The 72089-nt window shown below is 39.5% G+C and overlaps 6 protein-coding genes across 6 annotated transcripts; 4 read left to right on the top strand and 2 right to left on the bottom strand.

The window, feature by feature from the left end:
• Positions 1 to 4780: 4780 nt before the first annotated feature.
• On the bottom strand, positions 4781 to 5942 carry LOC100155347 (olfactory receptor 2G3-like). The gene is made up of 2 exons (XM_001928290.2): positions 5842 to 5942; positions 4781 to 5720 (listed from the first exon to the last, which is right to left on the bottom strand). The coding sequence occupies exons 1-2, from the start codon at positions 5940 to 5942 to the stop codon at positions 4781 to 4783; spliced, it is 1041 nt and encodes a 346-aa protein (XP_001928325.2).
• Positions 5943 to 12093: 6151 nt separating this feature from the next.
• LOC110258995 (olfactory receptor 2G6-like) lies at positions 12094 to 17031 on the bottom strand. Its single transcript, XM_021082290.1, has 2 exons — positions 17021 to 17031; positions 12094 to 13033 (listed from the first exon to the last, which is right to left on the bottom strand). Exons 1-2 carry the CDS (start codon positions 17029 to 17031, stop codon positions 12094 to 12096), a joined length of 951 nt encoding a protein of 316 aa, XP_020937949.1.
• Positions 17032 to 23589: 6558 nt separating this feature from the next.
• Positions 23590 to 24522, top strand: LOC110258994 (olfactory receptor 2H2-like). Its single transcript, XM_021082289.1, has one exon. It carries the CDS (start codon positions 23590 to 23592, stop codon positions 24520 to 24522), a length of 933 nt encoding a protein of 310 aa, XP_020937948.1.
• Positions 24523 to 33221: 8699 nt separating this feature from the next.
• On the top strand, positions 33222 to 38022 carry LOC110258993 (olfactory receptor 2G3-like). The gene is given in 3 exon segments (XM_021082287.1): positions 33222 to 33232; positions 37084 to 37847; positions 37850 to 38022. Coding segments are annotated over 3 exon segments (948 nt in total).
• Positions 38023 to 44391: 6369 nt separating this feature from the next.
• On the top strand, positions 44392 to 45327 carry LOC100154493 (olfactory receptor 2G3-like). The gene has a single exon (XM_003128262.2). It carries the CDS (start codon positions 44392 to 44394, stop codon positions 45325 to 45327), a length of 936 nt encoding a protein of 311 aa, XP_003128310.2.
• A 21053-nt stretch (positions 45328 to 66380) lies between these two features.
• Positions 66381 to 67854, top strand: LOC110258999 (olfactory receptor 2B2-like). The gene has a single exon (XM_021082296.1). It carries the CDS (start codon positions 66556 to 66558, stop codon positions 67498 to 67500), a length of 945 nt encoding a protein of 314 aa, XP_020937955.1. The 5' UTR covers positions 66381 to 66555; the 3' UTR covers positions 67501 to 67854.
• Positions 67855 to 72089: the final 4235 nt, after the last annotated feature.

The following is a 72089-nucleotide window of genomic DNA, read 5'->3' as shown; positions in this document are numbered from 1 at the left end:
CATCATTTGAAACTATTTTCTCCCATTCGGTAAGTTGTCTTTTTTTGTGTGTGGTTTCCTTTGCTGTGCAAAAGCTTGTCAGTTTGATTAGGTCCCACTGGTTTATTTTTGCTTTTATTTTTGTTGCCTTGGGAGACTGTTCTAATAATTTTTTTTTCTTCTTTCCTTATCATTCTACTTTTAAGTCCTGAGGGTTGGTTTGTTTGTTTGATGAGCCTTCATTAATTATACCAATTATGAAGATTTTTGCTGTTATTTATTTCATTTTTAAGTGTCTTTTCTTTCTTTATTTTTATTATTATTATCTTTCTCTCTCTCTCTTTTTTCTCTCTGTTTATGTTTGTCTCCCTCTGTTAGAGGACTGACTCAGAGGTGAGGCAATGCCTTCACCCAAAAATTAGTTGGAAATGCTGTGTGCTTGGGGGACGCTTGCTGATGGGATGATCAAGGCTTTCACTGGGATAACTCAAATGTCAGGACACTTTTGGTCGCTTTGTAAAAGCCTTCTGCATTCCCCACAGGAACCACTTCTATTTTCCTGCCTAGAGAGTTACAAGGTTCTAAAGCTGACCAGTGTTCTAGGAGCAGAATGAGGAAAAACCAGGGGGAAAGAGGCCGTCCGAAGCACCTAACCAAATGCCCTGTTTTGGGGGTGACATTCTAGTCAACTCTCTGCCAGGCCTGGGGGTGCTCTCTGACCTGACTCGTCTAAGGGTGACCACTCCTTTTACCAGCTTTGATAACAGAAGGTCCCTCACCTAGTTGTATGGACTCAGGAGACCTACACTTTTTAGGCAGACTTTTTAATGGTTGTGATTTTAGCCTCACTCTGCAACCTGCCTTCTAAGATCCCCAACGCTCACCTTTCTTAGCACCACTGCTACTCCAAGGCTCTGCAGTACAAATGGCCTTTATTCCTGCTGGCTGCTCCTCTCTGCCTCCCAGCCCTTTCAAGGCATTATTCGTCATCTTTTTTTTTTCCTTTTTTTCCAGTAAGTCATTTACTACCTTCCATCTGCTTCCTATCTTCCAAAAGTTTATTGATTTTTTTCTTGCTCTCAGTTCCTCTCCAGTTCCATTTGTCCTTATAGATACATACAATTTTGTATTTAATATATTTTTATGGTTTTCAGAAAGGAATGGGGATAAATATCTTCATTAAACTTATTATTTACCAGAGCTCTATTTCTAAAAATCTATTTAGGTAGCTGGTTATGGGGATAAAATAATAGAAAATAAGTGTGTTAAGTTTGAAAAAATTCACTTCACTTTTATTCAGTAATGATTTATTCAGTTGTTGAAACTTAAGGTGCCATATTATTTCTATTCCCAAAGTATATCATTGGAAACCAGTGATTTCCATCCTTCAAATATGTTGCCCTCTGAGCCTTAGCACATTCAGGACATTCTTCCCTGGAAAGCAAATTTCTTGACCCCGCATATGTTTGTAGTTTTAGCTCTTCCTTCAAAGTACTACCCAGTACTCACTAGATTTATGCTTTATTTGAATTTCTCAGACACATAGGCATTCACTGTATGTGCTGTCTTATTTTATTGTGCATCTGTTATGACCTTACATTGATTTTTAATTGATTCATAAATCATGAAATATATTTTATAGGAATATTACATACTGTTTGTCAGTTATTCTAGGATGCTCTAATTCTTCACAGGGATAAACATATAGTGGTGCATAGACTATTACTGATTTTGTATGTAATGAATAATTGTTGATATGTTAATTTATGACTTTTCAGTTCTTTGTGCACAGATTTCATCTTAAGCAAAGTTCTTAAGGAGCAGAGATCACAGGATTGTTCTTTCTTTCTTTGTTTCTTCTTTCTTTTTTGGCCACACATGCAGCATATGGAAGTTCCTGGGCCAGGGATGAAATCCAAGGTGAAGCTGCAATCTATGCCACAGCTGTGGCAATGCCAAATCCTTAACCTGTTGTACCACAGTGGGAACTCCAACAGGTTCATTTTCTTTAATATAAATTTCTTATTGCTTTAATTTTGATGTGAGAAATTAAGTAATTTTCTGAAAATTAAGAAGAGTAACTGTGGGAATAATAGGGAGATAGAGACAGCCAGTAGTTAAGAAAATGAAAAAAATTATGGATAAGCATCCAGTCGAGTGATAGATCATGCTGGTATAGCTTTACAGGAGGACCTTGCCATTCGGGACCTCATCTGATACTGTTATGGTTGGTGAATCCAGCTGGCAGGTTGGGAAGTGAACTGTATGACCAAACATGAGGTGCACTGTAATGTCTGGATAAGGATATCTTTGGTCAGGGTTTACATGAGGAAAACTTTTTTCCCCAGACTGTTGGAAATTGGAAATGACAGAAATCAAGGCCAGAATTAGATGCCATAATTGAGTCACAATTATGAGATCACACTAGACTAATTGCTGTTGGCTTGTCAATGAAAAAAAAAAAAAAAAGCATGTTTGATGAAATTAACTGACCCACATATTGGGTTAGATTTCAAAGCGGAACTCATTTGATTATCACCAGTGAACTTAGTAGAATATTAACAATGACTTGTGACAACCCACATAGGTTATGCCTGAAAAGCATGTATTTGTCATCAAGGCCACTCAGTCTGGCACCACGATTATCAATGATAACTGACACTTACGGACTCCTTCCTATATGCCTTCTCACCATCTCCTAAAATACTTACAACAAAGTTCTGAGGTGGTCCCCGTTTTAGAAATGGAGAAATGAGGGTTGGAAATGTTGAGTGATTTACCTGGAGTTATGCAGCTGGGAAATAAATGCTAGAGACAGAACAGAGGTTCTGATCTCTTTGAGTTCAAGTATTCTTTATGACCACACTACAATACCTATCCTTTGGAAATACCAATTTCAACCCTGTTGTCACCATTAAAAGCAAAAGTGTCATACTTTTTTACCAAAAAAGTGAGTGAAATGAGTGAAGAAAATAAATCGTGTTTTTTTTTTTTCCATATTATGAGGGCAAAAGGGGAACTTATTTTTACCATATTTCCCAAGGATTATTTTTTGATTCAGATTTAAAATGGTAACAAATTTTCCATTCAGATATAAAATGGTAACTAATTATCGACTACATAAATTCAATACTGTTGAAAGTGATAAGCATATATTAGATCAAAATAGGGAGAATACTATGATAAGAAAGTTAGAAGATTGAAAAGATGTTAAATGGAGTTCCTGGGTGGCCTAGCCCTTAAAATCTGGCGTTGTGGCTGTGGAAACTTCTGCATGCCAAGGGTGCAGCCAAAAAAAAGGAAGAAAAAAATGTTAATTGACATATATTGATCACTTTTGGCAGCTGCTTTACTTATTGTTTTGTGCTGGTCTCAGCCTATGGATAATCAGTGTTGAGGGTGGATTGGCCCTTGGGGTTCTTATTAAAATTGAAAATCTGGGGCTGCACCGTGAGGTCTCAGGTAGAGAGAGAGAGCAGGTCTGGGTTCTGCTTTTATTGGCACCAAAGGTGGGAGCTTGGGGTTTCTGGGTTCCATCTTTAGTGGTGAAAACATAAGAGCAGGAAGAGAAAAACAAGTGGTCCGAATTGTCGGTTACCTAAAATCAACCAAGATCTCTGAAACAAAGGACTCTGAGGGATGGGAGTTGGGGACAGCCTGGCTCTTTATCTCGTCCTGTGGGTGGCAATGGTTCTTTTTGAGATTGTCCCCTTTGAAGCAGATGCCTCCACAATCAAAGCTTAAGTCAGGCACTTGCATTACAAACCAATCACCAAACAAAAACTAGTAAGTTTACACCACACTTACTTTTTGATCTTTTAATCAACATAATGGTAAAGCTCATTCCTTTTTTACTTGTAAATAAACATGGATACAAAAACTTCAGTAAAACCTGCACAAGCTCAAAAAGGAACTTTTGGAGTTAAAATCCAAATTCTCAGAGTTCCCGTTGTGATGCAGCAGTAACAAACCTGACTAGGATCCATGAGGACATAGGTTCGATCCCTGGCCCCGCTCAGTGGGTTAAGGATCCAGCATTTCTGTGGGCTGCAGTGTTGGTTTCAGATGTGGCTTGGATCTGGTGTTGTTATGGCCAGCAGCTGCAGCTCCAATTTGACCCCTAGCCCAGGAACATCCATATGCCACAGGAGTGGCCCTAAAGAGGCAAAAACAAACAAACAAACAAAACAAAAAACAAAAAACACCCAAAAAAAAAAAAAAAACCAAATTCTCTAGTCTAATCTCTCCACTGTACTCCACAAGGCAAGAAAGCTCTTTCTTGTGATCAACGGGAAATTGGTTTTAGAGAGTTGTTTCCAGGAATTGTTAGACTATTGATGGGAAGGAATAGAATGTAGAAGCAGCCAGGGAAATGATAAGCACATCATAAAAAGAATAACAGGGAGGGAAAGAAGGAAGCAACAAAAAAGAGAGAAAGAAAAGGATAACAAGGGAAAGGACAAAGGAGAAAAACAGAGTGGACCATGGAAAAAGGAAGGAAGGCGGAAGAAAAACACAGGCAGGGAGGGCAAGAACCAGAAATGATATGAATAATGGACATTTACAGGGTGTGAGGAGACATTGCCTTACGAAGGGCCCCAAAGAAGCCTGGGAAGGAGGATGAAGAGGACGGATAGTTCTGAGGCCAATAAAAGACAACCAGGCAAACCATGAAGATCGCATGTGCTCCTTGTAGAACAGTACATTTCTTTAGCGAAGGATTGTGCAAAATGACTCGTCTCTTTTAGCCACACACACACACACACACACAAGCTGATCCTTGTGGGCTCTGCTTTGTTTTTTATGAGCCCAAGTCCCTATGAAATAGTCTTCTCATAGCTCCTTTCACATCTTTATTCCTCAGTGTGTAGATGAGAGGGTTGAGGGTTGGAGTCAGCACCGTGTAGATGAGGGAGATGAATTTCCCAGAAGTATGGGCGTAAGAGCTGTTGGGCTGGATGTACACTGCGGTGATGGTCCCATAGAAGAGGGACACTACCATCACGTGGGATCCACATGTCCCCAGGGCTTTGCGCCAGGCCTGGACTGACTTGATCCTAGTAACTGCCTTGACGATGTGTCCATAGGACGTCAGTATCAGTGCTAAGGGCAAGAGGAGCAAGACCAGGGATGCAATGAATAGCTGGACCTCATTGGTGTGGATGTCCACACATGCAAGCTTAATCATGGAAGGCACCTCACAGAAGAAATGATGGAGCCGCCGGTGTCCACAGCGAGGCAGCCAGAGGGTGACAGTGCTCTGGATGAGAGCGTTTCCTACTCCACTCAGCCATGCAACCCCTGCCAGGGCCTGGCACAGCCGTGGGTTCATCACAGCTGCATAGTGGAGAGGTTTGCAAACGGCAGCATGGCGGTCAAAAGCCATGACAGCCAGGAGAACACACTCAGTGGAGCCCAAAGCCAGGGAGACATAGAGCTGGACAGCACAGCCCAGGGCGGTTATGGTCTTGGCTGGTCCCCTGAGGTTCCACAGCAGCTGGGGGACAATACTGGTGGTAAGGCAGATATCAACTAGGGAGAGGTGGGTGAGGAAAAAGTACATGGGTGTTTTGAGATTAGGGTCAATGGAAGCGATCAGAATGATGATTGTGTTTCCCACCAGAGTCAGGAGGTATGATGCCAAAACAACCCCGAAGAGTATCTTTTCCAGGCTGGGCTGATCCGAGAAGCCCACCAGGATGATGTTGTCTTCAACAGTGCTACTGTTCGTGCCCATCACCCTGCTCAGAATAAGGAGGAAAACATTGTAGGAATTTAGAGGAAGGATGTAGCTTTGGCCTCTGGCCACAGTATCAACCTCTTAAAATTACTCTTTGAAGCACTAACTCTGGGAGAAATTACCGTGCCCGGGAGAATAAATCTCGGCAGTCTCCTTCAGAAGCTGCGGCAAAGGACATGAAGGGCCAGACACTGTACAGAAAGAAAGGCACGTGAAGGCTCATGGTAGAAGAAGGAGTTTCCTTTGGAGATAACTCATAGGAAAGTGAGATAAAATATATCACAGGAAAAAATAAAGGAATAGAGAGAATATCAGAAGAATAAAATGCATTTGATTAATTGAGAGTTCATGGCAAATCATTCACACTAAATGGGGAAAACTCAGGGATACTGATGTGTAATATATGTACATAATACTTGTCAATAACATTTAACTTTTTCAACTATGATTTTGAAGTGAGCATTTTTTCCAGGATTTGCATTATATGCATGACCGTCAACTTCTAGACAGGCATCATTTTTGGAGAGGTTATTTTTTGCAATAACTTCTGGAGAGGTTATTTTTCCTGTAAAATGGCAAACATTAGGCTATTGAAAGTAATAATATTAACATTTAGATCTAAATGTTTGGTCATTATAGGCACATAATTTCAAAAACATATTTCCTTTAAGGATTGGTTAACTCACTCAGACCACCGGCTGATTAGTGATGTAAATTCATGCTGTGTGTGGGGAACAAAACTCCTTGCTTCTTTGGTGAGTGGTGGTGAGGAAGGGAGTCAGCTTTCTTGTCTCACATGTTGAAAGAAGAGGTGGTTGAAGCTGAATGGAGGGAATGAGGCTCTGGGAAAGGAAAGCTCTTTGGTGGAGAAAGAAATGGCCTCAATGTACCTCAAGCCCACATCAATTTTTTTACCTTCTGGAAGACTAAAGAGGCCACAGTTCTAATGGGTTTGTTAAAAGTCAAACAGCTATAAGTGCAAAGGTTTAAAATAAATTCACTGATGCAAAACATTCCCAAAGACTGTAACTGTATTTCACGTTCAAGACAAATAGGCACCTCTACTTGTCATCAATCGAAATCACTCAGGTTTCCAAATTCTTCCCTAGTAATAACTGCATACCCTAAAATTGTGATATTACTTGTTGTGAACATGAATTGTGGAATTGAAATAGATTCTCAGTGATCAATAACTTATCATGTAAACAGATATTTAGCAGAACCCAGGGGAAAGAAAATGAAGTCAAAGGACGAGTCAGGTGGGCGGTCTGGACGTGCAACAGCAGCATGAAGTCACTGAGTGATCACTCAAAACGGCGAACGAAAATCACAGTAAAATGAGACTACAAAAGAACTACTAAGGAACAAGCTCATTCACATTATACAGACGTATTTTGCTTATAGACACACTCACAGTGACATGCACAGCTATCCATGCACAAAACCACAACTATGCACATACACGCATAATTTCTTCCGTCCTCTTATTCGGGGTCAATTCCCATCTGTTTAACTACCCAGCGGTGGGGGGAGGTCTGGATCAAGAGACTTGGTTCAATACTCTTCAATCCAGGCTGCAGGTTGCTACCTTACCCTCTCCGTCAAATAAGAATTCCTCCTGTTTAACCCTCTCCCTACCTCCCCCCCCCACATAACAGTACTTCAACAGAAACGCCATGAAAGATCAATTCACAGTCGTGAACTGGTTCCACATTTACATGGATAATTGTAAGAATATGTTCCCTTTAGGCTTGTGGAAGGATTCTATTCCACTATGATGCAAAATTTATCATCGTCCATGCACCATGTGATCTCCTCTCACTTTAAGCCATAATCCCAATTTACTCTTACAAGTTAAGAGTCATAGGCATGGTGTCGATAGAAAATCAGGGCATCAATGGAAGTGAACGAGTTAAAAGAGAGGAAGTCTTCCAGATTTTTGTACACTGAGACTCCCACGGTGGTGGGAAAAAGAAGTCATAGAGTTCAAATTATTATTACCTTGAAATGCCAACTCGATGCCTAAGGCCCACGTACTGGTTGGAGGGACTGTTAGTTGAGATGGAGCACCCTGAAGATCAGCAAGGCAGGAGAAGCTAAGAGAGGTCACAGGACAATGAATCTGGGAAGATCCCAAGGACACAGATCTCCCAATGTGGCAATGAATATCAGGCTCTGTAGTATCCAGAGAAGAGCTGTCCCAGGAGATGCTTCTGAAAGATACTTTCACCCTCTGATGTTTTTGGTTTCTCTCTAGGTCAAACCACAAAGATATATAAGTTCTGTCCCCATCCCCACCCATCACTGAGTTGTTCTCTCATTTCTGTCATATTCATGGTTTTTCTGATCATATATAATCTATGCATGTAGGTGCATATATATTTACAAATCTATCCTGTTAGCTCATATCTTCATATTTTGTATCTTTTTACTTTTAGCCAGTTTGGCGGTATATATATCATGATTTCAATTTGTCCTCCCCTGATAACTGATGACGTTAACTAGATTACCTCACATTTTCTAATTGCCTAATAATTGCCTAAAATCACGTGAATGTGAGAAACTAAAGAAAGCAGTCTTTGGCTACAGAGTCAAATAAACGTCACTGCCTAACTTCTGCTTTCCTCTCTGCGGAGTTTCACCCTGGCAAGTCTAGACACTATCCTTTTCAAGCTAGACACACGGAGGAAGATGCACACGATGGACAGTAGAGGCTCTTAGAACACTCCAGCCCCCACTCCAGGGTCTCAGACAGGAATAGGCTCAAGCTTTAAAGATTTACAAGCTTTATTTTTTATTTATTTTTATTTTTTATTTTTGGGGCCATTTCTTGGGTGCTCCTGGCATATGGAGATTCCAGGCTAGGGGTCCAATCAGAAATGTAGCCGCTGGCTAGAGCCACAGCAACACAGGATCCGAGCTGGTCTGGACCTATACCACAGTTCAGGCAAGCCAGATCCTCAACCCACTGAGCGAAGCAGGGATCGAACCAGCAACCTCATGGTTCCTAGTCAGATTCCTTAACCACTGTGCCACAACAGAACTCTGAAAGATTTACAAGCTTTAAATGTAAGTTAAGTGTAGCCTGGCGTGGACATTTTAATTATTTGCACAAGAATGCCTTATTACCACTAAAAGTGAACTTCTTTAACATTTGAAAATGACCCAAAATACTATGGCACTCTCTTATAATCCGGGAGCAGGGAAAGAGCTACTACATGGTATGGACAGGATGAATAAAGGAATACAGTTATTGTTCTTCTGTTTTAATCATGCCCCATGAGTAGTCAGTATTATCATACCCCTACTGATAATAATATATCAGTAGGCAAATATGAACTGAGTTTTACTAGGTGCCAGACACTCTGCCAAGCATGCTGCAGGCATTAGCTCATTTACTGCCCACCACCCTATGAAGCTGGTACTGTTTGTTAGTCCACTCACTACAGATTTGGAAACTTTACCTTCCAGACGTTAAATAACTTGCTATGCAAATGAGAATCACGGTTGCCCCAACTCTAGAGTCCATGACTTTATATAAACAAATACTCTCCCAGAACCTTAGTAAGTCCAACCTCCTTAGTATAATACATAAATCCCTTTGTGATTTGGTCCTTTTTAGTCTTCCATGTGTATCTCCGTCATTCCCTAATATATTCTCTCTCCTCTGGCTATAGGAGTACTTGAATTCCTTGAAAGATCCTTTCATTCTCACATGTTTATTGATTAGTGCATGAAAGATGACTTGGCAATGCAGAGCAAGAGAGTACAATTGGGCAACCAGGACACATTTGTGAAAGATGAGACTTAAGTTGGACTTTGAGAAATAGATATGGCATAACTTGCATATGGTATAAATTGTTTAAGTAATAAAAGGAAACACTGTTAGAAACTGCTGAGTGTGTAAGTATTAATTGAACTTAAGATGAATGGTAGCATGTTGGGGAAGATACGCAATGCATTAGATTAAGATGATGGAGACCTGGAATTTTGTGCTCTGCAGACTTAATTTTAAAAAAGAAACGGCAGGTCCGAATGGAGTCACTGTGCTAAGCCCTCAAAAGCAAACCAAGACTTACTTCCTAATCTAATTGCAGTTACGACCCCCTCCAGGAAGGTGGCATTTTCAGCTTAGCACCAATGAGGTAATGTAACCCAGAGTCTCCTTCCACCCCCCACAGGGAGTTTACCTAACCCTGAAGCAATCCACTCTTTTCCCCTTTTGCCCATAAAAGCCTCTGATTTTGTACAGTTCTCCTTTCTATTAGGTAGGTGCCCAATTTATGATTCATTCAATAAAGCCAATTAAACTATCAGATTTGTCAGGTTGAATTCTTATTATTTAAACCTGCTAATCATTTGAAGCCATGTAAATGAGCAACGTAGAGCAATACATGGAAAATAATTTGATAGAGTAATTAAACTTGTCATGGAAGAAAACGAAAGTATGAAGAAAACCGTTTGCAGATTTTAGAAATTCGGTCATAGATAGCAACACTTTCCGTGCCTGGGAGCTAGAAGGGGAACTCCATGAGCTCCCTGGGCTGGGGTGAGGAGCTATGGCATGGCAGAGAGCATATCACACAAAGAGATGTGAAGTAAAGAGAGATTTGGGTTGGTCTTAGCACTTCCAGCAAACTGAAAAAGAGGTACAGTGTACAGGAGGATGCAAAGTAAAAGACGGTCACAAACCAACCAACCAAGCACAGGTTAAGGATGATGGAGGAAGAGTGTGAAGAGTCTGGAGGCTGTGGATCATCACACTGTTTCCGAAAGTGTGTTCACAACCTCTGAGACTTACCCGGCAATGACTAGTGCCGCCATGAGTAGTTTTTAAAGAACTCTGCACGAGTGAATTTCTTGAAGTCTTACTGCAAACCCGTCGGGTAATTCAACTGAGGCACAAAGAGGTCAGTAAAGAGCAGAGGATTGTATGTAGCTAGTGAGTACAAAAGCCAAATTGCAAAGCAAGGCAGTCTGGCTTCAGAGCCCATGAATTTTACAATCACAAAGACACCAGGGGAAGAGTTACTGCATCGAATAGGACTGAATGCAAGATTTTGCCTAGTAGACCCTGGGTCCATCTGAAATTATAAAAGTTTTAGGTATCTCATTACATTAGGTAATTCTATATAAAATATTTGTAAAAACAAATATTTTTCTTTTTTCATAATTTTAGGTAGATTCACAGATCTGGTCCTTTACTATTTTTGTTCCTTTTTCCTTTTTTAAAATTAATATTTATTTATTTTATTAAAGTATAGTTGATTTAGAATGTTGTGCCAATGTCTGCTATACTGCTGTACTGCAAAGTGACTGAGTCATAATGTATGTTTATGTGTATTATATATATATATATTTTTTTTTTTTTTTTTTTTTTTTTTTTTTTTTTTTTTTTTTTTTTTTTTCTTTTATTTTATGTTATACAACAAATATATTTAGTCATTTGTTCATGGAGATTTATTTTTCTATCATGGTCTATCCCAGGAGAGTGGATATAGTTCCCTGTGCTATGTAGTAGGACCTTGCTATTCACTCTAATGTAATAGTTTGCATCTACTGACCACAAACTCCCTTTACTATTTTAAAAAAGCCCACATTTTTAAGTTTTGTTGTATACATTTCTTGAATTGTGATACCATGTATAAAATATTTTAAATAATATTGTACCAGGGCTCTTTTACAAAGAAAATACTACAGTAGGAGTTTCCCATAGTGGCTCAGTGGTAACAACCCTGCCTAGTATCCATGAGGACGAAGGTATGATCCCTGGCCTCTATCAGTGGGTTAAGGATCCGGCAATGCTGTGAGCTGTGGTGTAGGTTACAGACACAGCTTGGATCTGGTTGCTGTGACTGTGGCATCAGCCAGCAGCTACAGCTCCAATTTGTCCCCTGGCCTGGGAACTTCCATATGCCACAGGAGTGGCCCAAAAAAGACAAAAAAAAAAAAAAAAGAAGAAGAAGAAGAAAATACTACAGTAATTTCCTGACACGAGCATATACGTCTCAATTTTCTATATATATTTCAAACACTATTTAATTCCCTAGTCAGACATGTAAGCACATATATATTGGGTAGATTACAGAATCTCCCGATCTGAACCTGTACTGCAGCCCTTCAAAGACGTTTAATAAAAGGAAGCGTGAGTATGTGTATACCACACATGCACTCATACACACATGAGGTTCCATGAGCTGTTCAAGTTGAATCTAAATGTGCTTCTTTTTTCTAAACCGTGTTAGCCACGTTACACTTAAATACAGACAGAGAAGTAAGCAACACACACACTTTCTACTTGGGAGGAGTGATTTAACCTTAGGTCTCTTTAATTACTTTCCACAACACAAAGTCGCTATTTCCCTGATTTTTCCTTAGGAACTTTGTCCTCTTCTCAGCAGTCTTCTCAGGGCTCCCTTCACATCCTTGTTCCGCAGAGTATATATCAGGGGGTTGAGTGTGGGGGTGACAACAGTATAAAAGAGTGTAAGGAACTTGCCCTGACTTCGGCCATAGGATCTCTTTGGTTGAATGTATATGGCCGAGCTGGGCCCAAAGAAGAGGAACACCACCAGTAGATGGGAACCACAGGTCCCGAGAGCCTTGCGCCAAGCTTGGACGGACTTAATTTTCATCACGGCTTGGACAATGAATCCGTAGGAGACCAATATCAATGCCACAGGAAGAAGAAGGAGGACTAACGTGGCCACAAAAAGCTGGACTTCATTTGCTTGGATGTCCACGCAGGCCAACTTGACCATGGCGGGCACTTCACAGAAGAAGTGGTGCAGGTGGCGATGTCCACATCGAGGAAGCCGAAGGGTGATGGTTCCTTGGATGAGAGTGTTTCCTACTCCACTGAGCCATGCTACTCCTGCTAAGGCCTTGCAAAATGATGGGTGCATGATGCTAGTGTAATTAAGAGGTCTGCAGACTGCCACGTAGCGGTCAAATGCCATGATGGTAAGGAGAACACACTCAGTGGAGCCCAGGGACAGGGACACATAGAGTTGTATGGCACAGCCCACTGGCGTGATGGTCTTGGCTGGTCCCTTCAGGTTCCAGAGGAGCTGGGGGACGATGCTGGTGGTGAGGCAAAGGTCAAGAGAGGAGAGATTTGTGAGGAAGAAATACATAGGTGTGTGAAGTCTGCAGTCCAGGCAGGAGACCAGGATGATGGCTGTGTTGCCCAGGAGGGTCAAAAGATAGGATATCAACACCACCACGAAAAGGAGGACCTCCAATTGAGGCTGGTCTGAGAATCCAAGCAAAATAAAATCTCCCCCAGAGGTTTCATTGTTTTGTTCCATTAGTCTGTTCTTGTAAAAGAGAAAAATGAACTTGGAATTCAGTTGAGGGAAATAGCACTATTACTGTTTACTTATAATATTTCTAGTAAGTGCTTAATTTTTTTTTCCTGGTGAATTTTCACAGAGAAGGGAAAAAAGGCAATTATTAAAAAGGTAAATGTTTTTGGAGTTCCCATCATGGCTCAGCGGAAACAAACTTGACTAGTATCCATGAGGACACAGATTTGATCCCTGGCTTCACTCCGTGGGTTAGAACCCAACATTGCTGTGAGTTGTACTGTAGGTCACAGACTCGGCTCAGTTCCCCATGTTTATGGCTGTGGTGTAGGCTGGCAGCTGCAGCTCTGATTCTACCCCTAGCCTGGGAACCTCCATATGCCATGGGTGTGGCACTAAAAAGACAAAAAACAAACAAACAAACAAAAAACAAAAAAAAACCACAAAAAAACAAAAAGTATTTTTTAAAACAAAAGCATTCTTTTGTGTCATCATTCTTGACTCAATAAATATTTGACCTATCCTCATTTCTTTTCATGTGACCCTCCTCTTTTTCCCATTTTTGGATAATTATTATTAAAGGTATTATTTTCAGAGAAAAAAAGAGACACTTTCAGTTTGGGTAGCTATATAGTTCTGTTAGTAGAAGTAGGAGAGAAAAGGGGGAGGAATGCTAAAGCTTATTTAAACACCCAATATGAAATGGATTATGAGTGATCACAGTTTCTGCAGAAATTACAAGGCAAAAATAATGGATTACGGCGAGGTAGTGGATCAGAAAAACAAATGGAAGATATTTTGTATCTTTTGTTACTCACAGACAAAGCAGGTTATGATACTGTTTCTTACAACCACTTCTCTGAGTAGAGTGTGATATAGGGTCAGCTGCAGGTGAATTTCAAGATACAGAGAAGCTAAATAATTTTGTAAGTTATTTAGCAGCTGACATGATTCCTTACCACAAGTTTTGATATCTCAAAGTCGATGGGAAAAAAAGATATTTGTGATACATGCACATGAAACACAGATGCACAAGCTCAGATGTGCACACATTTGTTCAATTTTTGATACAATGTTAACATTTAGGCTTAAAAAGGTAAAAACTCACCATGCATACCCATTCAGACAAGGTACTGGTATTTCATAAATTCCCCAAAAGGCAAAATATGTCTTTACCACCCATTTTATCTTCTGCAGAACGAAGCCAACCTGGATAATAACATATGCCACCAGACCTTCACTTACTGTTTTTCAACAATACTGCCATCTGTACCCACACATTTTATGCTTTATCGACAGAGCTAAATTTGTCAGTTTATTTGCGTATAGCTATACCTTTAAAAAGTAAAAGTGTATCTTAAATGGGATGTAGACAATGTTAAGATTTTAGTTTTTTAACTTTATTGAAGAATAATTGACAAATAAAATTATATGTACTTAAAGTGTACAACGTGTTAACTTGTTGTATGTATATACTGCAGAATGATGACCACGATCAGGAACATTAACTTAGGGAACTAGTTACCTCTTTTCTCTGGGTGTGGTGAGCATGCTTAGGATCTACTTCCAGCCACTTTCGAGTATGCCATGCCATGTTAATAGCTAAAGTCGCCATGCTGTACATTAGCTCCTCAGAACTTCTTCTTTTCTTTTTCTTTTTTGTCTTTTTAGGGCCACACCCGCAGCATATGGAGGTTCCCAGGCTAGGGGTCCAATTGGAGCTGTAGCCACTGGCTTAGTCCACAGCCACAGCAATGCCAGATCCAAGCCTAGTCTGCAACCTACACCACAGCTCATGGCAACGCCAGATCCTTAACCCACTGACCAAGGCCAGGGATCGAAACTGCATCCTCATGGATGTTGGTCAGATTGGTTTCCACTGAGCCATGATGGGAACTCCCTCAGAACTTATTCGTAACAATTTGTTAACGATTTTTTTAAGGGCTGGCATCTGTGACCTATGCCACAGACACTGTCAAGTTCTTAACCCGCTGAGCCACTGTGAGATCTTCAGCACTTATTCTTGTAACTAAAAAATTTGTACCTTTTGACCCACATCCCCCATTTATCCCCCCCATCGCCTCCAGAACCCAGAGTTCTATTCTCTATTCTCCTTGTCTATGTACTTATTGTTTTAAATTCACTAGATCAGTGATATCATATAGTGTTTTCATACTTGTTGCAGCAAATGGCAGGATTTCCTTCTTTCTCATGGCTGAATACTAGGTAGACAGATGAGAGATGTTAGATAGATGGATAGATCTCATTTTCTTTAGCCATCCTTCCAGTGAAGAACAGGTGGGTTATTTCCATCTCCTAACTATTGTGAATAATGGTGCAATTGCCATGGTGTGCAGCTGTCTCGTCGAGATACTGATTTCAATATTGTCAAATATATCCAGGAATGGGATTGCTGGATCATAGGGTAGCTCAATTTTTAATTTTTTGAGGAATTGCCATACTGTTTTCCAGAATGGCTGTACCATTTTTCATCCCCACCCATAGTATACAAAGGTCAACTAAATTTTAATATTTTAAAATCTAGAGATAAATGCTTTTTTTTTTCATTTAAAGCTAAATGTTTAAATTTGCATAGTTCATAAAGAATTCTAAGACAACTTGAAAATCATGCTGTATAGATTCCCACATTCTGCACATTCTATTACATTAATGCTATTTAATGGAAAATACTAATTTATCCCACAGTAAGGAGTTGTAGCTTTAGTCATTAAAAGTCAGATTTCAGATCAAATTCTCAGATCAAATGCAAGCATAAAAAGTTATTCCAGGAATTCCCATTGTGGTTCAGTGGTTACAAACCCAACTAGCATCCATGAGGATGTGATTCAATCCCTGGCCTCACTCAGTGGCTTAAGAATCCAGCATTGCCATGATCTGTTGTGTAGGTCATGGACGCAGCTAGGGCCCACATTGCTGTGGATGTGCAGCTCCAATTTGGCTCCTAGCCTGGGAACTTCCATATCAAGGATGAAGCCCTAAAAAGAAAAAGAAGGAGAAGGAGAGGAAGAAGAGGAAGAAGAAGAGGAAGAGGAAGGAGGACAAGAAGGAGAAGGAGAAGAAGAAGTTATTCCCATCACCTCAGGAAATAACATACTTTACATTCTTTTTTAAAAATTTAGAATTCAGGAGTTCCCGTCGTGGCGCAGTGGTTAACAAATCCGACTAGGAACCATGAGGTTGCGGGTTCGGTCCCTGCCCTTGCTCAGTGGGTTAATGATCTGGCGTTGCCATGAGCTGTGGTGTAGGTTGCAGATGCGGCTGGATCCCACGTTGCTGTGGCTCTGGCGTAGGCTGGCGGCTACAGTTCCGATTGGACCCCAGCCTGGGAACCTCCATATGCCGCGGGAGCGGCCCAAAGAAATAACAAAAAGACAAAAAAAAAAAACAAAATTTAGAATTCATCTCATGATTGACCCCTTTCAGAATATATCTTTCTAAGAATGAATGTACATGCTTCCCAACACAGATAAAGAGATGTGTAGGAATTACCAGTTTGTAACTCAGTATCAAAATTCAGAATCACATCATTTAATGGAAAGTTAGATTCAAAAGCAACTTGAGAAACAAATTCTTGATTTTTAAGGTTTACAAAGAAGCATAACACGAATGTAGGTGCTTATGAGTGTCCTACTTAGTGTGTCAGAGTCAAAAATCATCTAAATATTCCTCCCATACCTTTTATCACAATATTCGAACATGTTTTTGAAACATTTGGGTCTCAAGGAATTCTTCAAGGGGATTCTCATATTCCCACTCATTTCTTTTACTAACTTTCTACCCTGATTATGTTGAAGAATAACTTCACTCCCTCCCGCCCACTGAGAACCAGCTTATAAATCGAAGGTGAGATGTGCAGACATTTCCCTTCTTCAGTTCAAAGGGAAACACAGCTTGAAAAGAGCCTCTTAACGGGATCTGAGAGAGTGGCTGAAGATTAAGGTTTGACTATACACCTATTGTCTATCTATATAACTGTAGATACATGTGTGCATATTTTGAGTGTATGTTCCTTGAAAGGGGTTTCTGAACAGCATCTGAGGAGAATGATCAGAGGTTAGTGGATGTATGTGACTATACACATAAAATTTCAACCCACAACATAGGATTGAAGACAGCTATCACTCCAAATCCGAAACATGAAAAAAGGCTACCAAGTGCTATTTGGACAAAAGAAATACCTAGAGGAAAATTTTCTCCTTTGGGCAAAAAGTCCCAGACCTTTCTTCCCTCATGCAGGTTTCTGACCATTTCCATGGTGAGAACACTGGTTCTATTTGACACAGATGCATAGAGGTCAGACCTCAGAAAGGACTCCTGAAAGGGAATCTCCAGGAGAGACAGAGTGAGTCATTCGAGCACCAGGCTGACTAATGTACCCGGAGGCCACTCAAGAGGGAGACAGATGCGGTGGCCTGAGAAACCAAGACAGGTTACTCACATCCGCTAGGTCACCCCTGCCCTGGCTTTGGCTTGGTCAGCACGCAGAAGAGAAGAGTGGTGACAAGACTTCAGCGTGTTACAATTGCTCCCCTGAAGCAGCTAGCACAGACCAATGCCTATGAGCTAGATGAAAGTAATGTTTCTTGAGCTGTAGTCCTCGGAGAAAATCAAATGAGAAAAAAATCAGAAGCACATAGGATATAGATGCTTAAGACCTGGGGGATCTGTATCTCCAAGTTGCTAATTAACCTGGCATTGTAGAGTGTCCAGAACAGGGCTGTCTCAAGAGAGAAGCATGAAGAAAGGCGTTTCCCAACTGGACATCTGTTTAATCACCAGAATATCACAAATTCTGTCACTCACACCCCAGCCCCCCCAATTTATGTGTTCTTATAATAGTCTTTCCTGGGGGTGAAGAAAAGAAAAAAAACCTATGGCATTGCTCTCAGAATTTAGCTACATTATTGGATGATTGAGACTTGCTTCTCTTTTGCAACCAGTGGTTTTCATGAACAAGAATAAATAATTTTCAATGTCAGTTGATATTAACCAGGGCACCAGTGCCTGAGGAACACTTTACTACAAGAATACACCAAGTTATCTGAATAAACTCCATAGTATTGGCCATTAAACATGTTTCTAATTTTACCCCATAAGTTAAACTGCTATGATGAACATTTTTATAACAAAGTGCAGGCTTTACAATGATCTTCTCATACAGTTCTGTACAGATAGAACGCTGCTAAATAGAAAGGAGTTGAAAACGTCCATATGCCTAATAATCTCGGTGCATAAGAGAGCCCCCACTCATCCCAATTCGGTGATTCTTTCTGTCGTAAGATCTGCTAGGTAAAAAAGTACCTACCACGATGGCTTCTGATGTGCCTTATGGAAACCTTCCAAATACTAAGGTTGTGCAAGTGTTCACCTGTATTTTCTCCTATTGTGAGAGTAAGAGTCATATTTTGCAGTCCAATCTTTACCTACTTAATCCTTTTATGTATATTCTCATTAAATTGGTTAGCCAGAGATCTAACGTTATCACTATTTTAGTGGATCATAATTTGACCCATTAAATAATACATTAATTCCTCACTGATTTGGGAGACCCGATATTTTCTGGGGATTGTTATTGCTGCTGAACATGAATGATTAAGCACAAGGAAATATATTTAATTGAGAGACAGCAGTGAAGTCAGTTATCCAGAAGTACTTTTTGAGAGTTGAAACACTACGTATTAGAATGATACATTGACTTTCAGGCAGACAGAGCTTAGGGCTAGAAAAGCAATCTGTAGATTTGTTGGCCTTGTGGCCTTTTAATTTAATACTGATCCGTTATTGGCAGCACATAAAGGAATCTTAACACCGGTCAATAATTTTCCAAAGGCATTTGCGGCACTGGGTAAGATCAGGTTATGATAATGAATGTCGGCGTAATCTATAATGTCATACAACAGTCATTGAGCTCTTGATCCTGATTCAAAAGGAAGGCCAATATTTTCCATGTTCAGAACAAGTGCTTCTCAAATAGCCTTTCAAGGGAGAAAGAGCTGATCCTGGTGCCAGGACCGCCAACCATTTTGATGCTATCTAAATCCAACTTAAAAATCCATTGCTTTGGATTAAGGGTTTGTCTTCCGTGGAAATTCATAAACATGTTTGATAGAAAACAGCTTTTTGAAGTCAACAGATCATGATTTGAATCGGACTACGTATTTCATAAGAAGTATACTTTTTGGAAGGGAAGAGAGTAAACGTCCAGAGGGAGGGACCGGCTACTAATTATTAAATGGAATCCTTTGCAACAGGGAGACTCTAATGCATAAATGGGTTACACAAGTGATGGCTGAAAACCCAAACAGTGGAATGTGAGTTGACCTGGAAATTAGAAACAGCTGGCAGCCACTACCACTGCTGGACTTAAAACAAGCGAAAGTAGCAAAAGGACCGGGATCCCCTGGGGGAAGCAGGGACAAGAGTAAGCCTGCCAGGGAAGCTGGGACCAAAAAAGGGGATGAGCACCCCAGCTAGGAAAGCCTCCCACAGCCCAGTGGAAGGAAGAAAGACCTGGCTTCTCTTTTCTCTACATTTTAGTCTCAAGCCAGGGACTCCCAGGGGAGAACTGGTTGATACCGGAGCCTGGGCAAAGCAGCCTTTGGGCACCAGCCCTCCTATGATACAGAAGAACAGTGTTGGAAAGGGAGAAGGAACGAATCTGAGGGCAAAAAAACCAGGACCAGCACATTTCTTTCTTTCTTTTTTTTTTTTTTTTTTTTTTTTTTTTGTCTTTTTGCTATTTCTTGGGCTGCTCCCACCGCATATGGAGGTTCCCAGGCTAGGGGTCGAATCAGAGCTGTAGCCACCGGCCTACACCAGAGCCACAGCAATGCAGGATCCGAGCCGCGTCTGCAACCTACACCACAGCTTACGGCAACGCCAGATCCTTAACCCACTGAGCAAGGGCAGAGATTGAACCCGCAACCTCATGGTTCCTAGTCGGATTACGTTAACCACTGCGCCATGAAGGGAACTTCCTCGCAAATATTTCTGTCCCCTTTTGGTGGTGCTATAGTTGAGAGAAAAGTTATAGAAGGAAGAACATATCAGAGTCTGTACGTCTGTTGTTTCTAATGTTTACAACCATGTCCCACATCAGAAACATTTTTGGACAGGCAACCCCCATACATGAACACTGTCATTTTCAACGTGGGTGCATGTATTATTCCACACGTATGTTTATATCATTAGTAAAACATAAACTACGCCCCCTGGATCATCACTTCAGGGGATGTACTCCACCTACTTTAGAGACAGCTACAGAAAAACCTCGTCTATTCTTCTAAAAGTGATAACAATGCTGTGTGTAGATCATAATTCCTTCTGATATGAAGGCGGTCTTTTTAACCACTTCCGAAAAGAGTTCTTGAATTTGCAATACTCTCTCCTTTTACACTAGAGGGCAGAGTCCACTTCGTCCCCATCATTTCCTATTTCCCAGAGGTCTATCGGTCATTACTTAGATCTTCAGTAATTGCATATGAATTGCAGATGTCGGCTCACCATACAAAAAACTGAGTTTTGCTAACAACAACAACAGAAAAGTTTAATGAATTCATTTTTAAAAATAAGTATTTCAAGGGAGTTCCCTTGTGGCCCAGCAGGGTAAGGACCTGGCATTGTTACTGGAGCATCTTGGGTTCAACTCCTGGCCTGGGAATTTCCATATACCATGGGAGTGGTCAAATAAAATAAAGTAAGTATTATAAGATACTATCTAAATAATACTGACACTTTCAGTAGCATGTGTGACAGAAAGTAGGTGAATGACCTTAATTGGCTTTGCAAATGACCAGAATGTAAGGATGTTCTCACAGCCCGAAATTTAGTTGTCCTTTCTGTTATCCCATATAGCTGCCATCTCCTGTAATAACACGAAGGTATCTGACTTGGATATCTTTACAACAAAATGCATGTGTACATGCATGTGTGTACTTAGAAGGTGTATGTCACTGACTGTCTTCCAGGGGAAACAGAAGCACAAGCCTCCATGGTGCCTCTCTCTCCAGAGACCTAGCTCCCTCTCTAAAACAGAGACGGGAAGGTGCTTAGGAAGGAGAACTCCAGAGGTGTGTGCTGAGGAAGCGAGCTAATACCATCCATCTGCAGAGAGCCTGAGCCGCGAGATCCCAGGAGAGAGTGAGCTGACAAACTGCCTACCTGCGATTCCTCCACTGCCTGTCCTGGATCTGTGACCATGATGGAACTTTTCATCAAAGCCACCAACAGCCTCTATAGCTGGATTGCCATTCTTTCTACAAGGTAGGTCTTTCTTTAGCATGTTATGGGGGAAAGGGAGAATTTCTTTTAAAAGTTGAGGACATTCAGCACTAATTTGCTCGAGCAGTGAACAAAAGCAATTTTTTAAATGTATACACCAACAGTGACTATATTTTTAATCATGCACATTGACTACCTTCTTCTCTTTGCAGATATAAATCCCCTTTGCTTCATCTTGACTGGCAACAGGAATGGGAAAGCAGGAGGCAGTAGTTCCAGTGCGGTGTCTGCTTGGAGAATACTGGTAATTCCTTCCACATAAATACGCAAGGAAACAACTATGACAACGTAGAATTCTATCAAGCAAAGCGAGGCCACTCATACGTTGTCCCTTTTCTGGGAGACACTGAATCTTTCCACAGTTCCCTTCCTCTTTTCGGAATGGCAGAAGGTAAGGTCAATGTCAGGTTTGGTGCATCATAACGTCCAGGGCTTGTATTTTGCCACCGAAATACATGGCCAGATAGACAAATGCTGACAACCAAAGGGACCACCAGTATCAGTTTCCTTCTTTTGCTCTAGAGCTGGAAAAAGAAGATCATCCTCTACTCAAGACACATAAAAGTTTCATCTCGGCAAAACTTCAAAATGCAACCAATTATGACCATGGATGCCAAAGAAAATAAGCCACTTATTCTCTTTAAACTCGACTATGTAATAATTACATAAATGCCAGAGACATAGTATAATGGCTGTGGGTTTTTAGAAGTAAGTTTTTATTTTCTAGTCAGGATATTTAAGGGAAAATGAGACATTTTCATTGGAGTATTTTGTTTGTTTGTGTGTTTGTTTTTGGCCTCACCTATGGTATGTGGAAGTACCCAGGCCAGGGATCAAACCTGCGCCAAAGCAGTGACCCAAACTAATTCTGTTGCACCTCAAGGGAATTCCATTGGAGGGTTTTTTCTGTTCTTTTTCTTCTTCTTTTTTTCTTCTTCTTTTTTTGGTGTTATGTGTTTGTTTTTAAGGAATTTATTAAGACTTGATCCACAGGTATATTGCTATAGTCATTTTGGAGACCTCAGAATTGACCATTCAGCATCACACATTTTCATAACTCCATTTCTGAATCTTTGCAAGTTAATAGTTTAAAACACACTAATAAACTCCACACGATTTACTTTGTGAAAGGTCAACAGCTTGTGTTAGGTGACTGAATTCATGTACTCCTGTTAAAGTAAAGCATATTAAAGCATAAGGAATATAGACTGCCACCAAGGAGAAGAGCTTGCTTGCTGGTGACTCTGAACTAAATTTTTCTAAAGAGCAGTGTTTATAAAGTTGGAAGACTAATGACTCAAGTAGGGAGAGCACAAAAGTGTTCCTTTTCTCTATCATCAGGTCGCCAATTATTCCCTTCACAGAAAAACAATGAATAGTAATGATAATCCTATCTAATTGTTCCTATTTAAAAACTCTAATTGTTCTTATTTTGTCTTGGTGTCTCCGACTCTATAAACTTCTCTTTTAGACTCTTGCTCACACGATGTATCTTTCAGTGTATGTTATGCCTATTATCTGTTCTGTATCTTTATATGTAACCATTAACTTTCACTATGTTGCTTTGTCGGAGGCTGCACATTGATGGCCTGTGAATATTATCTTCAGAGAGTTTGGGATGTATATGGTATATGATTTGGTGTATTATTTAATGTCTACTCTATGCTTATATATTTCCTTTCAATGCATCTGGGGCTTTCATGCCTGTATTTGTCTCTCTGTAACAAGTCAAACTTTATATAAATATATATGTTTTTTGGGTTTTTTTTTTTTTGTCTTTTTGTCTTTTCTGGGGCTGCACCCACAGCATATGGAGGTTCCTAGGCCAGGGGTCGAATCCAAGGTGTAGCTGCCGGCCTGCACCAGAGCCACAGCAATGCGGGATCTGAGCCAAGTCTGTGCAATGCACCACAGCTCACCGCAATGCCAGACTCTTAACCCAGTGAGTGAACCCTCCTGCTCGTGGATGCCTGTCGGATTTGTTAACCACTGAGCCACAACAGGAACTCCTCAATCTTACATATTTTTTAATTTCATATAGTTTTTCTTTGTCTGTTCTTTCTTTCTCTCTCTCTCTCTCTCTCTCTCTCTCTCTCTCTCTCTCTCTATATATATATATATATATATATATATATATATATAAATCAGTGTCCAAATGCTCACTTTACTCAGTTTGTCATTTTTGTGTTGGTTATGACCTCTGATTGCCTTCCCACAGGAAGAAAATCGGAATGCCCAAGAAAGGTGATTCACCGTTAAGCAATGAAAGGGACAAATTTTAGCACTCCTGCAGGTTTCGTCTTACTGGGCTTTTCTGACCAGCCCCGGCTGGAGATGGTTCTCCTTCTGGTCGTCTCTGTCACGTACACTCTGACACTGACGGGGAACACGGTGATCATACTGGCCTCATACTTGTGCCCCAAACTCCACACACCCATGTATTTCTTCCTCTCCAATCTCTCCTTCCTGGACCTCTGTTTCACTACCAGTATTGTCCCACAAATGCTTTGGAATCTCAGGGGGCCTGCGAAGACCATCAGCTACGCTGGTTGTGTGCTCCAGCTCTACGTTGCTTTGGGGCTGGGCTCCACGGAGTGCGTCCTCCTGGCCGTTATGGCCTATGACCGCTTCAGTGCCATCTGTCGGCCCCTCCACTATGACGTTATCATGCACCCCAAGCTTCTCCAGCAGCTAGCAGCTCTGGCCTGGATCAGTGGTTTCGTGGAGGCCACAGTTCAGACCATCCTGGTTTTCCAGTTGTCTCTCTGCAGCCACCACAGGGTGGATGATTTCGTGTGTGAGGTGCCGGCCCTGATTAAAAGCGCCTGTGTGAACACAAGCTTCCTGGAAAACGAGCTCGCTGTAGCCAGTGTCCTCTATGTTGCTGTACCTCTGGGGCTTATTCTGGTCTCTTACGGCGGGATTGTTAGGAGCGTGCTGAGGATAAAATCTGCCCAAGGCAGGAGGAAAGCATGTGGGACCTGTGGGTCCCACCTGCTTGTTGTGGTTTTGTTCTTTGGAAGCATCATTTCCGTCTACATCCAACCCAAGAGCAAATACACACAGAATCACAGTAAATTCCTCACCCTCTTCTACACTGTGGTGACACCCGCACTTAATACTTTGATCTACACCTTGAGAAACAAAGAGGTTAAGTGGGCGCTAAGAGGATTACTGAGAAGAGTTCCACGTTAGGGAGAAATGTGAAGTATACTCACATAATTCCTCAGATATTGGAGAATTCCTCCAATTATGGGTTCCCCTTTCATGGACAAGAATCACAGTTACATCTCCTAAATAAAATGGCCTGAAATTTTCTTTCAATGACATCTCAAAGTTACTTATCCTAAATCCTTAAATCCTTACCCTGAGCCCTTCTACTTGCTCTCTCCAGAATTGCTATCTATCTCCCTCTCCCCCCCAGCTGTTTTGTAAAGATTCTATGAACAAATAAACCAACATATAAGGTATGTGCTTGTGTACACATATTACATTTTCGTAAATCCTGAAGTTACTGCTCTAGTGGTTAACTGATGACAGGAACGATACGGTTACGACAGATCTATTTTCTCATCACGGAAGTGACTCTTCTGCTCTTGGAGGAAAGCTGGGATTATAGCTGCAGAAGTTGGGGCTCACGTGAGAACTTCCTACTGCTCTCCAGGTCTCATATTTGATAGTTCGACAGACAGTGGGTGTCTATTCATAATTACACACAAGTGTAAAGGGTCCACTGGAAAACACACAATTATCTAATAGTTTTTTCTTATTTGGGGAATTGTTGATTCCTGCTCATTCAGCAGAGGCATCTGGGACTAAGTAAACGCCGGGATTTTTCTGACCTCTCCCACCTACAGAGGAAGCCTCCAAGGGATATGAGCCATGGGATTGAATATTTCTCTTATATCCATGTCGTGTCAGTGCAGAACTGCTCTCACTATCTTTTGATCAATCATTTATTTAGCTCTATACCTGGAACCTAAGCAACGATGCAAACACTATTTTAAATATTGTTGTTTAATCTGAATATTTAAATTTGACAAGCAAAACAGATTTCTTTACCAAAAAAAAAGTCTTTGTCATTTATATATTATTCACTGTTGTGGATATTATCATTTTATAGTATTTATAAAATTGTTTTTCTTCACACTGAACATAATTTTTTAAAATCTATTCTAATAACATACTTTAAAATCTTGGTAATATTTTCAATTTAAAAATATTGGGAGGAGTTCCCGTCATGGTTCAGTGGTTAACAAACCCGACCAGCATTCATGAGGACACAGATTCCATCCCTAGCCTCACTCAGTAGGTCAAGGATCCCATGCTGCCATGAGCTGTGGCACAGATTGCAGACGTGGCTCAGATTCTGCATCGCTGTGGTGTAGGCCGCCAGCTGTAGCTGCAATTGGATCCCTAGCTTGGGAGCCTCTATGTGCCATGGGTACAGCCCTAAAAATACAAAATATATATATTGGGTTAAGAATCTGACGCAGCAGCTCCAGTCCCCTGTGGAGATGCAGGTTCAAGCCCTGGTCCAACACCGTGTGTTAAAGGATCCGACATGGATTCAGTCCCTGGCCTGGAAACTTCCATATGCCATGGGTATGGCCAAAGATTAGATAGATAGATAGATAGATTCAACTAGATATTCAGATTGTTTCATCATACACATATATCACATTTTGTTTAGTTAAGGATATCTGTATTGTTTTAAATTTTTTAATATTTCAAACAATGCTACAACAAACAACCTTTTGTTTAGATCCTAGTTTTTATGTGAGGGTGATTTTATGTAATAGATAACTACAAGTGTAATTGCTCTTTTAAAGGATATGCTCGTTAAACACAAAAAATTAATCGATACTACAAAATTTTTCTACAGGGTAACACTATTCATTTACACTCCCACCAAGATTGTATGAGAAAACTCATTGCCTACCCTCCATTTGACAAGTGAGGTAGTTAGAATTTAACATTTAGAAATTTTGCCAAACTAAAATCTGGAAAACCCTCATTGTCTCCACTTGTAACACTGAAATGATTCCACTGTTTTCCTCCTACAACCTGTTATGTAGTTACTGTGTTAAAAGATTTTCTGACTTGAAATAATATCTGTATTCCTGAAATAAGCTTTATTTGTCTGTGATGTACTCTTTTCAGAATATTACTTTTATATGGACCAGTCTTTTAAGAGCTATGTAAAATTGTTATATTTATATTTAGAGGTGAGATTGGCCAATAATTTCATTTTCTTATGTCATCCATGGTCTGTTTATGCATCAAGGTTACACTACTCTCATAAACTGTAGAGCAACTTCTTATTTCTTTTTTTTTTTGAAAGAATGTTTTATTTATTTATTTATTTATTGTCTTTTTGCCATTTCTTGGGCCGCTCCCGCGGCATATGGAGGTTCCCAGGCTAGGGGTCAAATCAGAGCTGTAGCCGCAGGCCTACGCCACAGCCACAGCAAGTCAGATACCTTCGTGTTGTTACAGGAGATGGCAGCTATATGGGATAACAGAAAGGACAACTAAATTTCGGGCTGTGAGAACATCCTTACATTCTGGTCATTTGCAAAGCCAATTAAGGTCATTCACCTACTTTCTGTCACACATGCTACTGAAAGTGTCAGTATTATTTAGATAGTATCTTATAATACTTACTTTATTTTATTTGACCACTCCCATGGTATATGGAAATTCCCGGGCCAGGAGTTGAACCCAAGATGCTCCAGTAACAATGCCAGGTCCTTACCCTGCTGGGCCACAAGGGAACTCCCTTGAAATACTTATTTTTAAAAATGAATTCATTAAACTTTTCTGTTGTTGTTGTTAGCAAAACTCAGTTTTTTGTATGGTGAGCCGACATCTGCAATTCATATGCAATTACTGAAGATCTAAGTAATGACCGATAGACCTCTGGGAAATAGGAAATGATGGGGACGAAGTGGACTCTGCCCTCTAGTGTAAAAGGAGAGAGTATTGCAAATTCAAGAACTCTTTTCGGAAGTGGTTAAAAAGACCGCCTTCATATCAGAAGGAATTATGATCTACACACAGCATTGTTATCACTTTTAGAAGAATAGACGAGGTTTTTCTGTAGCTGTCTCTAAAGTAGGTGGAGTACATCCCCTGAAGTGATGATCCATGGGGGCGTAGTTTAAATAAGAACAATTAGAGTTTTTAAATAGGAACAATTAGATAGGATTATCATTACTATTCATTGTTTTTCTGTGAAGGGAATAATTGGCGACCTGATGATAGAGAAAAGGAACACTTTTGTGCTCTCCCTACTTGAGTCATTAGTCTTCCAACTTTATAAACACTGCTCTTTAGAAAAATTTAGTTCAGAGTCACCAGCAAGCAAGCTCTTCTCCTTGGTGGCAGTCTATATTCCTTATGCTTTAATATGCTTTACTTTAACAGGAGTACATGAATTCAGTCACCTAACACAAGCTGTTGACCTTTCACAAAGTAAATCGTGTGGAGTTTATTAGTGTGTTTTAAACTATTAACTTGCAAAGATTCAGAAATGGAGTTATGAAAATGTGTGATGCTGAATGGTCAATTCTGAGGTCTCCAAAATGACTATAGCAATATACCTGTGGATCAAGTCTTAATAAATTCCTTAAAAACAAACACATAACACCAAAAAAAGAAGAAGAAAAAAAGAAGAAGAAAAAGAACAGAAAAAACCCTCCAATGGAATTCCCTTGAGGTGCAACAGAATTAGTTTGGGTCACTGCTTTGGCGCAGGTTTGATCCCTGGCCTGGGTACTTCCACATACCATAGGTGAGGCCAAAAACAAACACACAAACAAACAAAATACTCCAATGAAAATGTCTCATTTTCCCTTAAATATCCTGACTAGAAAATAAAAACTTACTTCTAAAAACCCACAGCCATTATACTATGTCTCTGGCATTTATGTAATTATTACATAGTCGAGTTTAAAGAGAATAAGTGGCTTATTTTCTTTGGCATCCATGGTCATAATTGGTTGCATTTTGAAGTTTTGCCGAGATGAAACTTTTATGTGTCTTGAGTAGAGGATGATCTTCTTTTTCCAGCTCTAGAGCAAAAGAAGGAAACTGATACTGGTGGTCCCTTTGGTTGTCAGCGTTTGTCTATCTGGCCATGTATTTCGGTGGCAAAATACAAGCCCTGGACGTTATGATGCACCAAACCTGACATTGACCTTACCTTCTGCCATTCCGAAAAGAGGAAGGGAACTGTGGAAAGATTCAGTGTCTCCTAGAAAAGGGACAACGTATGAGTGGCCTCGCTTTGCTTGATAGAATTCTACGTTGTCATAGTTGTTTCCTTGCGTATTTATGTGGAAGGAATTACCAGTATTCTCCAAGCAGACACCGCACTGGAACTACTGCCTCCTGCTTTCCCATTCCTGTTGCCAGTCAAGATGAAGCAAAGGGGATTTATATCTGCAAAGAGAAGAAGGTAGTCAATGTGCATGATTAAAAATATAGTCACTGTTGGTGTATACATTTAAAAAATTGCTTTTGTTCACTGCTCGAGCAAATTAGTGCTGAATGTCCTCAACTTTTAAAAGAAATTCTCCCTTTCCCCCATAACATGCTAAAGAAAGACCTACCTTGTAGAAAGAATGGCAATCCAGCTATAGAGGCTGTTGGTGGCTTTGATGAAAAGTTCCATCATGGTCACAGATCCAGGACAGGCAGTGGAGGAATCGCAGGTAGGCAGTTTGTCAGCTCACTCTCTCCTGGGATCTCGCGGCTCAGGCTCTCTGCAGATGGATGGTATTAGCTCGCTTCCTCAGCACACACCTCTGGAGTTCTCCTTCCTAAGCACCTTCCCGTCTCTGTTTTAGAGAGGGAGCTAGGTCTCTGGAGAGAGAGGCACCACGGAGGCTTGTGCTTCTGTTTCCCCTGGAAGACAGTCAGTGACATACACCTTCTAAGTACACACATGCATGTACACATGCATTTTGTTGTAAAGATATCCAAGTCAGATACCTTCGTGTTGTTACAGGAGATGGCAGCTATATGGGATAACAGAAAGGACAACTAAATTTCGGGCTGTGAGAACATCCTTACATTCTGGTCATTTGCAAAGCCAATTAAGGTCATTCACCTACTTTCTGTCACACATGCTACTGAAAGTGTCAGTATTATTTAGATAGTATCTTATAATACTTACTTTATTTTATTTTAATTTGACCACTCCCATGGCATATGGAAATTCCCGGGCCAGGAGTTGAATCCATGATGTTCCAATGACAATGCCAGGTCCTTACCCTGCTGGGCCACAAGGGAACTCCCTTGAAATACTTATTTTTAAAAATGAATTCATTAAACTTTTCTGTTGTTGTTGTTAGCAAAACTCAGTTTTTTGTACGGTGAGCCGACATCTGCAATTCATATGCAATTACTGAAGATCTAAGTAATGACCGATAGACCTCTGGGAAATAGGAAATGATGGGGACGAAGTGGACTCTGCCCTCTAGTGTAAAAGGAGAGAGTATTGCAAATTCAAGAACTCTTTTCGGAAGTGGTTAAAAAGACCGCCTTCATATCAGAAGGAATTATGATCTACACACAGCATTGTTATCACTTTTAGAAGAATAGACGAGGTTTTTCTGTAGCTGTCTCTAAAGTAGGTGGAGTACATCCCCTGAAGTGATGATCCATGGGGGCGTAGTTTATGTTTTACTAATGATATAAACATACGTGTGGAATAATACATGCACCCACGTTGAAAATGACAGTGTTCATGTATGGGGGTTGCCTGTCCAAAATGTTTCTGATGAGGGACGTGGTTGTAAACATTAGAAACAACGGACGTACAGACTCTGTCATGTTCTTCCTTCTATAACTTTTCTCTCAACTATAGCACCACCAAAAGGGGACAGAAATATTTGCGAGGAAGTTCCCTTCATGGCGCAGTGGTTAACGTAATCCGACTAGGAACCATGAAGTTGCGGGTTCAATCTCTGCCCTTGCTCAGTGGGTTAAGGATCTGGCGTTGCCGTAAGCAGTGGTGTAGGTTGCAGACGCGGCTCGGATCCTGCATTGCTGTGGCTCTGGTGTAGGCCGGTGGCTACAGCTCTGATTCGACCCCTAGCCTGGGAACCTCCATATGCGGTGGGAGCAGCCCAAGAAATAGCAAAAAGACAAAAAAAAAAAAAAAAAAGAAAGAAAGAAATGTGCCGGTCCTGGTTTTTTTGCCCTCAGATTCGTTCCTTCTCCCTTTCCAACACTGTTCTTCTGTATCATAGGAGGGCTGGTGCCCAAAGGCTGCTTTGCCCAGGCTCCGGTATCAACCAGTTCTCCCCTGGGAGTCCCTGGCTTGAGACTAAAATGTAGAGAAAAGAGAAGCCAGGTCTTTCTTCCTTCCACTGGGCTGTGGGAGGCTTTCCTAGCTGGGGTGCTCATCCCCTTTTTTGGTCCCAGCTTCCCTGGCAGGCTTACTCTTGTCCCTGCTTCCCCCAGGGGATCCCGGTCCTTTTGCTACTTTCGCTTGTTTTAAGTCCAGCAGTGGTAGTGGCTGCCAGCTGTTTCTAATTTCCAGGTCAACTCACATTCCACTGTTTGGGTTTTCAGCCATCACTTGTGTAACCCATTTATGCATTAGAGTCTCCCTGTTGCAAAGGATTCCATTTAATAATTAGTAGCCGGTCCCTCCCTCTGGACGTTTACTCTCTTCCCTTCCAAAAAGTATACTTCTTAGGAAATACGTAGTCCGATTCAAATCATGATCTGTTGACTTCAAAAAGCTGTTTTCTATCAAACATGTTTATGAATTTCCACGGAAGACAAACCCTTAATCCAAAGCAATGGATTTTTAAGTTGGATTTAGATAGCATCAAAATGGTTGGCGGTCCTGGCACCAGGATCAGCTCTTTCTCCCTTGAAAGGCTATTTGAGAAGCACTTGTTCTGAACATGGAAAATATTGGCCTTCCTTTTGAATCAGGATCAAGAGCTCAATGACTGTTGTATGACATTATAGATTACTCCGACATTCATTATCATAACCTGATCTTACCCAGTGCCGCAAATGCCTTTGGAAAATTATTGACCGGTGTTAAGATTCCTTTATGTGCTGCCAATAATGGATCAGTATTAAATTAAAAGGCCACAAGGCCAACAAATCTACAGATTGCTTTTCTAGCCCTAAGCTCTGTCTGCCTGAAAGTCAATGTATCATTCTAATACGTAGTGTTTCAACTCTCAAAAAGTACTTCTGGATAACTGACTTCACTGCTGTCTCTCAATTAAATATATTTCCTTGTGCTTAATCATTCATGTTCAGCAGCAATAACAATCCCCAGAAAATATCGGGTCTCCCAAATCAGTGAGGAATTAATGGATTATTTAATGGGTCAAATTATGATCCACTAAAATAGTGATAACGTTAGATCTCTGGCTAACCAATTTAATGAGAATATACATAAAAGGATTAAGTAGGTAAAGATTGGACTGCAAAATATGACTCTTACTCTCACAATAGGAGAAAATACAGGTGAACACTTGCACAACCTTAGTATTTGGAAGGTTTCCATAAGGCACATCAGAAGCCATCGTGGTAGGTACTTTTTTACCTAGCAGATCTTACGACAGAAAGAATCACCGAATTGGGATGAGTGGGGGCTCTCTTATGCACCGAGATTCTTAGGCATATGGACGTTTTCATCTCCGTTCTATTTAGCAGCGTTCTATCTGTACAGAACTGTATGAGAAGATCATTGTAAAGCCTGCACTTTGTTATAAAAATGTTCATCATAGCAGTTTAACTTATGGGGTAAAATTAGAAACATGTTTAATGGCCAATACTATGGAGTTTATTCAGATAACTTGGTGTATTCTTGTAGTAAAGTGTTCCTCAGGCACTGGTGCCCTGGTTAATATCAACTGACATTGAAAATTATTTATTCTTGTTCATGAAAACCACTGGTTGCAAAAGAGAAGCAAGTCTCACTCATCCAATTATGTAGCTAAATTCTGAGAGCAATGCCATAGGTTTTTTTTTCTTTTCTTCACCCCCAGGAAAGACTATTATAAGAACACATAAATTGGGGGGGCTGGGGTGTGAGTGACAGAATTTGTGATATTCTGGTGATTAAACAGATGTCCAGTTGGGAAACGCCTTTCTTCATGCTTCTCTCTTGAGACAGCCCTGTTCTGGACACTCTACAATGCCAGGTTAATTAGCAACTTGGAGATACAGATCCCCCAGGTCTTAAGCATCTATATCCTATGTGCTTCTGATTTTTTTCTCATTTGATTTTCTCCGAGGACTACAGCTCAAGAAACATGTACTTTCATCTAGCTCATAGGCATTGGTCTGTGCTAGCTGCTTCAGGGGAGCAATTGTAACACGCTGAAGTCTTGTCACCACTCTTCTCTTCTGCGTGCTGACCAAGCCAAAGCCAGGGCAGGGGTGACCTAGCGGATGTGAGTAACCTGTCTTGGTTTCTCAGGCCACCGCATCTGTCTCCCTCTTGAGTGGCCTCCGGGTACATTAGTCAGCCTGGTGCTCGAATGACTCACTCTGTCTCTCCTGGAGATTCCCTTTCAGGAGTCCTTTCTGAGGTCTGACCTCTATGCATCTGTGTCAAATAGAACCAGTGTTCTCACCATGGAAATGGTCAGAAACCTGCATGAGGGAAAGAAAGGTCTGGGAGTTTTTGCGCAAAGGAGAAAAATTTTCCTCTAGGTATTTCTTTTGTCCAAATAGCACTTGGTAGCCTTTTTTCATGTTTCGGATTTGGAGTGATAGCTGTCTTCAATCCTATGTTGTGGGTTGAAATTTTATGTGTATAGTCACATACATCCACTAACCTCTGATCATTCTCCTCAGATGCTGTTCAGAAACCCCTTTCAAGGAACATACACTCAAAATATGCACACATGTATCTACAGTTATATAGATAGACAATAGGTGTATAGTCAAACCTTAATCTTCAGCCACTCTCTCAGATCCCGTTAAGAGGCTCTTTTCAAGCTGTGTTTCCCTTTGAACTGAAGAAGGGAAATGTCTGCACATCTCACCTTCGATTTATAAGCTGGTTCTCAGTGGGCGGGAGGGAGTGAAGTTATTCTTCAACATAATCAGGGTAGAAAGTTAGTAAAAGAAATGAGTGGGAATATGAGAATCCCCTTGAAGAATTCCTTGAGACCCAAATGTTTCAAAAACATGTTCGAATATTGTGATAAAAAGGTATGGGAGGAATATTTAGATGATTTTTGACTCTGACACACTAAGTAGGACACTCATAAGCACCTACATTCATGTTATGCTTCTTTGTAAACCTTAAAAATCAAGAATTTGTTTCTCAAGTTGCTTTTGAATCTAACTTTCCATTAAATTATGTGATTCTGAATTTTGATACTGAGTTACAAACTGGTAATTCCTACACATGTCTTTATCTGTGTTGGGAAGCATGTACATTCATTTTTAGAAAGATATATTCTGAAAGGGATCAATCATGAAATGAATTCTAAATTTTTTAAAAAAGAATGTAAAGTATGTTATCTCCAGAGGTGATGGGAATAACTTCTTTTTTTTTTTTTTTTTTTTTTTTTTTTTTTTTTTTTTTTTTTTTTTAGGGCTGCACCCATGATATGGAAGTTCCCAGGCTAGGGGCCAAATTGGGCTTCATTTGCCAACCTCAGTCACAACCAGAGCAACACAGAGTACGAGCTTTGGCTTCAAGCTACACTACAGCTCTGGGCAACACTGGATCCTTAACCCACTGAGTGAGGCTATGGATCGAACCTTCATCCTCATGGATACTAGTTGGGTTTGCAGCCAGTGAACCACAATGGGAATTCCTGGGAATAACTTCTTATGCTTGCATTTGATCTGAGTATTTGTTGAAACTACTGAAATCTGACTTTTAATGACTAAAGCTACAAGTCATCACTGTGGGATAAATTAGTATTTTATATTAAATAGCATTAATATAAGAGAATATTCAGAAAGTGGAACTCTATATAGCATAATTTTCAAGTTGTCTTAGTAGAATGAACTATACGAATTTAAACGTTTAGCTTGAAATAAAAAAACATTTAGCTCTAGATTTTAAAATATTAAAATTTAATATTATACTTACTTATACTCCTGGTAGTAATGTAAAATAGTACAGCCATTCTGGAAAACAGTATGGCAATTCCTCAAAAAATTAAAAAATGAACTACCCTATGATCCAGCAATCCCATTCCTGGATACATTTGACAATATTGAAATCAGTATCTCAACGAGACAGCTGCACACCATGGCAATTGCACCATTATTCACAATAGTTAGGAGATGGAAATAACCCACATGTTCTTCACTGGAAGGATGGCTAAAGAAAATGAGATCTATCAATCTATCTAACATCTCTCATCTGTCTACCTAGTATTCAGCCATGAGAAAGAAGGAAATCCTGCCATTTGCTGCAACAAGTATGAAAACACTATATGATATCACTGATCTAGTGAATTTAAAACAATAAGTACATAGACAAGGAGAATAGAGAATAGAACTCTGGGTTCTGGAGGCGATGGGGGGGGACAAATGGGGGACCTAGGTCAAAAGGTACAAATTTTTAGTTACAAGAATAAGTGCTGGAAATCTCATAGTGGCTCAGTGGGTTAAGAACTTGACAGTGTCTGTGAGGATGCAGATTTGATCCCTGGCCTAGCTTAGTGGGTTAAGAATACAACATTGCCACAAGCTGTGGCACAGGTCGCAGATGCGGCTCAGATCCCCGCGTTGCTGCACAGGAACTTCCATATGCCACAGATGCAGCCTTAAAAAAATCGTTAACAAACTGTTACGAATAAGTTCTGAGGGAGTTCCCATCGTGGCTCAGTGGAAACCAATCTGACCAACATCCATGAGGATGCAGTTTCGATCCCTGGCCTTGGTCAGTGGGTTAAGGATCCGGAGTTGCCATGAGCTGTGGTGTAGGTTGCAGGCTAGGCTTGGATCTGGCATTGCTGTGGCTGTGGACTAAGCCAGTGGCTACAGCTCCAATTGGACCCCTAGCCTGGGAACCTCCATATGCTGCGGGTGTGGCCCTAAAAAGACAAAAAAGAAAAAGAAAAGAAGAAGTTCTGAGGAGCTAATGTACAGCATGGCGACTTTAGCTATTAACATGGCATGGCATACTCGAAAGTGGCTGGAAGTAGATCCTAAGCATGCTCACCACACCCAGAGAAAAGAGGTAACTAGTTCCCTAAGTTAATGTTCCTGATCGTGGTCATCATTCTGCAGTATATACATACAACAAGTTAACACGTTGTACACTTTAAGTACATATAATTTTATTTGTCAATTATTCCTCAATAAAGTTAAAAAACTAAAATCTTAACATTGTCTACATCCCATTTAAGATACACTTTTACTTTTTAAAGGTATAGCTATACCCAAATAAACTGACAAATTTAGCTTTTCTTATTCCTAAAGCTAAATGACTCAATAAAATACTGACGATAAAGCATAAAATGTGTGGGTACAGATGGCAGTATTGTTGAAAAACAGTAAGTGAAGGTCTGGTGGCATATGTTATTATCCAGGTTGGCTTCGTTCTGCAGAAGATAAAATGGGTGGTAAAGACATATTTTGCCTTTTGGGGAATTTATGAAATACCAGTACCTTGTCTGAATGGGTATGCATGGTGAGTTTTTACCTTTTTAAGCCTAAATGTTAACATTGTATCAAAAATTGAACAAATGTGTGCACATCTGAGCTTGTGCATCTGTGTTTCATGTGCATGTATCACAAATATCTTTTTTTCCCATCGACTTTGAGATATCAAAACTTGTGGTAAGGAATCATGTCAGCTGCTAAATAACTTACAAAATTATTTATTTAGCTTCTCTGTATCTTGAAATTCACCTGCAGCTGACCCTATATCACACTCTACTCAGAGAAGTGGTTGTAAGAAACAGTATCATAACCTGCTTTGTCTGTGAGTAACAAAAGATGCAAAATATCTTCCACTTGTTTTTCTGATCCACTACCTCACCGTAATCCATTACTTTTGCCTTGTAATTTCTGCAGAAACTGTGATCACTCATAATCCATTTCATATTGGGTGTTTAAATAAGCTTTAGCATTCCTCCCCCTTTTCTCTCCTACTTCTACTAACAGAACTATATAGCCACCCAAACTGAAAGTGTCTCTTTTTTTCTCTGAAAATAATACCTTTAATAATAATTATCCAAAAATGGGAAAAAGAGGAGGGTCACATGGAAAAAAATGAGGATAGGTCAAATATTTATTGAGTCAAGAATGATGACTCAAAAGAATGCTTTTGCTTTAAAAAATACTTTTTGTTTTTTTTGTTTTTTAGTTTTTTGTTTGTTTGTTTGTTTTTTGTCTTTTTAGTGCCACACCCATGGCATATGGAGGTTCCCAGGCTAGGGGTAGAATCAGAGCTGCAGCTGCCAGCCTACACCACAGCCATAATAACATGGGGAACTGAGCCGAGTCTGTGACCTACAATACAGCTCACAGCAATGCCGGGTTCTTAACCCACGGAGTGAAGACAGGGATCAAACCTTCATCCTCATGGATATTAGTCAGGTTTGTTTCCAATGAGCCATGATGGGAACTCCAAAAACATTTACCTTTTTAATAATTGCCTTTTTTTTCTTTCTCTGTGAAAATTCACCAGGAAAAAAAAATTTAAGCACTTACTAGAAATATTATAAGTGAATAGTAATAGTGCTATTTCCCTCAACTGAATTCCATATCCATTTTTCTCTTTTACAAGAACAGACTAATGGAACAAAACAATGAAACCTCTGGGGGAGATTTTATTTTGCTTGGATTCTCAGACCAGCCTCAATTGGAGGTCCTCCTTTTCGTGTTGGTGTTGATATCCTATCTTTTGACCCTCCTGGGCAACACAGCCATCATCCTGGTCTCCTGCCTGGACTGCAGACTTCACACACCTATGTATTTCTTCCTCACAAATCTCTCCTCTCTTGACCTTTGCTTCACCACCAGCATCGTCCCCCAGCTCCTCTGGAACCTGAAGGGACCAGCTAAGACCATCACGCCAGTGGGCTGTGCCATACAACTCTATGTGTCCCTGTCCCTGGGCTCCACTGAGTGTGTTCTCCTTACCATCATGGCATTTGACCGCTACGTGGCAGTCTGCAGACCTCTTAATTACACTAGCATCATGCACCCATCATTTTGCAAGGCCTTAGCAGGAGTAGCATGGCTCAGTGGAGTAGGAAACACTCTCATCCAAGGAACCATCACCCTTCGGCTTCCTCGATGTGGACACCGCCACCTGCACCACTTCTTATGTGAAGTGCCCGCCATGGTCAAGTTGGCCTGCGTGGACATCCAAGCAAATGAAGTCCAGCTTTTTGTGGCCACGTTAGTCCTCCTTCTTCTTCCTGTGGCATTGATATTGGTCTCCTACGGATTCATTGTCCAAGCCGTGATGAAAATTAAGTCCGTCCAAGCTTGGCGCAAGGCTCTCGGGACCTGTGGTTCCCATCTACTGGTGGTGTTCCTCTTCTTTGGGCCCAGCTCGCCATATACATTCAACCAAAGAGATCCTATGGCCGAAGTCAGGGCAAGTTCCTTACACTCTTTTATACTGTTGTCACCCCCACACTCAACCCCCTGATATATACTCTGCGGAACAAGGATGTGAAGGGAGCCCTGAGAAGACTGCTGAGAAGAGGACAAAGTTCCTAAGGAAAAATCAGGGAAATAGCGACTTTGTGTTGTGGAAAGTAATTAAAGAGACCTAAGGTTAAATCACTCCTCCCAAGTAGAAAGTGTGTGTGTTGCTTACTTCTCTGTCTGTATTTAAGTGTAACGTGGCTAACACGGTTTAGAAAAAAGAAGCACATTTAGATTCAACTTGAACAGCTCATGGAACCTCATGTATGTATGAGTGCATGTGTGGTATACACATACTCACGCTTCCTTTTATTAAACGTCTTTGAAGGGCTGCAGTACAGGTTCAGATCGGGAGATTCTGTAATCTACCCAATATATATGTGCTTACATATCTGACTAGGGAATTAAATAGTGTTCAATATGCAAATAGAAAATTGAGACGTATATGCTCGTGTCAGGAAATTACTGTAGTATTTTCTTCTTCTTCTTCTTCTTTTTTCTTTTTTTGTCTTTTTCGTGCCACTCCTGTGGCATATGGAAGTTCCCAGGCCAGGGGACAAATTGGAGCTGTAGCTGCTGGCTGATGCACAGTCACAGCAACCAGATCCAAGCTGTGTCTGTAACCTACACCACAGCTCACAGCATTGCCGGATCCTTAACCCACTGATAGAGGCCAGGGATCATACCTTCGTCCTCATGGATACTAGGCAGGGTTGTTACCACTGAGCCACTATGGGAAACTCCTACTGTAGTATTTTCTTTGTAAAAGAGTCCTGGTATAATATTATTTAAAATATTTTATACATGGTATCACAATTCAAGAAATGTATACAACAAAACTTAAAAATGTGGGCTTTTTTAAAATAGTAAAGGGAGTTTGTGGTCAGTAGATGCAAACTATTACAATTAGAGTGAATAGGAAGGTCCTACTACATAGCACAGGGAACTATATCCACTCTCCTGGGATAGACCATGATAGAAAATAATACAAAATAATATATATATATATAATACACATAAACATACATTATGACTCAGTCACTTTGCAGTACAGCAGTATAGCAGACATTGGCACAACATTCTAAATCAACTATACTTTAATAAAATAAATAAATATTAATTTTAAAAAAGGAAAAAGGAACAAAAATAGTAAAGGACCAGATCTGTGAATCTACCTAAAATTATGAAAAAAGAAAAATATTTGTTTTTACAAATATTTTATATAGAATTACCTAATGTAATGAGATACCTAAAACTTTTATAATTTCAGATGGACCCAGGGTCTACTAGGCAAAATCTTGCATTCAGTCCTATTCGATGCAGTAACTCTTCCCCTGGTGTCTTTGTGATTGTAAAATCCATGGGCTCTGAAGCCAGACTGCCTTGCTTTGCAATTTGGCTTTTGTACGCACTAGCTACATACAATCCTCTGCTCTTTACTGACCTCTTTGTGCCTCAGTTGAATTACCCGACGGGTTTGCAGTAAGACTTCAAGAAATTCACTCGTGCAGAGTTCTTTAAAAACTACTCATGGGGCACTAGTCATTGCCGGGTAAGTCTCAGAGGTTGTGAACACACTTTCGGAAACAGTGTGATGATCCACAGCCTCCAGACTCTTCACACTCTTCCTCCATCATCCTTAACCTGTGCTTGGTTGGTTGGTTTGTGACCGTCTTTTACTTTGCATCCTCCTGTACACTGTACCTCTTTTTCAGTTTGCTGGAAGTGCTAAGACCAACCCAAATCTCTCTTTACTTCACATCTCTTTGTGTGATATGCTCTCTACCATGCCATAGCTCCTCACCCCAGCCCAGGGAGCTCATGGAGTTCCCCTTCTAGCTCCCAGGCACGGAAAGTGTTGCTATCTATGACCGAATTTCTAAAATCTGCAAACGGTTTTCTTCATACTTTCGTTTTCTTCCATGACAAGTTTAATTACTCTATCAAATTATTTTCCATGTATTGCTCTACGTTGCTCATTTACATGGCTTCAAATGATTAGCAGGTTTAAATAATAAGAATTCAACCTGACAAATCTGATAGTTTAATTGGCTTTATTGAATGAATCATAAATTGGGCACCTACCTAATAGAAAGGAGAACTGTACAAAATCAGAGGCTTTTATGGGCAAAAGGGGAAAAGAGTGGATTGCTTCAGGTTTAGGTAAACTGGGGGTGAAGGAGACTCTGCATTACATTACCTCATTGGTGCTAAGCTGAAAATGCCACCTTCCTGGAGGGGGTCGTAACTGCAATTAGATTAGGAAGTAAGTCTTGGTTTGCTTTTGAGGGCTTAGCACAGTGACTCCATTCGGACCTGCCGTTTCTTTTTTAAAATTAAGTCTGCAGAGCACAAAATTCCAGGTCTCCATCATCTTAATCTAATGCATTGCGTATCTTCCCCAACATGCTACCATTCATCTTAAGTTCAATTAATACTTACACACTCAGCAGTTTCTAACAGTGTTTCCTTTTATTACTTAAACAATTTATACCATATGCAAGTTATGCCATAGCTATTTCTCAAAGTCCAACTTAAGTCTCATCTTTCACAAATGTGTCCTGGTTGCCCAATTGTACTCTCTTGCTCTGCATTGCCAAGTCATCTTTCATGCACTAATCAATAAACATGTGAGAATAAAAGGATCTTTCAAGGAATTCAAGTACTCCTATAGCCAGGGGAGAGAGAATATATTAGGGAATGACGGGAGATACACATGGAAGACTAAAAAAGGACCAAATCACAAAGGGATTTATGTATTATACTAAGGAGGTTGGACTTACCTAAGGTCTCTGGGAGAGTATTTGTTTTATATAAAGTCATGGACTCTAGAGTTGGGGCAACCTTGATTCTCATTTGCATAGCAAGTTATTTAACGTCTGGAAGGTAAAGTTTCCAAATCTGTAGTGAGTGGACTAACAGTACCAGCTTCATAGGGTGGTGGGCAGTAAATGAGCTAATGCCTGCAGCATGCTTGGCAGAGTGTCTGGCACCTAGTAAAACTCAGTTCATATTTGCCTACTGATATGTTATTATCAGTAGGGGTGTAATACTGACTACCCATGGGGCATGATTAAAACAGAAGAACAATAACTGCTCTTTCCCTGCTCCCGGATTATAAGAGAGTGCCATAGTATTTTGGGTCATTTTCAAATGTTAAAGAAGTTCACTTTTAGTGGTAATAAGGCATTCTTGTGTAAATAATTAAAATGTCCACGCCAGGCTACACTTAACTTACATTTAAAGCTTGTAAATCTTTCAGAGTTCCTGTTGTGGCACAGTGGTTAAGGAATCTGACTAGGAACCATGAGGTTGCTGGTTCGATCCCTGGCTTCGCTCAGTGGGTTGAGGATCTGGCGTTGCCGTGAACTGTGGTATAGGTCACAGACCCAGCTCGGATCCTGTGATGCTGTGGCTCTAGCCAGCGGCTACATTTCTGATTGGACCCCTAGCCTGGGAATCTCCATATGCCAGGGAGCACCCCAAGAAATGGCCCCCAAAAAATAAAAAATAAAAATAAATAAAAAATAAAGCTTGTAAATCTTTAAATCTTGAGCCTATTCCTGTCTGAAACCCTGGAGTGGGGGCTGGAGTGTTCTAAGAGCCTCTTCTTTCCATCGTGTGCATCTTCCTCCGTGTGCATCTAGCTTGAAAAGGATAGTGTCTGGACTTGCCAGGGTGAAACTCTGCAGAGAGGAAAGCAGAAGTTAGGCAGTGACGTTTATTTGACTCTGTAGCCAAAGACTGCTTTCTTTAGTTTCTCACATTCACGTGATTTTAGGCAATTATTAGGCAATTAGAAAATGTGAGGTAATCTAGTTAACGTCATCAGCTATCAGGGGAGGACAAATTGAAATCATGATATATATACCGCCAAACTGGCTAAAAGTAAAAAGATATAAAATATGAAGATATGAGCTAACAGGATAGATTTGTAAATATATATGCACCTACATGCATAGATTATATATGATCAGAAAAACCATGAATATGACAGAAATGAGAGAACAACTCAGTGATGGGTGGGGATGGGGACAGAACTTATATATCTTTGTGGTTTGACCTAGAGAGAAACCAAAAACATCAGAGGGGTGAAAGTATCTTTCAGAAGCATCTCCTGGGACAGCTCTTCTCTGGATACTACAGAGCCTGATATTCATTGCCACATTGGGAGATCTGTGTCCTTGGGATCTTCCCAGATTCATTGTCCTGTGACCTCTCTTAGCTTCTCCTGCCTTGCTGATCTTCAGGGTGCTCCATCTCAACTAACAGTCCCTCCAACCAGTACGTGGGCTTTAGGCATCGAGTTGGCATTTCAAGGTAATAATAATTTGAACTCTATGACTTCTTTTTCCCACCACCGTGGGAGTCTCAGTGTACAAAAATCTGGAAGACTTCCTCTCTTTTAACTCGTTCACTTCCATTGATGCCCTGATTTTCTATCGACACCATGCCTATGACTCTTAACTTGTAAGAGTAAATTGGGATTATGGCTTAAAGTGAGAGGAGATCACATGGTGCATGGACGATGGTAAATTTTGCATCATAGTGGAATAGAATCCTTCCACAAGCCTAAAGGGAACATATTCTTACAATTATCCATGTAAATGTGGAACCAGTTCACGACTGTGAATTGATCTTTCATGGCGTTTCTGTTGAAGTACTGTTATGTGGGGGGGGGAGGTAGGGAGAGGGTTAAACAGGAGGAATTCTTATTTGACGGAGAGGGTAAGGTAGCAACCTGCAGCCTGGATTGAAGAGTATTGAACCAAGTCTCTTGATCCAGACCTCCCCCCACCGCTGGGTAGTTAAACAGATGGGAATTGACCCCGAATAAGAGGACGGAAGAAATTATGCGTGTATGTGCATATTTGTGGTTTTGTGCATGGATAGCTGTGCATGTCACTGTGAGTGTGTCTATAAGCAAAATACGTCTGTATAATGTGAATGAGCTTGTTCCTTAGTAGTTCTTTTGTAGTCTCATTTTACTGTGATTTTCGTTCGCTGTTTTGAGTGATCACTCAGTGACTTCATGCTGCTGTTGCACGTCCAGACCACCCACCTGACTCGTCCTTTGACTTCATTTTCTTTCCCCTGGGTTCTGCTAAATATCTGTTTACATGATAAGTTATTGATCACTGAGAATCTATTTCAATTCCACAATTCATGTTCACAACAAGTAATATCACAATTTTAGGGTATGCAGTTATTACTAGGGAAGAATTTGGAAACCTGAGTGATTTCGATTGATGACAAGTAGAGGTGCCTATTTGTCTTGAACGTGAAATACAGTTACAGTCTTTGGGAATGTTTTGCATCAGTGAATTTAGTTTAAACCTTTGCATTTATAGCTGTTTGACTTTTAACAAACCCATTAAAACTGTGGCCTCTTTAGTCTTCCAGAAGGTAAAAAATTTGATGTGGGCTTGAGGTACATTGAGGCCATTTCTTTCTCCACCAAAGAGCTTTCCTTTCCCAGAGCCTCATTCCCTCCATTCAGCTTCAACCACCTCTTCTTTCAACATGTGAGACAAGAAAGCTGACTCCCTTCCTCACCACCACTCACCAAAGAAGCAAGGAGTTTTGTTCCCCACACACAGCATGAATTTACATCACTAATCAGCCGGTGGTCTGAGTGAGTTAACCAATCCTTAAAGGAAATATGTTTTTGAAATTATGTGCCTATAATGACCAAACATTTAGATCTAAATATTAATATTATTACTTTCAATAGCCTAATGTTTGCCATTTTACAGGAAAAATAACCTCTCCAGAAGTTATTGCAAAAAATAACCTCTCCTTGGGGGAAAAACTGTAATTGTAATGTATACATGTAAGGATAACCTGACCCCCTTGCTGTACAGTGGGAAAATTAAAAAAAAATAATAAAAAATAAAATAAAAAATAAAAAAATAACCTCTCAAAAATGATGCCTCTCCAGAAGTTGACGGTCATGCATATAATGCAAATCCTGGAAAAAATGCTCACTTCAAAATCATAGTTGAAAAAGTTAAATGTTATTGACAAATATTATGTACATATATTACACATCAGTATCCCTGAGTTTTCCCCATTTAGTGTGAATGATTTGACATGAACTCTCAATTAATCAAATGCATTTTATTCTTCTGATATTCTCTCTATTCCTTTATTTTTTCCTGTGATAAATTTTATCTCACTTTCCTATGAGTTATCTCCAAAGTAAACTCCTTCTTCTACCATGAGCCTTCACGTGCCTCTCTGTACAGTGTCTGACCTTTCTGTCCTTTGCCGCAGCTTCTAAAGGAGACTGCCGAGATTTATTCTCCCGGGCACGGTAATTTCTCCCAGAGTTAGTGCTTCAAAGAGTAATTTTAAGAGGTTGATATTGTGGCCAGAGGCCAAAGCTACATCCTTCCTCTAAATTCCTACAGTGTTTTCCTCCTTATTCTGAGCAGGGTGATGGGCACGAACAGTAGCACTGTTGAAGACAACATCATCCCGGTGGGCTTCTCGGATCAGCCCAGCCTGGAAAAGATACTCTTCGGGGTTGTTTTGGCATCATACCTCCTGACTCTGGTGGGAAACACAGTCATCATTCTGATCGCTTCCATTGACCCTAATCTCAAAACACCCATGTACTTTTTCCTCACCCACCTCTCCCTAGTTGATATCTGCTTTACCACCAGTATTGTCCCCCAGCTGCTGTGGAACCTCAGGGGACCAGCCAAGACCATAACCGCCCTGGGCTGTGCTGTCCAGCTCTATGTCTCCCTGGCTTTGGGCTCCACTGAGTGTGTTCTCCTGGCTGTCATGGCTTTTGACCGCCATGCTGCCGTTTGCAAACCTCTCCACTATGCAGCTGTGATGAACCCACGGCTGTGCCAGGCCCTGGCAGGGGTTGCATGGCTGAGTGGAGTAGGAAACACTGTCATCCAGAGCACTGTCACCCTCTGGCTGCCTCGCTGTGGACACCGGCGGCTCCATCATTTCTTCTGTGAGGTGCCTTCCATGATTAAGCTTGCGTGTGTGGACATCCACACCAATGAGGTCCAGCTATTCATTGCATCCCTGGTCTTGCTCCTCTTGCCCTTAGCACTGATACTGACGTCCTATGGACACATCGTCAAGGCAGTTACTAGGATCAAGTCAGTCCAGGCCTGGCGCAAAGCCCTGGGGACATGTGGATCCCACGTGATGGTAGTGTCCCTCTTCTATGGGACCATCACCGCTGTGTACATCCAGCCCAACAGCTCTTACGCCCATACTTCTGGGAAATTCATCTCCCTCTTCTACACGGTACTGACTCCAACCCTCAACCCTCTCATCTACACACTGAGGAATAAAGATGTGAAAGGAGCTATGAGAAGACTATTTCGCAGGGACTTGGGCTCATAAAAAACAAAGCAGAGCCCACAAGGATCAGCTTGCGTGTGTGTGTGGTGTGTGTGTGTGTGTTGTGTGTGTGTGTGTGTGGCTAAAAGAGTCATTTTGCACAATCCTTCGCTAAAGAAATGTACTGTTCTACAAGGAGCACATGCGATCTTCATGGTTTGCCTGGTTGTCTTTTATTGGCCTCAGAACTATCCGTCCTCTTCATCCTCCTTCCCAGGCTTCTTTGGGGCCCTTCGTAAGGCAATGTCTCCTCACACCCTGTAAATGTCCATTATTCATATCATTTCTGGTTCTTGCCCTCCCTGCCTGTGTTTTTCTTCCACCTTCCTTCCTTTTTCCATGGTCCACTCTGTTTTTCTCCTTTGTCCTTTCCCTTGTTATCCTTTTCTTTCTCTCCTTTTTGTTGCTTCCTTCTTTCCCTCCCTGTTATTCTTTTTATGATGTGCTTATCATTTCCCTGGCTGCTTCTACATTCTATTCCTTCCCATCAATAGTCTAACCATTCCTGGAAACAACTCTCTAAAACCAATTTCCCGTTGATCACAAGAAAGAGCTTTCTTGCCTTGTGGAGTACAGTGGAGAGATTAGACTAGAGAATTTGGGTTTTTTTTTTTTTGGGGTGTTTTTTTGTTTTTTGTTTTTTGTTTTGTTTGTTTGTTTGTTTTTGCCTCTTTAGGGCCACTCCTGTGGCATATGGATGTTCCTGGGCTAGGGGTCAAATTGGAGCTGCAGCTGCTGGCCATAACAACACCAGATCCAAGCCACATCTGAAACCAACACTGCAACCCACAGAAATGCTGGATCCTTAACCCACTGAGCGGGGCCAGGGATCGAACCTATGTCCTCATGGATCCTAGTCAGGTTTGTTACTGCTGCATCACAACGGGAACTCTGAGAATTTGGATTTTAACTCCAAAAGTTCCTTTTTGAGCTTGTGCAGGTTTTACTGAAGTTTTTGTATCCATGTTTATTTACAAGTAAAAAAAGGAATGAGCTTTACCATTATGTTGATTAAAAGATCAAAAAGTAAGTGTGGTGTAAACTTACTAGTTTTTGTTTGGTGATTGGTTTGTAATGCAAGTGCCTGACTTAAGCTTTGATTGTGGAGGCATCTGCTTCAAAGGGGACAATCTCAAAAAGAACCATTGCCACCCACAGGACAAGATAAAGAGCCAGGCTGTCCCCAACTCCCATCCCTCAGAGTCCTTTGTTTCAGAGATCTTGGTTGATTTTAGGTAACCGACAATTCGGACCACTTGATTTTCTCTTCCTGCTCTTATGTTTTCACCACTAAAGATGGAACCCAGAAACCCCAAGCTCCCACCTTTGGTGCCAATAAAAGCAGAACCCAGACCTGCTCTCTCTCTCTACCTGAGACCTCACGGTGCAGCCCCAGATTTTCAATCATAGTAAGAACCCCAAGGGCCAATCCACCCTCAACACTGATTATCCATAGGCTGAGACCAGCACAAAACAATAAGTAAAGCAGCTGCCAAAAGTGATCAATATATGTCAATTAACATTTTTTTCTTCCTTTTTTTTGGCTGCACCCTTGGCATGCAGAAGTTTCCACAGCCACAAAGCCAGATTTTTAAGGGCTAGGCCACCCAGGAACTCCATTTAACATCTTTTCAATCTTCTAACTTTTCTATCATAGTATTCTCCCTATTTTGATCTAATATATGCTTATCACTTTCAACAGTATTGAATTTATCTAGTCGATAATTAGTTACCATTTTATATCTGAATGGAAAATTTGTTACCATTTTATATCTGAATCAAAAAATAATCCTTGGGAAATATGGTAAAAATAAGTTCCCCTTTTGCCCTCATAATATGGAAAAAAAAAACATGATTTATTTTCTTCACTCACTTCACTCACTTTTTTTGGTAAAAAAGTATGACACTTTTGCTTTTAATGTGACAACAGGGTTGAAATTGGTATTTCCAAAGGATAGGTATTGTAGTGTGGTCATAAAGAATACTTGAACTCAAAGAGATCAGAGCCTCTGTTCTGTCTCTAGCATTTATTTCCCAGCTGCATAACTCCAGGTAAATCACTTACATTTCCAACCCTCATTTCTCCATTTCTAAAACGGGGACCACCTCAGAGCTTTGTTGTAAGTATTTTAGGAGATGGTGAGAAGGCATATAGGAAGGAGTCCGTAAGTGTCAGTTATCATTAACAAACTCTGTTGACCTGGTGATAATCATGGTGCCAGACTGAGTGGCCTTGATGACAAATACATGCTTTTCAGGCATAACCTATGTGGGTTGTCACAAGTCATTGTTAATATTCTACTAAGTTCACTGGTGATAATCAAATGAGTTCCGCTTTGAAATCTAACCCAATATGTGGGTCAGTTAATTTCATCAAACATGCTTTTTTTTTTTTTTTCATTGACAAGCCAACAGCAATTAGTCTAGTGTGATCTCATAATTGTGACTCAATTATGGCATCTAATTCTGGCCTTGATTTCTGTCATTTCCAATTTCCAACAGTCTGGGGAAAAAAGTTTTCCTATGTAAACCCTGACCAAAGATATCCTTATCCAGACATTACAGTGCACCTCATGTTTGGTCATACAGTTCACTTCCCAACCTGCCAGCTGGATTCACCAACCATAACAGTATCAGATGAGGTCCTGAATGGCAAGGTCCTCCTGTAAAGCTATACCAACATGATCTATCACTCGACTGGATGCTTATCCATAATTTTTTTCATTTTTTAACTACTGGCTGTCTCTATCTCCCTATTATTCCCACAGTTACTCTTCTTAATTTTCAGAAAATTACTTAATTTCTCACATCAAAATTAAAGCAATAAGAAACTTATATTAAAGAAAATGAACCTGTTGGAGTTCCCACTGTGGTACAACAGGTTAAGGATCTGGCATTGCCACAGCTGTGGCATAGATTGCAGCTTCACCTTGGATTTCATCCCTGGCCCAGGAACTTCCATATGCTGCATGTGTGGCCAAAAAAGAAAGATGAAACAAAGAAAGAAAGAACAATCCTGTGATCTCTGCTCCTTAAGAACTTTGCTTAAGATGAAAATCTGTGCACAAAGAACTGAAAAGTCATAAATTAACATATCAACAATTATTCATTACATACAAAATCAGTAATAGTCTATGCACCACTATATGTTTATCCCTGTGAAGAATTAGAGCATCCTAGAATAACTGACAAACAGTATGTAATATTCCTATAAAATATATTTCATGATTTATGAATCAATTAAAAATCAATGTAAGGTCATAACAGATGCACAATAAAATAAGACAGCACATATAGTGAATGCCTATGTGTCTGAGAAATTCAAATAAAGCATAAATCTAGTGAGTACTGGGTAGTACTTTGAAGGAAGAGCTAAAACTACAAACATATGCGGGGTCAAGAAATTTGCTTTCCAGGTAAGAATGTCCTGAATGTGCTAAGGCTCAGAGGGCAACATATTTGAAGGATGGAAATCACTGGTTTCCAATGATATACTTTGGGAATAGAAATAATATGGCACCTTAAGTTTCAACAACTGAATAAATCATTACTGACTAAAAGTGAAGTGAATTTTTTCAAACTTAACACACTTATTTTCTGTTATTTTATCCCCATAACCAGCTACCTAAATAGATTTTTAGAAATAGAGCTCTGGTAAATAATAAGTTTAATGAAGATATTTATCCCCATTCCTTTCTGAAAACCATAAAAATATATTAAATACAAAATTGTATGTATCTATAAGGACAAATGGAACTGGAGAGGAACTGAGAGCAAGAAAAATCAATAAACTTTTGGAAGATAGGAAGCAGATGGAAGGTAGTAAATGACTTACTGGAAAAAAAGGAAAAAAAAAAAGATGACGAATAATGCCTTGAAAGGACTGGGAGGCAGAGAGGAGCAGCCAGCAGGAATAAAGGCCATTTGTACTGCAGAGCCTTGGAGTAGCAGTGGTGCTAAGAAAGGTGAGCATTGGGGATCTTAGAAGGCAGGTTGCAGAGTGAGGCTAAAATCACAACCATTAAAAAGTCTGCCTAAAAAGTGTAGGTCTCCCGAGTCCATACAACTAGGTGAGAGACCTTCTGACATCAAAGCTGGTAAAAGGAGTGGTCACCCTTAGACGAGTTAGGTCAGAGAGCACCCCCAGGCCTGGCAGAGAGTTGAGTAGAATGTCACCCCCAAAACAGGGTATTTGGTTAGGTGCTTCGGACAGCCTCTTTCCCCCTGGTTTTTCCTCATTCTGCTCCTAGAACACTGGTCAGCTTTAGAACCTTGTAACTCTCTAGGCAGGAAAATAGAAGTGGTTCCTGTGGGGAATGTAGAAGGCTTTTACAAAGCGACCAAAAGTGTCCTGACATTTGAGTTATTCCAGTGAAAGCCTTGATCATCCCATCAGCAAGCGTCCCCCAAGCACACAGCATTTCCAACTAATTTTTGGGTGAAGGCATTGCCTCACCTCTGAGTCAGTCCTCTAACAGAGGGAGACAAACATAAACAGAGAGAAAAAAGAGAGAGAGAAAGAAAAGACACATAAAATGCAGGATAAAAGAACAGTAAAAATCTTTGTAACTGGTATAATTAATGAAGGCTCATCAAACCAACCAACCAACCAACCAACCCCCAGGACTTAAAAGTAGAATGATAAGGAAAGAAGCAATAAAAAAAACTTAGAACAGTCTCCCAAAGCAACAAAAATAAAAGCAAAAATAAACCAGTGGGACCTAATCAAACTGACAAGCTTTTGCACAGCAAAGGAAACCATAAAAAACAAAAAGACTTACCAAATGGGAGAAAATAGTTTCAAATGATGCAACTGACCAGGGTTTAATCTCTGAAACATACAGGGAGTTCCCATCGTGGCTTAGTGGTTAACGAATCCCACTAGGAACCCTGAGGTTTCAGGTTTGGTCCCTGGCCTTGCTCAGTGGGTTAAGGATGCCGCGTTGCCATGAGCTGTGGTGTAGGTCACAGATGTGGCTCGGATCCCGTGTTGCTGTGGCGCTGGTGTAGACTAGAGGCTTCAGCTCTGATTAGACCTCTAGCCTGAGAACCTCCATATGCTGCGGGAGCAGCTCTAGAAAAGGTAAAAAGACAAAAATAAATAAATAAATAAAATATACAATCAACTTATACAACTCAACAGTAAAAAAGCCAACAACCCAATTGAAAAATGGGCAAAAGACCTAAATAGACATTTCTCCAAAGAAGATATACAGATGGCCAACAAGCACATGAAAAAAATGCTCAACATGCCTGAATATTAGAGAAATGCAAATCGAAATTACTATGAGATACCACCACACACCAGTCAGAATGGCCATCATTAATAAGTACACAAATAACAAATGCTGGCGAGGGTGTGGATAAAAGGGACCCTCCTGCACTGTTGGTGGGAATGTAAGCTGGTATAACCACTATGGAGAACAGTATGGAGGTATCTTAGAAAACTATGCATAGAACTACCATATGACCCAGCAGTCACACTCTTGGGCATATACCCAGACAAAACTTTCCTTGAAAAAGACATGTGCACCCACATATTAATTGCAGCACTATTCACAATAGCCAGGACATGGAAACAACCCAAATGTCCACTGACAGATGATTGGATTCGGAAGATGTGGTATATATATACACAATGGAATACTACTCAGCCATAAAAAAGAACAAAATAATGCCATTTGCAGCAACATGGATGGAACTAGAGACTCTCATCCTGAGTGAAGTAAGTCAGAAAGAGAAAGACAAATACCATATGATATCACCTACATCTGGAATCTATTATACAGCACAAATGAACCTTTCCACAAAAAAGAAAATCATGGACATGGAGAACAGACTTGTGGTTGCCAAGGGGGAGGGGGAGGGAGTGGGATGGACTGAGAATCTGGAGTTAATAGATGCAAACTGTTGCATTTGGAATGGATAAGCAATGAGATCCTGCGTATAGCACTGGGAACTATATCTAGTCACTTATGATGGAGCATGATAAAGTGAGAAAAAAGGATGTACACATGTATGTGTAACTGGGTCACCTTGCTGTGCAGCAGATAATTGACAGAACACTCTAAACCAGGTATAATGGAAAAAATAAACATTATTACTATTAATAATAATAAAAATAAAAAGACCCCCTACTCCTGTTAAAAAAAAGTTTCAAAGGCTCTTAATGAGGATTAATAATGACTTTAAAAAATTGCTTCTAAAAACCCAAACATACTATCTTCTGTTGAGTAGTACAATACAGACCTAGTTTACATTATTTTCCTAATTCGTTAAATGGTTTCTGTTACCTTAACAAAATATTAGAACAGTAAAATTAAATTGAAAAGAGAGAAGCATTCAAACATAACCTTGAAATTTCCTAGAGTGAAGGAAAAAACCAAGATAAAAAAATAGCAGAAGAAATTCAAGAAAAACCAGAAGACGAATATACAAGGACAACATTCGAAGGACAGGAACTTCAGGCAGAAAGGAATAGAATTGAGAGAAGGAAAATGTTTTTTCAACATAAAAATTAAAGGGCTCCCTACCAACATGTGGCAATGCAAGCTGTCTGCCCCCTGTATAGGCACAAAGCCGGTGAATTATCTGTAGAGAATTTTAAGATAGTAATAAAATCAACTGAAGTAGATTTGCTTGTTATTAACCCTTGTGCTGCCAATTCTAAACAAATTCAGGGATAACATACATGCTCAAAAAAAAAAAAAAACTTTTGTATCTAAAAAACTACTGCAGTTTCTATTTAGTTTTAATAAGTTTTGACTTAGCAAACTTTTCTTGCTTATCTTTAATAAACATTGCATTCTATCTGGAAGTTGATTTAGAGAATTCCCAGTTATATGGTCAACTTCTCACATAAACCAATTTAAGAGTAACGTTCTAATGTTGAAATTCTTTTAAATAGCTTGAGGCCCTCCAGTCCCTGAGGTGCTGTCTATTTCTACACTTGAATAGATGATTAGAAATAAAGGACGATAGCACCGCAATTGCAAAAACTTGAGCATCTGTATCCTGATAAGAACACCTAGAGTGTTTATTTATGTTTAAAATGTGAAACAGTGAAACAAATGTGAATTGAAGATATAACATCTTTTTTTCTCTTCCATGTTTCAAAGTTTCATTGAAGTATAGTTGACTTACAATGTCGTAATAATTTCTGCTATATGATAAAATGAGTCAGTTATATATATATATATATATATATATATATATATATATACACACACACATCCATTCTTTCTCAGATTCTTTTCCCATCTAGATCATCACAGAATATTGAGTAGAATTCCCTGTGCTATATAGCAGGTCCCCACTGGCCAGTCACTCCATACACCACCGGGTGCATATGCCAATCCCAACCCCTGCCCCAGAAGATGCACTATCTTTGATAAGGGAGGATTTGACTGAAGTTGACTCCTAGAATTAAAATTGAGGTTTCTTCATTTTAATTGTTAGTTGTTTTTCTTAACACTAAGGAACAAATGAAGAAAATAAAATATTACATCAGTGGCATAATTGTTCCTTTTGCAGATGTTCGCTTTTTAAGTTGTCATATGTTTCATTTTTTATGTTGTTATTTTCTACTGCAACAATTACATATTAAAACTTCAATGAAAGAATATATTCTTTTACTATATTTCTCTTCTGGTGTTGGGGAAAGGGAAATTTCCCCCGTACCCCTCTTGAGTTCTTGTGGCCGGACTAATAACAAAATTAATGTAAAACAGATTAACAGGAGAAAAAGAAATTAGTTTTAATTCGTGCATGTAGAGATCTCATAGCAATTGGACTTAAAGAGTGGCCAAAGCAGGTACATTTTATGCATTTTAGACAAAGAAACAATAAATGTATGAAAACTGACAGCACAAAGAACCTTAGATTTGAGGTGTTTAATTGGTGAAAAATCTAAACTGTTTGGGTGCTAGGTGGTAAATTAAAGAAGTAACAAAGCTTGTTTATATAGGCTTCTCAGCCCAGATTCCCCTTAGCCTTAAATGCGTCATTTTACCTCCAGATGCAAGAATGCCCCTTTCACATGAGAGGTTTACTTCCCAATTGCAGGGAGTCAGAAAGCAGGATCAGAGTGTCCCTCTTGCATTGATCATTTATTAATTCACGTTAATTCAAAATAATCCATATGCCAGTGAGGCACCTTTTGGGGTGGCCTTCCATGGGCCCCCACACTGACCATTCTAAAGTACCTAATATTATGATCATTAATGAACATATTTCCATTGTAAAAAAGAAGGGGTTGAAAACTGTCTACATCAGGTGTTCATAAGTGCACAGCAAAATGGAAGAAAAGAGACCACACAAAAATATAGCAAAATGAGACTGCAATTACCAGCACCCAAGAAAAGAAACTAAGAGCTACTGGGGGGATAGGGTGACAGCTGAAAATTTATAGTTAAAGACTGATAAATAAAAATGGCATTGGTGTACTCAACAAAAAATATGGAAAGCAGACCTTAAAAAAGCAATGATTTCAAAGTGTTAAGGGGATTTTATTTTTTACTCAGAATTTTATGCTCAAACTATCAGTCATGGAAACATGATGAGAGACTACCGAAATTTTCAGGTATGAGGGCTCTCGTTTTTCTTGTTTGAGTATTCTCAGGAAGCCGCAGAGGGCTACGCTCTACCCAAAGGAAGGAAACGTCTGAGAAAGTCAAAAGCATGGGGAGCAGCGTGCAAGGGATTTGAGGCAGAAAAGCAAGGGAGAAAATGCTAGTGAAGGATTTCAGAACATGCCACCCGACATATGCCCCTGTGGCCGAGTCACTGTCTTGAGTTAAGAGGGACTTGAAAAGCAGCAGGTACAGGAAAAGCACTCTGATCTTTCTTTTTCCCTCAGGAGATGAAATTCCCATATGAAAGATATCCTGCCTCCACCTGAAGGAAAATAATACTCTTATTTATCACCGAGGATCAGAAAAGGTGAGATGGAGAGAATTCTATACAAACAGACCTTGTTAAAATAATTCTGTTTCTTTAGCCTCCTCCCACAACCTCATGTAGTTCAGTCCCTTCCCACAACTGTCTCTCCTGATGTAAAAGTAAGGAGATGTTACCATTTTCTTGCCTTTCCCTCTTTGCGAGAGTTCCCATGTCACATAGAACTTGTATTAAATAAATGTGTGTGCTTTTCTCCTGTGGACCTATCTCAACGTCTAATTCTCAGTCCCAGCCAAAAAGACCCCTGAGAGGATAAATGTGAGTGTGCTTCCTCTAAGCCAGGCTGGTTGTGAGGGGAAATTTCAGGAAGACATGCATGAGGAGAATCAAGTTTGGAGCACGAATGCTCTGGCAAAGCCCGTCAGGAAAAGTGAGCTGACAGACTATTTGACATCGTCTATCATTCTGAAATGAGCCTGGCAGTTTTGTGGGCTCTAAAATACAAAGTGTAGAAAAAAGTTACACATAGGCATAAAACATTTATTAACTCGGAACAACCAAAAACACATGAGGAAAACTTAATCACAGCTTGGCTGTGAAAACCATCTTTATTATCACTATAATATAAACTCTGAATTATCTAACATTAGGATATAATTATACTAGGGTGTTTGGGGAACAGGTGTGTTTATGTGAGTGTGTGAAAGGAGAAATAAAATATTATGCAAAAGCAAGCCTAAGTCTTATCTTCCAACGCAGGAAGCTGATACATCAATGTGAAACGGAAAATAAAATGAAGAACTAGCAGCCAATATCCAATGCTTCAGGAAATCCTATTATCTCCAACCTCAGAATATATCCAGGGAGTTCCTGTTGTGGTTCAGTGGGTTATGAACCCGATTAGCATCCATGCAGAAGTGGGTTCGATCCCTGGCCTCGCTCAATGAGTTAAGGATCCAGAGTTGCTGTGAGCTGTGGTGTAGGTCACAGACACGGTTTGGATCTGGCGGTTGCTGTGGCTGTGGTGTAGGCCAGCAGCTGCAGATGTCATTCATTCCCTAGCCCAGGAACTTCCATATGCACAGGTGTGGCTCTAAAATGCAGTGTGTGTATATATACATATATCTCTCTAGGATTTTATCACTTCTTTTGCTAAGACCCTGCTCTGAGTCCATTATCTCATCATCTCTCAGCCAGATTACTGCTTTAGTGTCTATGTTATGTAATCACTTCCATGCTTACAGGGAATTCTAAACACAATGGAGTAATTCTTCTGAAACTCAAAGCAGATCCTTCCTCTTCTCCTTTCTCTGCCTAAAGCTCCAAATGGCTCTAAATTTGTACAATGGCCTCTCCTGAACTCATCTCCCCCAATTCCCTTCTTGACTCACTCCCTACTTGGCCCCCATGCTGTTATTAAAAGGCACTAGGTATCCTCCTGCTGTAAGACTTTTGCTCTTCTCTGGCTGGAATGCTCTATCCCAAATGCCTGCTTAGCTAACCTTTTCCCCTCCTTTAAGTATTTTCTCCTGATTTTTAAAAGTTGTATTGAAGTATAGTTGATTTACAATGTTGTGATAATTTTTTCTATACAGCAATTGATTCAGTTATACATGTACACATATCCATTCTCTTTCATACTCTTTTCCCACATAGCTTATCCCAGAATATTGGGTGGAGTTCTCTGTGCTATACAGCAGTTCCCTGTTGGCCAATCATTCCATTTACCTCAGTGTGCATATGCCATCCCAAAGCCGCTAGTCCATCCTTCCCCACCCCCACCTGTCCCCTTTGGTAACCATATGTTTTTAAAAGTCTGTGAATCTGTTTCTGTTCTACAAGTAAATCTGTCTGTATCCTTTTTTGTTGGAGGCTTGCCAGATATGCATGTATACAGGGCATAGTGAAGCAAAGAAACTAGATGGCGCTTGAAGAATGATGCTAATCTAGGCTTGCAAAATATATGACTTTCCCAGACCCCTGGGGGAAAGGGAGTGAGACAGGAAAGGTACACCGTATGAGTGGCTGCTTGAAATCAAGTTGCTAAATACTCCAGATGTTGTCCATGGAAAGCCATTGAGGTTCTTGTTCTCATGACCCTAAGGGAGTTGGAGGAAAGGCGTTAATAGCCGTAAGCATAAACAATATAATCTTTCTCTGGAGGGTTAATCATTTACAGCATCTATGAATACAAAGGGTCTGTGCCTTGCATATCTGTAGCCTTGATCAGTAACCTTGTAAATAACACCTGTGATTCTGAACGTACTAGGAAGTAGAAAATAGCAAATAAAAATCATGACTTGGCTCAGAGGATTGCTATTGCCCCTCGAAGGCAGTAGCCCCCTGATCCCCACTCTATTTCTTTGTCTCTGCTGTCTTAAATCGGCAGCACCACTGACTTTGGGACCTGAGTGGATGAGCAGGTCTCGTCACTTTTCTTTTTTTAGATTCCACGTATAAGTGATGTGATGTTTGTCTTTCAATATCTAACTTCACTTAATATGACAATCTCTAGGTTCATCCATGCTGCAAATGGCATTATGTCATTCTTGTTTATGTCTAATACTCCATTGCATATAGGTACCACATCTTCTTTATCCATTGCTCTGTCGATGATGTTTAGGTTGCTTCCATGTCTTGGCTGTTGTAAACAGTGCGGCAAGAAACATTGCAGTGCATGTATCTTTTCAGATTAAGGTTTTCTACATCGATGCCTAGGCGTGGGTTGCTGGATCCTATGGTAGTTCTATTTTTAGTTTTTTGAGGAACTTCCCTACTGTTTCCCATAGTGGTTGCACCAATTTACATTCCCACCATTAATGTAAGAGGGTTAGGCAGAACCTTTTTCTACGCATCTTCTCCAGCATTTATTGTTTGTAGAATTTTTGATGATGGCCATTCTGATGTAAGGTGGTAACTTATAGTAGTTTTGATTTGCATTTCTCTAATAATTAGTGATGTTGAGCATCTTCTCATGTTTTATTTTTGTTTTTTGTTTTTGTCCATCTGTATGTCTTCTTTAAGAGATGCATATTTAGATCTTCTGCCCATTTTGATTGGGTTGTTTGGGGTTTTTTTTTTTTTTTTGACATGAGCTGACTTCTAGAGTAATGAAAATAAAAACAAAAATAAACAAGTGGGACAATTCAACTTAAAAGTTTTTGCACAGCAAAGGAAACCATAAACAAAACCAAAAGACAACCCACGGAATGGGAGAAAATATTTGCAAATGAAGTGACTGACAAGGGATTAATCTCCAAAATACAGAAACACCTCCTGCAGTTCAATATCCCTCAAGTGTTTACATCTTATTTTCTCTAGGAGAGCGCTCCTGACCACTGTTTAATTCCACCATCTACCCACTTCACCCTCCTGATACTCCTTACCCTACTCCACAGTTTCTTTCCTCCAGAGCGCTTATGACATACTATACAGCATAATCTATTGGGCTTATTATTTATTTTGTTTGTTTGTTTTGTCTTTTTAGGCCGCACCTGCAGCACATGGAGGTTCCCAGACTAGGGGCTGAATCAGAGCTGTAGCCGCCGGCCTGCACCACATACTTTGCTTTTGTTGTAAAGTAAACCTTCATGCACATTTGGATTTATTTCCGAAACCCAATATAAAATCCTTTCAAAAAATTTCTTTCTTATGATAATTTGAGGTCAAGTTAATTCAGGAGTTTTAATAACCAGACTTTTGTGATAAAGAAGTACAAAGTCTGACAGTAGGAGTTATTTGTCCAAGATTACAGATTTAATATTTATAAATAATCATTGCAGTTTCATACCCATTATTTTTCCTACTACTCCATGGATATTTTGAAAGAAAAAAGAAAGGCTAATACAATGGAGTTACTGGATAAAACCATGTTGAATTTTTTTAAAGTTTTTATTAAAGTATAGTTGATTTACAATGTTCCTTCAATTTCTGCTGTACTGCCAAGTGAAAAACATGTTGAATTTTAATGTTGACATCCAAATGGGGTGAGTCTGGATTAGTAATGCTCAATAACTTGGAGCGAGAAAAGCCAGATCAAATTTGGAAGTGCTGCTTTTTTTGTTTGTTTTTGTCTTTGTTTTTTATAGCTGCACCTACAGCATATGGAAGTTCCTAGGCCAGGGATCAAATCCAAGGCACAGCTGTGACCTACTCCATAGCTGTAGCAACACTGGATCCTTAACCCACCATTCCACAGCAGGAACTCCTGGAAGCATTGGTTTTCTTCCTAGTGCACCTGGCTATAATCTTGGACAAGTTAGTTGATTTTTCTAAGTTTTAGAATTGTTGTTAGGTAAATATGAATTATTAAAATGTATTCCCCTAATTTATATAGTGACTATCAAATTAATATATATCTTCTGTTTATTACATAGCTATATAATAAATCGTAGGGGGAGAATGAAGGGAGACTACGGGGGAAACATGAAAAAAATCATACTTCAGGAGTTGCCGTCATGGCGCAGCGGTTAACAAATCCGACTAGAAACCATGAAGTTTTGGGTTTGATCCCTGGCCTTGCTCAGTGGGTTAAGGATCCCCCGTTGCTGTGGCTCTGGTGTAGGCTGGCGGCTACAGCTCCAATTAGACCCCTAGCCTGGGAACCTTCATATGCCAAAGGAGTGGCCCTAGAAAAGGCAAAAAGACAAAAAAAAAAAAAAAAAAAAAAAGAAGAAGAAAAGAAAAAAATCATACTTCAGAAAGATTACTTTTGCAACTATACATAGTTGTCCTATTTTTCTCATAATAGTAAGCATAGTAAAGGGTGATTTTACCTATCAAATAATCTGTATTATAAAAATCATCTTGGCAACCATTAAGGTCTTAGTGAAATTGATTTGGTTTCCTCTGAGATGACTCTCCCAACTGACATGCCTGCAGTTTGTATTTTGTTAGAAGCATTTTCCTGATTGTTTTGTAGGCTGTCTCACCTTTTAGTCCCTCTGGTTCTTCTCTCCTGGACATGATGGTGGCAGCAGCTGTTAATTATGCTGAATCTCAGATGCTTAAATAGAAGGATGGGACAAAACCGTACTATCAGGAAAAATCAGGGGAGAGCTCCCTGTGGATCTATGAAGTCTGTGGATAGCCATAAATTGGTGTTAGTTTCTTAAAATTGACCCTTCACTAGGCCGGAGAGAGGTTGGTTGAAGCCCTCCAGAACTGAGAAGAAACGCAAGCAGAAACCAGTGTGTGCACATTGTGTTTAAGCCACAGGTCAGTCTTCCATAACTCCCCCTCTCTGTCATATGCCAAACAATGGATGAATTACAGCCCCGTATCTGGTAAATGCAGAAGGGATTTGGGGAGGGGAGGATAGTAAAAATCAAAGGTCACCTAGTTTTGTCACTGGTTGTTTCTTAAGGTGGGATGAAGGAAGCATTCAAGGATAGAACTATGAAGTTTTTTTTTTTTTAATTTAAAAAGTTTGATTCCACTGCTGCATGTAATTTGTTTGCGAGAAGAACAATGAAATTATGAAAAGTATACTGACCTAGGATTCAAAGTCCTGTATTATTCACTTCTTAACTACTGAATTTTCTAGATTTATATACTTGGGCAAGTCCTGTAACTTCTTGGTGTCCAAGTTTTCTCTCTTCTCAGATTAAAAAAAATCATTTTTGCTTTAGAGGATTATTATGAGAACGAAACAAATATGCATGGGAGGATGATTATATATGAGTACAAAAGCAAATATAGTTAAATATGTTTATGAAAATTTGTTATAAATATTCTGGTGTTTCTAAATCCTTGGTGTATTTTATTTTATTATGAGGAAAGCTATGGAAAAATACAAATTTATTATCAGTGCTATTTACCTTTGGAAATATTTTATTTTATTATTTTATTTTTTTGGTTTTTAGGACTGCACCTGTGGCATATGGAAGTTCTCAGGCTAGGGGGTCTAATCAGAGCCACAGCTGCCAGCCTACACCACAGCCACAACAACGCAGGATCCGAGCTGCATCTGTGACCTACACCATAGCTCACGGCAACACCAGATCCTTAATACACTGAGCAAGGTCAGGGATCAAACCCACATCTTCATGGATCCTAGTCAGGTCCATTAACTTCTGAGCCAGGAGGGGAACTCCTTGGAAATCGTGTATTTTAATTTAAATATTTTTAGGTGTGCCTTTTTATTTTTTAAATTTTATTTTTTAATGACTTTTATGTTTTCCATTATAGTTGGTTTACAATGTTCTGTCAATTTCTACTGTAGAGCAGTGACGAAGTCACACATATATACACATTCTTTTTCTCACATCATCCTCCATCATGTTCCATCACAAGTGACTAGATATAGTTCCCTGTGCTATACAGCAGGATCTCATTGCTTATCCATTCCAAAGGCAATAGTTTGCATCTATTAACCCCAGACTCCCAGTCCATCCCACTCCCTCCCCCTTGGCAACCACATGTCCATGAGTTTCTTTTAGGTTCATTAGTGCCGCATAATAGATTCTAGATATAAGTGATATCATATGGTATTTGTCTTTCTCTTTCCTACTTACTTCACTCAGTATGAGAGTCTCTAGTTCCATCCATGTTGCTGCAGGTGTGCCTTTTTTTTTTTTTTTAACCCCTTCTCTGGATTGAAACCACATTATGATGTTTGTGGGTAATAAAAATATTGATTTTCTATAGAAACCAATTGAACTCTGAAAAGTCTTACCACTCAAACAAATCAAAGATTATTTAAATCTATAACAATTTAGAAATCCAATAGGCAGAGAGCATGGCATTGAAATTACAGCAAAGATCAGCAACACGGACGGAACAAATACCAATGATATCACTTATACCTAGAATCTAATATATGACACAAATGAACATTTCCACAGAAAAGAAACACATGGACTTGGGGAACAGACTTGTGGTTGCCAAGGGGGAGGGAAGGGAGTGGGATGGACTGGGAGTCTGGGGTGAACAGATGCAAACTGTTGCATTTGGAATGGATAAGCAATGAGATCCTGCTGTATAGCACTGGGAACTGTATCTAGTCACTTGAGGGATGGAGCATTATGGAAGACAATGTGAGAAAAAGAATGTGTGTGTGTGTGTGTGTGTGTGTGTGTGTGAGACTGGGTCACTTTGCTGTACTGTAGAAAATTGACAGGACACTGTAAACCAACTATAATGGAAAAAAATTATGTAAAGAAAGAAATTATAGCAATGATCCTCAGACACTAACATTAAGGAGAAATATCTAAAGTGAATCAGAGGTAGACCACCTACATATTGTTTCTATTTTGTCTTAGCATGTTATAGTAGAATCATACTTACAAAGTTAAGACTGTATCAGGATGTAAACATCTAAAATAAAAGTCCCCATGTTTCTTTAAGCTACCCACCCATTCAGGTGCTTCTTTCCTGATGCCTTTTCATTCCTTTGCATGTCCCATTTGCTTCAGAAGCACAAATTCTTCTGTCTTCCCAGCTCTATTTTCTCATCTGCTGGGGAACTCATCAGCATTTTCTTTAACTTCCTATTTAGACAAATTAAGCTCTACTAATCCCATAATTTTCATATACAACCAGAAAGGCAAGAACTCCCCACAGCCCTTTCCAGGTCAATACACAATTACTGGATTTGGTCTCACCCTTTTAGTATTTGCATCCTTTTTTTCCTTTTTCTCTCTATTGCCGCATATTCATAAGACAAATTTAACACATTTAATCATTTACAAAATGCAAGAAAGAACATTACTATCTTTACGTATTTATCTCTTTTTCTTCTCATTCCCTGTTTTCCTTATTTTTTCCCCCTCAGCTCTACTTTCAGAGTTTATTTATTGCTGTCATTATCATCACTCATTTTGTCACTGTTTTTATGTAACTTCAATGTCTAGGAATGCTATCATGTATTCTGAAAACCAGTAAAACATGCTACATATTTATCTTTAATAACTTTTCTGCTCCTCTGGAGTAAGTATGTGATAATGGAATAATAATAACTTTACTGTTCCCAGGGAGTAAGTATATATTTTCTTCATAACAGTCCCAAGCTTATCTCAGAAATTTAATAATGTTCTGGGTCCTTTTAGAGAGATGTAATGGGAAAAAAAAGGACTGGGAAAATCTCATGGCAGTAATCTTTGAAAGTCAGGAGAAAATTTTCAGTTTTCTTTAGATTTATAAAACTGTTATCTGAGTGCAGGGTACTCAGTAATAATGAGATCCTGAGTCTTTAGTAAGAAAGCAATTCAGATAGGATGAATTCTACAGTTGTTTCTTTTATGATTGTAATTGGATAAGGAATTTCTTGCATGCTCAATGAGGGCCATCCTTCTGTAAGGTAATCCTGCAACACAGGAGTGATTTCTTCTTTAACCAAAATAGATTAGGCAAAATTGGGTTAAGGAATTATGTATAAAGATAAAGTTGTTTCTCAAAGTTGAATCAGAATATTATTTTTTATTTCTGTAATAACCCTCTAATCAATTGACAGTGACATCTGTCCATTTCTTTGGGAATAAAATATAATACAAAACATAATCACATTCCACGGCTCTATTTCTAAAGTCTCACTACCATAGGATAAAATATGGGAAAAGAAAAGAAATTGGATAAGACCTATTTTATTTTATTCTTTTTTTTTTTAAATGGCCACACCCATGGCACATGGAAGTTTCTAGGCCAGGAATTGAATCTGAACCAAAGCTGCGACCTACGCCACAGCTGTGGCAATGCCAAATCCTTTAACTCACTGCACCAAACTGGGGATCAAACCCCCACCTCCACAGCAACCCGCAGTTGGATTCTTAACCCACTGTGCCACATCAGGGACTCCTGCATAACATCGATTTTAAATGAAGAGTGTTATTTTAGATATAAGAAATAATAGGATTTATAAAAGGGGACGACGTCGCAAGAAAATAACTTCATTTTCCACAGAAGAGCACAGGCACTTGGAAATTTCCAGAAACCTTCTTAGGTGATTTTACCATGTAAGTGGATCTACTAATATTTCAACTACTGGTTATTTTTCTCTTAATACAATATGTTATTTTGTATAGCTTTTTCTTTTTCCAATTGTCTTGCAAGCAGTATGGAGCTTATATGCAAGTATTCTGACTCTTAGTCTATAGGTGAACAAGCTAGTCACAAGTGTATGTAGTGACCTTCAAAAATCCATTGATTTCTGGGGAGTTCCCATCGTGGCTCAGCAGAAACGAATCTGACTAGCATCCATGAGGACACAGATTCCATCCCTGGCCTTGCTCAGTGGGTTAAGGATCCGGTGTGGCTCTGGCTGTGGTGGCCAGTAGCTCCCGCTCTGATTCGACCCCTATCCTGGGAGCCTCCATACGCTGTGGGTGCGGCCCTAAAAAGACAAAAGAAAAAAATCCATTGTTTCAGTAAGTAAAATAAATCTATTTATTGGTTGATTACTTATGTCATTTTGAGAATTAGTAGTAAAACCCTCAAAATGTTTGCATTATGAGTAAAGGAGGGCATATTTAAACTCTGCCTTGGTTTTTGGGCTTGGAATGGAAATGTGAATAATGTATCTAGTTCCTGTTGTGATGAAATATCAAGAAACGGATTGAGGTCATAAAAGAAATAACAAAATCAAGATGCTGACATAATCTAACATATGAGAACACCAAAGGGAAGAGTTTCACAGTTGTTGGTTTCAACTGAATTGAAATCAATTAAAATGTAGGAAATACTTATCATGTTTAAGTCTACAAGTCCTGTGTTTACTCTTTAGGAGTATATAATCAGGAGTTCCCTTTGTGGCTCAGTGGTTAACCAACCCGACTAGGATCCGTGAGGATGCAGCTTCAATCCTTGGCTTTTCTCAGTGGGTTAAGGATCTGGCATTGCTGTGAGCTGTGGTGTAGGCTGCAGAGGCAGCTCAGATCCCTTTTGCTGTGGCGTAGGCTGGCAGCTGTAGCTCCAATTCAACCCCTAGCCTGGGAACCTCCATATGCCACGAGTGCGGCCCTAAAATAGCAAAAAAGAAAAAAAAAAGAGGGGAGAGTATATAATCAATCTGGTCAGGGAAACAGGATAGGTACAGAAACAGAAACACATTTTATACATAATTATGATAAACTATGGAGTGTATTGTAAGAAAATTACAGATAAAGAGCTTGGGAGGATTAGTTAAAGAGGGGGGAATACTTAAGAACACTTTGGTACTCGAAATAGTCCTTACAGGATGGAGAGCAACAATGGAGTTTTGGATCAGCATAAATATAAGGAAGCGGGGGAAAAGTCTGGCAATGTTGCAGTGGTTTGAGCCATTATTGTAGGAGGCAGTGAATCTAAGTTTGCATTTTAATATAATGTTTACAGCACAGTGATCCACTGCAGAATTTTGAGCTGAGATGTGCATAATCAGCTTTGAACTAATAGAAGACTGTTCTCCAGGCATGCTAGAATGCTGTGAAGATGAGAAAGCAATTGCAAGTGGGGAGACTAGCTTGAAAGCTAGAGACCATGGAACATTGAACTGTTTTCTTTGTGTCTGTTATAATATTTTTGTGTAGATGTAGATGTAATGGATACATACAAGAGACAATGTTAAAGAAAAATGGGTCTAATTTGACAACTAGGACAGCACATAGGCAATTGTAATTTGAAGATAATTGTTAGGTTCTGCATGTCAAAAATTGTATTTTTAAAACTAAAGCAAAGAAATGAGAAGTGTAGGATGGAGCTCCATTTTAGATTTAATGATTCTGAGGTTTGATGCTGTGAAGCAAGGACTTCTCCCTATCATTTCTCATTGTAATTCACTTTCCCCACACTAACTCCACAACTCAATGACACCAACATAAACAATAGACCTGGCCAACTAAATCCACTAATTCTACTAAGTTAGGAGCACAAGAAGAATATAATGTAAGGTCAACTAAGAGGATCAAAAAAATAAGTACTTGGAGGTTCCTTGGTTGTTTTCCTTGCAGTCACTTCATATTTATTATCCTCGGTACCTATTAATTGTCTACTTATTACAAATACCATTATATGCCACATATAGATACACAAGAATAAGAATTAGCCAATATTTTAGAAAATTCCTGATTTGTGAAATAATTACTAACAGTTAATGAATTATTAGCCTATGAACATAACTGAGTTTTATATATATGATTTACATTATATCATTTAGTCCTATGAGCTGGGTATAATTAGGCTCATTTTAAAGAGAAGATTGAAGCTTAAAAGATTAAATGACATTTCCAAAGTACCCAACTAGTGAAAGGAATGAGTGGGATTTGAAGAAAGAAGGCAAATGCCTTTATAAAATAACTCAAAATACAAGACGAATTTGCTATAATGTGGGAGTCAAACCTAAAGAAATGTAGGATTTTAAAGAATGAAAAATTAGAGTTATCCTTCAAAAAATTTTATAATAAAGGAATTGTGTGATTTGGATGGGGGAAGAGCAGCTTAGAGGCATCTCAGATGGTAGAAATATAATTAATGAGTAAGAAAACAGAACAAGGAAGGGAAAGAGAGGGGGAAATGTCTAAATTTATACATGCTAGTGATTATCTTTGGGGATTCAAAATATTATGTACAGCATCAAATTTCAAGGAGCCAAATATTTGAAACTCTTTCTGGTGATTTCTCTCAGAGGTTAAAAGTACATAAAACTTATGTATCTATCCCTAGAGTAGCATTTCACAGCAAGCAGGGTTTTGAGGCTTGTTTTGTGTGTATGTTATTGTGTTTGAATTTTTTATCTCTTTCCCCCAATTTAAGATTTTCTTAATAGGACCAACACTAATGCTTGGGCTCCTGACACACCATCTTTCACTGTGCAAAACTGATGAAGTGCTCCAGTTCCCATGATGTTTCTGACCAGGGTCAATTTGACAAAGATGAAGATGCCAAGATGTCTTGGCTCCCCCTCAACTGCTGATCCACCTGCCTTCTTCATGCTGTCCTTTGTTCAACCTTGTTTGGGAAGCTCTGCCTTCTCCCAATCTGTTTTAATCTACACTCGATTGTTTCCATTACATAGTCATGACAAATAAAGTGATGGTATTTCAATTGAAACTTCTGAGAAAGGAAGACATCAAAATCCAAAGGAATAATATCAGAAGACATTCATGAAGTAAGGATAACTTTTCAACTACATTGCTGGTATTCTTTTTATTCTTTTCTTAATAATATTTCAATATTACATTGATAATGTTGGCTCAACATTATACCATAATTGCGATATAGATGCAGATGATAGCAAAAGTGAGAGGTTCATCTTAGCATCTCTGGTCCTTAATTCTCTGTGGCTTCCTTTTACCATCAATACCCATCCCTAGAAGAGAGTATTTAGAGGTCTCAGCTGGAATTTCACCTGTCAATGCCAATATGTGGATCAACAATCAGAGCTCACTAGATGACTTTATCTTACTGGGGTTCTCTGATCGCCCCTGGCTGGAGACACCATTCTTTGTCATCTTTCTGGTGGCTTACATCTTTGCCCTACTTGGAAATATCTCCATTATCCTGGTTTCCCACCTGGATCCCCAGCTTGACAGTCCCATGTACTTTTTTGTCTCTAATCTATCCCTTCTGGATCTCTGCTATACCAGCAGCACTGTCCCACAGATGCTAGTCAACCTTCAGGGACCAGAAAAGACCATTAGCTATGGTGGTTGTGTTGCCCAACTCTACATTTTCTTGGCCTTGGGTTCTACTGAATGTATACTTCTAGCCATCATGGCCTTTGACCGTTATGCTGCTATTTGCAAGCCCCTTCACTACCCAGTCATCATGAACCAGAGACACTGTATCCACGTGGCCACTGGGACCTGGATTAGTGGCTTTGCTAACTCCCTTGTGCAGTCCACTTTCACAGTGTTGACCCCACGATGTGGACAGAGGGTGATAGACCATTTCTTCTGTGAAGTTCCTGCTCTTTTGAAATTAGCTTGTACTGATACTCATGTGAATGAGGCAGAGCTCAATGTGCTAGGGGCTTTGCTACTTCTGGTGCCCCTCACCCTCATCCTGGGCGCTTATGTGTTCATTGCTCGGGCAGTCATGAGAATCCGCTCTGCTGAAAGTCGCTGGAAAGCCTTTAATACCTGTGCTTCCCATTTGCTGGTGGTGTCCCTCTTCTACTTGACAGCCATCAGTATGTATGTCCAGCCTCCCTCTAGCTATTCCCATGACAGGGGGAAGATCATGGCTCTCTTCTATGGAATCGTCACACCTACACTCAATCCATTTATCTACACACTGAGGAACAAGGATGTGAAAGCTGCCCTTAGAAGGGCACTGACTAAGGAATTTTGGGTCAGGACAAGGTGAGCTCTGAAGAGAAGGCCCAAGAAATAAGGATAGATATGTTTGCCTTTCAGAGAAGCTGTCAGACATGAGAGAAAAGTGTATCAAGTGTTATAAAGTTCTCAAGTGGAGCATGACCAAGAAAGAAACAATCAGTTCTTAGTGATCTCCAGACAGCACTTAGCCTTTTTTTTTCCTTACCCATTTTTGAGACTGTTTTACAATATTGCATCTTATCTTAAAGTTTACATTTTCTAAACTTTGTAAATATCTTTTCTCTAGCTAGTAAACCAGTTTCCCCTCCTGAAACCAAGTTAACAAGTAGATATGGTTAGGGAAAAAAGCCTTTTGGGGGAAACCATTTATTATCTTTGAATATAGTTTCTTTGTCACCAAATAGAGATCTCACCACTTGCCTTAATTCAAAGATGTATGGGGAATTCCCCTTGTGGCTCAGCAGTAATGAACCTGACTAGTATCTGTGGGGATGCGGTTCGATCGTTATCAATGAGTTGAGGATCTGGCGTTGTCCTGAGCTGCGGCATAAGTTGCAGATGCTGCTCGGATCCCTCGTTGCTGTGGCTGTGGTATAAGCCGGCAGCTGCAGTTCTGATTCGACCCCTAGCTTGGGAACTTCCATATGCCATGGGTGTGGCTCTTTAAAAAAAAAAAAAGGCAGAAAATTCAAAGATGTATGAAATTGCCTCTCTTATAGAACATTGAATTTAATATTTAATATTGTAGCTGTGTCCCATAAAGCAAATCTAAGTAATAAAATTTTAATTATAAAGTCATATAGCTCTAAATCATTTTCTATTTGATGATTTATAAAATTATGAACAAAGCACTTATTCTGAGGCATCAGTACAATTTCTGCCAGTCTCTCCTTTATAATACACATCTTCAAGCTTTCTTTATAAAATTATTCTTTCTAAAGTGCAGTCTATCCGTGAATACATTTAATCATTTTTACTTATTTCAGTTCTTTAGCTGTTTCAAAGCAATGAATCACAGTCCCCTAATAAGACATGGTCTAAGGTCTTGATAAACACACATTTTATGAAAATCCATCAGTGTGTTTCATCAGGTTCCTAATTTTGAAGAATAAATACACTGGATGATATGAATTCTGGGATATGAATTAAATTGGTAAATGGTTGGGAACATTAACAAACTATACGAGTTCAACACTGCCAAAAATCATGTAAATTTGGAATTGAAAATACTGAAGATAGGATATAATATAAAATATGCATAAAATCTCCCCCCAAAATAAAATATTCTAGTAAATTGGGATCACTCCATGTAATGGAATATTTCATATGAATTTCTCTTTTCTCTGTGTGTGTCAGCATGAATCCTGGTGTTTTCCTACTCAGCATATTATTTTTCTTTGACAGCACTGGTTTACCCCACCCATATGAGGTGTCCACCCTTCGGATGGGTCTTATTTGAACACCTTATCAAGTGCATTGACTTTTAATATAAGTCCTTCCCAAACCCATGTAATATTCATATTTGTAATTTTGCAGATTTCTCTGTCATGCTTTGGACATGATAAATGTTCAGTAAATATACCCAACATAATTGGATCTAGAGCTGCTTCTATTTTTTTCCCAAGGACTCTCTTTTTTTTCCATGCAACTCTTTCTTCCTTCTGGAAAGAACACTGCAAAAATCTACTTCCTGTCAATTAAGTACAGTGAGCGCTTCCACTTTTTTTGGCCCAGTTGGGAGACAGATGAAGCTAGAATATGAAGAAACAGCTTTTATAAAAATGAAGAGTCCTAGTTACCTTAGACTCCTGATTTCCTCAATTCTACTGTAATCTCGAAAATGATACTAAACAAAATATTTTGATCACAGTGTTCCTCACAATTCATGATTCATTTTTCCATAGGACCTCACATCAATATGGTATAATATATTTAATATATGTATTAGTAAAAGTGTTTACAGTATTCATTTATTCATTCTATTAAAGCAATGTACTTCTCAGAGATTGTGGGTTGAACTTCTCAGAGGGCATTTGAAGTTACTAAATAAAAATGCTACATCTTAGGTTTGTTAGTTTTGTTTAAAGGTCTAGGTGAAATTTAAATAAATGAACATCGAAGCTACTAATTTGTATTGGAATAAACATGGATATATTATGTTGTGGAAGCTGCATAGGTTTTCGAACAAAAACATGGGTCGGCAAAGACATTTAGTGCTGACACAGGAGGTTGCTCCACATGTGTCTTCAGAACCCTAGGGGTGTGTTTTGATTCGCCGTCACTAGTACAGATATGTAAGTTTACATGGTCCTGAATGGGAACACTGGCCTTTTACCTAACTGTGATCTTTAGCGCAGATATCAGTTTTAAGCATTTTTCACATTTATATCTAGATAATAAAATTTCTTACATTTGGGATTTTATGCATGCTCTACTTAGGCAAGGGAACATAGACTTTGCTACAGTAAAAAAAATCACTCCCAAATCCCAATTGTTTTACAGAGCAAAAACCCAAGATTTAAACAAAAAAAATTCTGAATTTTAAATTTTGAAATGCCATTAATATTTTTACATGAATGATGCCTGATATTTTAGAAGTTTATAAATTTAGATACCTAATTAAATGAATTATAGTTCATGTACTGTCAAGCAGGCAGATCAGTATAGTGCAATGTTGAAAACAGGATTTATGAAGAAATTTTTTAATATTCTTGAGAGAATTACTAAAACAAAATTTGTTAAATGTTATATTAGTAAATTGTATAATATCAGTAAGTCATTAAATAGGCGTTTCGTGATATGAGGAAAAAAAGAGAAAGAAAAAGAAAAAAGAAAAGATATGTAAGCTGCTTTTGTTTGCGTTACCCTTTACATCAATAGCCATGTTTACAAACATAAACCAGCATATGATTTTATGACTTAGAAGTATAAAATTTAAAACCCTAAATTTCTTTCTAAAGTCACAGCTTGATTGGTGAGAGTGTTATGTGTTTAAGAAAGAGCACAAACCAGTGAGCAAGCCAAAGCCATATTTCATACATTCATTAAATTTGCACAAAAAGATGGTGTACTTAATGTAAACTTCTCCACTAAAACTCTATTACTCTTTTTATTATAAATACTTTGATTTTTTCATAAAGAAGATCCAGGGAAAATTTGGGGTTAACAACTCCATTGGACCATAGGATTACTGCCTTAGGACCACTCTCTTGTGACTGTAATTCTATAAGAATCGATCTTATTGGTTACTTTAATTTTCTAGATTAAGGAGTAGCAGAAGAAAAAAGAAAACTGCTAAATGAGTTCTAGTACTTTAATCCTGGATAATGGGAATGAAAAGTAGCATTCAGTGGGAATGGAGTTAGGTATTTCTTCTCAATCACACATCAGTAGGCTCTAAATCAACAAATCCTTGAAAGTAGAAGGTGAATGAAATATCAGGTCTTGAATTCCTCACTCATCTATGGTCTGACATGTCCTCAGACCATAATGAAGTTAAACTAGAAATCAGCAACTGAAAAATAACAAAATATCCAAGCATTTGAAAATTAAATATTCCTCTACTCCATGGATCAAATAGAAAACCACAAAGGAAACTAGATAATATTTGGAAGTAAGTGAAAGTAAAAATGCCGTATATCAAAATTTGTGGGATGCTGCTAAAGCAGTGCTTAAAGGGCAATGCATATTATTAAATGCTCATGTTAAAAAAGAAAAAAGGTCTCAAATCAATAGTATAAAATTCCACCTTAAATAAAAACTAAAAGAGAAAAACAAAATCAACCTAAGTTAAGTAGAAGCCAGGAAATAATAAAGAAGAGAGTAGAAATCCATGAAACTAAAAATAGAAAATATTAGAGAAAATTCATTTAAACCAAAATCTGATTCCTGGAGTTCCCAAGTGGCTCAAAGGATTAAGAATCTGGTGTTGTCACTGCTGCAGCTCTGGTTACAGCTGTGGCTCAGGTCCGATCCCTGGCCTGGGAACTTCTGCATGCTGTGGGCATGGCCAAAAAAAAAAAAAAATCTGATTCATGGAATAGATCAATAAAATTGCTGAAATTTGGAGTTCCCGTCGTGGTGCAGTGGTTAACGAATCCGACTAGGAACCATGAGGTTGCGGGTTCGGTCCCTGCCCTTGCTCAGTGGGTTAACGATCCGGCATTGCCGTGAGCTGTGGTGTAGGTTGCAGACGCGGCTCGGATCCCGCGTTGCTGTGGCTCTGGCGTAGGCCGGTGGCTACAGCTCCGATTGGACCTCTAGCCTGGGAACCTTCATATGCCGTGGGAGCGGCCCAAGAAATAGCAACAACAACAACAACAACAACAAAATAGACAAAAGACAAAAAAAAAATAAAATAAAAAATAAAAAAAATAAAATTGCTGAAATTCCAGCATGACTGACAAAGAAAATAGGAGAGAGAATATTCAATTTATTGGTATCAGGGATGAGAGGACATCAATAGAGACTGAACGCTCAAAGGGTAATAATGGAATATTATGAACATTGTATGCAAGTATATTCTACAACTTAAAAACCAAAAACTAAAGTACCTCATTTTTGATAAAATAGATAAGCTGAATAGTCATATAATCATTAAGGCAATCAAATTTGTAG

The sequence above is a fragment of the Sus scrofa genome, unplaced genomic scaffold (assembly GCF_000003025.6).
Source record: "Sus scrofa isolate TJ Tabasco breed Duroc unplaced genomic scaffold, Sscrofa11.1 Contig61, whole genome shotgun sequence".
Classification (NCBI taxonomy): Eukaryota; Metazoa; Chordata; class Mammalia; order Artiodactyla; family Suidae; genus Sus; species Sus scrofa.
This window is presented reverse-complemented; position numbering and strand designations above follow the sequence as displayed.

What these genes read in the sequence shown, in the direction of transcription:
- LOC100155347 (XM_001928290.2), bottom strand. Translation starts at nt 5,942, where the DNA reads ATGAGCCTTCACGTGCCTTTCTTTCTGTACAGTGTCTGGCCCTTCATG. An exon ending in GATTTATTCTCCCGGGCACG is followed by an intron (nt 5,721 to 5,841) that starts GTAATTTCTCCC and finishes TATTCTGAGCAG; the next exon opens with GGTGATGGGCACGAACAGTA.
- LOC110258994 (XM_021082289.1), top strand. Translation starts at nt 23,590, where the DNA reads ATGAAAGGGACAAATTTTAGCACTCCTGCAGGTTTCGTCTTACTGGGC.
- LOC100154493 (XM_003128262.2), top strand. Translation starts at nt 44,392, where the DNA reads ATGGGCACGAACAGTAGCACTGTTGAAGACAACATCATCCCGGTGGGC.
- LOC110258999 (XM_021082296.1), top strand. Translation starts at nt 66,556, where the DNA reads ATGTGGATCAACAATCAGAGCTCACTAGATGACTTTATCTTACTGGGG.